This window comes from Amblyomma americanum, chromosome 2, assembly GCF_052857255.1.
Source record: "Amblyomma americanum isolate KBUSLIRL-KWMA chromosome 2, ASM5285725v1, whole genome shotgun sequence".
Taxonomy (NCBI): domain Eukaryota; kingdom Metazoa; phylum Arthropoda; class Arachnida; order Ixodida; family Ixodidae; genus Amblyomma; species Amblyomma americanum.
Genome location: NC_135498.1, coordinates 30,499,662 through 30,559,327, shown reverse-complemented (window position 1 = coordinate 30,559,327; position 59,666 = coordinate 30,499,662). Strand labels below are relative to the sequence as shown.

Genomic DNA, 59,666 nt, shown 5'->3' with positions numbered 1-59,666 from the left:
TTAGGCTTAGAATATACTTAACGCCCTGCGTAAGGTACGTTCCTTTTCACTGATCAGAAAGAGCATGCGCGGCAGAAAAATTTCACGAGCTTTTTGTTGTCTTTTCTATTGCAGTTTTGCTGCATTTTTGATGTTTTGTAATTTCTTATAAGTAAAAGTCAGCCAACTCTTCTCCAAACTGAAACCATGCTCTTTAACGTATAATTCAGTTCACAACTGCCGAAATCCAATGGAATCAGAAAACGCAGGAAGACTTGGGAAAAAATTGGTTCTTTGGGGGAAAGCAAAATGGCGCAGTGTCTGTCTCACATATCGGCGGACACCTTGACCGCGCCGTAAGGGAACGGATAAAGGAAGGACTGAAAGGTCTAAGGAAAAATCTGCCTCTCAATTTCTTCAAGTACACTAAACTCAGCACATTTTTACCAGCAATAAATTCTAAGCAGGACTTGTGAAAGCAGCTCGATACTTCAGCATGCTGCGCCAACCGTAGGAATGACTTTGTGCAGACGAAGCGTTTGAGAATATGGGTAGCAACACGTTCTTTCTTTTTTTATCGGTCAGCTTCACCGCTTTTTATTCGTCACACTTCTCGACTCTTTAGCAGTTTCGTTGCATTAAAGCCTAGGACACACAAAAAGTGTGTTTTTAACTCTTTTAAGACAAATGAACTGTCATGCTTTCAATATAGATAAACTTAAAGAGGCAGAGTTGAACGTTGTGGGTGAGTGTTATTCGGCTTGGTCGCTGTGCATACAGCGAGATGAAAAACAATTCCTGAACACAAAAACTCGACGTCTCGCTGGAAGAACGCAGCAGGCTAGTTACCACATCAAAAAGAAAAAAGAAAAACAAACTGACTTGAGCAATTCTCTTCGTGCAATTGTTGAACTACTCCACTGTTGCATATATTTCAAGCTGTACAACGATGTGATCACATAATTTCTTCTGGCTCCACAGTGCTGATTCCTCGCACAAGTGAGGAAGGCCTGCGACATTGTTTCTCTCTGAACATCGCAAAAGGAGAGCGTTTTATGCTGGGTGTTTCACCTAAGACTTTAAACAACGTGCACTGGAGAGGTTGCTTTGCCTGCAAGCTTCTCGAAAGCGCATGTATTCTGGTGCGATGTGGGCATAATTTGTTTGCCCACAGCGCCGAGAGTAACCGCGTTTCCGAGATTCGAAAAACTGATATGGAAATTACTTACGGTGGGCTACACGCCTACTAGTTAACAAGCCTTAGCTATATTCTGATGTACTTCACCGATGACAATGCTATACCGAAAAAAACGCTCTTGTGTAAATTGTGTAAAGGCTTAGATGATACACCACCTATGTTCCTTTATTAGTGTTGGTGGAAGAAGTGAAACCCCTAATTCTTTGCAAAACGAGGAAAGAAAATAACAGCGTTGTTTTTGTTTTAATCACATTTTCATCGCTCCTCATTCGTCCATATATTATCATTCTACTGGGTACTTTACAAGGGGCTTGTATGAACGAACTGCAGCAATTTGTTAGAGTAATCGTCCGCCTTAATTAACATAAAGCGGGCTCGCACAAAGCCTTATATATATTCTATTTCGCTATCTTCTGCCCGATTTTGTGTGACAGGTAGTGAATCGGGTGTTGTAGCTCGCGGGAGTCAACTAGCCTTTGCAACCGTCTTTAGGAGGTCTCGCTAGAAACAAGCGCCCGTTCTAGTTTCATACGCATCCTGCGTGTGAGGCTTGTAGGACATCATTGCTTGACCGCTGCTTCATTGTGCTGTACAGCTGAGATTTCAGGACTCGCTTCGGCGTATGTTTTATATATCGCAGAATACCATGACGCGATAAGGTCAGGCATGAAGAAGGCATTAAGGGCTAAAGTGAACAACCTAAGTTCAACCACCCAGTGAGAGAAACGAAACAGTGATAGGCCGACGCTGTTACCTATTGCGCCTTGCAACGAAACTTCATCACTTGTCAAGTGTCCTTTCAGCGTAGCGAAACGTTCGCAACAGGGGAGAGTGGTTGCGTCAGAAACGGACTCGTCCACAGCACACGTTGTCGAGGTGAGGAATAATAGACAGTTTTAGTTTCTCACACGTAGAGCATTCACGTACGCAAACGTGAGAAGTCTACGCAGCCTGCACGCAGGTCATTTGAAACCCTTATAGTTACACGTACGCGACGCACGCCGCGCGTTACTCCTAGCGCCATCTACTAAGAAACACAGGCACTGGTTGTAGCCTAAGTCATCCAAGACAAGTCTTTAAGCCAAGCCATTCGGTCTGTGCTTGTGTTTGGCGGTTTGGCCATATGTTTGGCTGGTTTGGAGCTCTTTCAGTTCGAGATCTCGCGAGAACGTTGCTAGGACGACGACCAACGCTACTTCGTCAGGCTTAACAGCTGAAAAATCGCCCTTCTGTCTGAAAAACAAAAGCTATTTGTCGCTTGAAACCTTATGCGAGGGTAAGAATGGGCAAATCGATGGCGAATACAACAATTTAGAACACGATACCGCGTCGAGGGATTAGCGACGAAGCTGTTATCGCTGTGAAGCGGCTGGCAGGGCGCCGCCCTGTTTGTCAACGCTACGTACGCAAGCAACGCAAAGACCGCAACGTAAAAATTCGAATCTCACGTATACTTACGTGAGACTCGCGCATACCCTTTGCGTTCTGCGCATGCGCACTGGTCACCCGTAAGAGCTCTACCTACGTGAAGCCTCCACGTACGTGAAACTAAAGCTCTCTAATAATAATAATAATAATAATAATAATAATAATAATAATTGGTTTTGGGGCAAAGGAAATGGCGCAGTATCTGTTTCATATATCGTTGGACACCTGAACCGCGCCGTAAGGGAAGGGATAAGGGAGGGAGTGAAAGAAGAAAGGAAGGAGGTGCCGTAGTGGAGAGCTCCGGAATAATTTCGACCACCTGGGGATCTTTAACGTGCACTGACATCGCACAGCACACGGGCACCTTAGCGTTTTTCCTCCATAAAAACGCAGCCGCCGCGGTCGGGTTCGAACCCGGGAACTCCGAATCAGTAGTCGAGCGCCCTAACCACTGAGCCACCGCGGCGGGTCTCTCTAATAATAATAATTGGTTTTTGGGGAAAGGAAATGGCGCAGTATCTGTCATATATCGTTGGACGCCTGAACCGCGACGTTAGTGAAGGGTTTAAGGAAGAACTGAAAGAAGAAAGGAAGAAAGGGGTGCCGTAGTGGAGGGCTCCAGGATAATTTCGACCGCCTGGGGATCTTTAACGTGCACTGACATCGCACAGCACACGGGCGCCTTTGCGTTTTGCCTAAATCGAAACGTGGCCGCCGAAGGAAGAAATGAGTAGAAGGACAAACAAAAGAGCGATGTTTGAAGACATTCCCGGAAAACATTCCCGGAACAGCTATGCAAGGAAACGCTGCATGACTTATGGAGTGAGCGGATGTAAGCGCCGTATTCTAAATTCAAACGAAACGAGAGAAGCAGCTGCGGGGTATCCGGATTATTGATGACGGACATGCTCGTCAAGTGCGGTGCAGTCAATGGGATGATGGCATACCGCTTGGCCATGAAACTTAGCTGAAAAAGTTCGCCGCCCACTCCACAAATGTTACAGGAAATTATCGCCAGTGTCATAATAGCGCAACGCCTAGCTCCCTTGCACATAATTTCCTTTCCTTAGCTGCCGCGGTGGTTGAGCAGTTTTGATGCTCGGTTGCTGACCAGAAAGACGCAGGTTCGATCCCATTTCAGTGGGGCGAAATGATGAAGGCCCGTTTGTTGTGCGACGTTAGTGCACGTTAAAGAACCCCAGGTGGTCGAAATTATCCTAAGCCGTCCACTACGGCGTCCCTCGTAGCCTGGGTTGTTTTGGGCTGTTAAGCTTGATAAACCAACCAAACCGCAACTTTTTTCCCGAGCAGCTTCTCTCCAAATGTTACTCTCAGGTTGTCTGAAGTTTACACAGTCCAAGAATGCACAAAGAAACTTCCGCCTCTTCAGAATCACCTTCTTCGCGAAGAAAATTCTAGATCATGTAGGTTGCCTGCTGTGGTGTCTGCAAAGAGTGTCAATTATCTTTCGATCTACCGCCAAAACTCCGTTTGTAACCAATTCCGTTGCTCAGCAACAATTTGATGATGCTTTAGATTTTTTAGGGTGGGCCAGCTTCAAAATTTTTGGAGTCCTCACATTTTCAACCTTTATGGTGCCCTAGAGTGGTCCACTGGTGGCCCCCGTGGTGCCGATGACGTCACGACCCTCTCAATCAAACTCATCGATCGCGGGGAGTCCTAAATATTACACGATTGCATTTAATCTGCTTAAGAGCGCAAGTGCAAAAGCTTTCCACTGGCCGTTGCATGCCGTTGCATTAAAAAGAAGTTACGGGAAGATCAGACACGCGATGCAACAACTCTGAACTAGCTGTTGAATTTACCTTACATTATTACTTTGATAATTGTACTATAATGAGTGGTTTAAAATGGATGGGCAGCCCCTTAGAGAGGGGGCTGGGCGGGAAGGTGGCTGGTGCTATTATAGCTCCTATGTCCTCATGCTTTTGTTGCGCATGAAGGCTCATGCGCGGCTCATTGATGTATAACGCGTTCGCATTAGTCACACTACACAAAAAAAGGAGAGCACCATACTAACAGGACTGCGAAATGTGCTGAAAGATTTTCGCCCAAACAAAGTTAATAATCCCTTGCGCAGCTTGTTCGGCGTTTTTCATATGGCCTTGAACCGAGGAGCGGATGGGCTGCCAGTGATTCCGATTACATTCACCAGAATTTTCAGCAACCTTTCGTCATAGAGCATTGTGGGTGTGTCATAGCATTTCTCTTTGCATATAGCTTACATGTTTTAGCAAGGTTAGAGGCTAGCTTGCGACAGGGGTTCGAACCAGTGACATATGCACGTTCAATTGCATGTTTCTGAGACTGGCGACGGGGGTTCGGAACGATGGCGTATGTACCTTCAGTTGCATGCTTTAAGGCGAAGTAGGGGTGTCCACCGCGATGTCGAGATCTGATATGTACTGCGTCCTTTCCTTTCCTCAAAACACATTATTTCACATTCCTCCACGCAAGCATTTTCAAGTGCCCTCATTGGATTGGAAAACGTTTATTATCGGCTTGAGTTATAAATGGGTTTGTTGACCTTGTTAGGTGGCCGTCAGTGGAGACTGGCGGCGACCTCTTCGGCTCTCGTCACCACCTGTACTTGGGTTTCCAGGTCGGAGCTGAGCAACAAGGTCTCCCACGGGCCCGGGAGCGCGAGCCTCTTGAGCGATATTGGTGGGGGATCTCTCGGACAGTCCCAGAAGATGTGGTCTACGGTGGCTTAGCCACCGCATTTGCTGCACTCCGGCTTAAATCTATCCGGGTACACATGGATTAGGACAGCTGAATTAGGGAGAGCTTTTATTGCGAAGCAATACTACTTTAGGTCGCACTTCAGCCCGTTCCGTGGCGAGGCGGTGGTAGGCACCATTGACCTTTAGCGTGACCTCGCTGCGTGACGTCACACCACGTGACCTAGAGTGACGTCACGCCAGCTGTGTAAAAACGGGGCCCCATCTCACGCCGTCGCGAGGCGAGGCGGTAGCCACCAACGGCGGCCTAACTCCCGCTCCTCTCACCAGGGGCGCTACGGTCAGAGTGTCGTCACACCAGCTGTATAAAACGGCTCCGCTCCTCTCGCCAAGGCAGTCATACAGCCAGATGTTACGATGGTGCCTACGAACAAGGCAGCTCGGCAGAATGCAAAGCGGAAGCATCAGCGAGCTACGGAGACGGAAGAAGAAGGACTTTCTAAGCGGCGTGCCCAGTATGCAGCTCGGCGACAACCTCCTCTGTGGAAACAGCAGAAGCAAAGGGAGAAATTATGCCCGACAGTGAGTCTCCTTCTACTAGTTCAGAACGCGACTAAACGGCAGAGGCGTGTCCAAGAAACCCCGGAACAGCGGCTCGAGAAGGAACGTGCGTTTCGAGAGAAGGAAAACGAAAAGCGAAGAAAGCGTGCAGAAGAAACACCCCAGCAGAGACAAGAGCGTTCGAAGAAAAGACAGGAGAAATCTCTCACCAAGGCTGGCCCACGATGCTCGATTACTACTACATCAATAAATAGGCCTATCAGAAGTTTCTCGAACATTGGCGCGCCAAGGGAATCGACGACTTTAAGTTTTTCGGCGACGACGCCGTAACGTGGGAACCCCTTCCAGTGGATTACCCGTGCCCGGACGGTTCGACGTGTAGCAACGGTCGATTCGTGTTCACGAAAAGTGGGTGTGAAGCCACGTCGTGCACGCCGTTCGAGCCATACCGTCGTCTCGCCGGCCCGTCAAAGACGCCGCCCAACCCCATGAAGCGGTCTACTCGAACCATGTTCAACAAAAACAATAAAAACGCGTTTTGCTACCTGGACGAGGTCTCTATAGGCGACGCGCACGAGCGCGTACGAGCGCGTACCGCGCTACAAGAACGACATTGTAAGACGCAAGATGGGTCTACCGCCGGACCCCGGGGCAACCAGCGACACGCAGGACACGCAGATGCACACGTGGGGCAAACTTAAGATGACCGACGAACGATGGGGGTGTTATGCAGACAACTTGGCCATCTACAACGTGGCCGAAACATACAAGCTACCGCTAATGCATCGTGAAGACGACGAGGAGACGTACAACAAACTGTATCGCATTTTGGACGGGGACAATAACCCCAACATTTATTACGGCGTAACGCTACCGTACTTTAACGAACGCTACTGCAAGCACCGAGTGGGCATATCTTACGACGCGGAGAAAATGGAGTGTTACCGCACCGTCGGCCAATCGATACTGGAAGATTTTGTAATGGGCACGCTGGTGAGGGAAATGTTTGTCGGCATACACGGATTCGACGGATGACTTCCTCTTAGATGATTCACTGTAAGCCGTAACACTAGCATAACCCAAGACTACCACCAGCCATACTACCAGCTGATCCGAGAATAACACACTATTGCTTCGCAATCACAAGGCTTAACCAAGCTAAGCCACGGCCGTTTTTTGTACTTAGGCGTAATTCAATAAGCAATAATGTGCCACTTAGGGGTTCAGAACGCGCAAATTTGATTTTCTAAGTCCCTAGTTGCATAAGGCCGCTGTTTATAGTCTAGCGAAATTTCAAAAGAGAAGGAAACTGCCTGAGTACCTATATATACGCGGATTTCGGATACATTAATTATTCCAAGTTTGCGAAATATTCATATTTTCGAGTTATTTTCTTACTGCACAAGAACGGTGCTAATAGGGTATCCTATGATACTAGGCATTCACTCGTCGGTCGCCATGTAACCAGAAATAATCAGCCAATTTTTGAGTGCATACTAGCTCATATGCTTGCTTTCGACTGATATCATAACCTTCGCTAACCTCACCTGACAACGCTTTCAAGGTTACCCGATTATTATTATTATTATTATTATTATTATTATTATTATTATTATTATTATTATTATTATTATTATTATTATTATTATTATTATTATTATTATTATTATTATTATTAATATTATTATTATTATTATTAACGCTTTCAAGAGCAACTCCGGTGGGCTTTTTTTTATCATGCCCACCTAATAGTTGGTCAATGTTGCTGACGGCTTTCTCAATAGAGTACGCGACTTCATTTTTTTCTAAATACTCACACAATAATTTCAAATATACAAAAATCTTAAACGAAACCGAAAATCTTGCGCGTGGTCCGGAGGGCGGCTTTGCGTGACGTCAGCGCTGACGACGAGCGAGGCGCGGGTGTGCTCCGCTGTGGTGCGAAATGCCAGTGACGACTGCGTACACACACCTTTGGTAAAGCAGCACCCTCCTTTGGCTGCATCGAAAGCTCGGCCAGAGCGTGGCCGCACGTAGTACGAGAATAAACGCGGCGCCGGGCTGTGGCACGTGACGTCACTGCAGTTCGGTTCTGGTCTAGAGACCGGTGTAAAAAGAGCCCTCAGTCTACCTATAAATACATCCAATGAAGAACTGGAAAAAATTGGGGTTCATAACACATGGGCGGCGCTTAAGGAAGCAGTCAGAATTTCACAGCTTGAGCGACTTAGCAAAACCCGGACAGGTAGGAAAATTATGGAATGGGGGGCCTGACAGCAAAATAGAAGGCAAGGTAGAGATACCTCTCGACGTCAGGTCCAAAATCAAAATTCCCCCATACCAAAAAAACATGCACCCTCAGTTCAACAAAGATAGAAGAAAACAAAGGGCCAAGGCTATGTCTAAAAATTTCAGAGAGCTGCCTGCTGTTGTGATCGGAGGCCCCGACAGCGGGAACAGACGAGCCCGGCAGGCGCAATCGAACTATGTTTGACCAAAGGTGCAGTCGTCCTGAGAAGAGTATTAGGAACGGCTCCTGGCGACGGTGAGATGTGACGAAAGCCCTCTCATCCCTTCGTCCGGAGTATGGAATGCGGCATTTCTCCCGAACTGCGCCCTCACGTGGACCGGCAGAAAGACCCGAACAAAGGCGCCGGACCCGCCTCGTTCGCTTGCACCTGCGCAGCCAGACAAAGCGGGGGCGGACACGGCTGATTCATCTTACCCTCTGGAATTCCCGGGGCCGTCAGGACGTCTCTTTCCCACGGAGGGGATCACCGCCTGCAAAGCCAACGACCTTATGCACCTGGTCAACCCGTCGGAAACAGCATTCCAGGACCTCAAGGCGCCAGAATTCCTTATCGCCTGTGCACGTGTTTGTGAGGGCGGAGCGGTCACGGGGTTAGGGAAGAGACTATGAAGAGTGTCTGCCCATTGGACGCTTGATCAGCCACCGGTTTCCCTAGCTAGGTGCCTAGGGAATATCCACGGTATTTAAGCCACAATTTGGCTGGTTTCACGGCATTTCATCTCTGACTTTTGGTCTCCCTGCTTCTGTTGTAAATATGTAAATAAACCTTCAAGTTTACCAACCCTCCTGAAGACTTCCCTCCGTCGTCTGCAGAGTTCATCGTCATGCGGTGAAGACCTCGGTCCCGATACCCAAGCATATCACTGCTGAGGAGGTAGCATAAGTAGATGCCGCTGGGGGTCTTGAGGGGGCTGTGGTTTCGGCCGTTGTAGACGGTCAGGGAAAACTCCTGATCACAGCCTCATTCGGAACCCAGAACAGAGAAACTGCTAAAGAATTGGCGGTGGCGCTCGCCCTGGCAAGGTCTAATGCAGGGTCATTCTTAGCGACAGTAAGTCCACTGTCAGAAACTTTAGTAAGGGCTTGGTCTCTTGGGAAGCCAAACGCATGCAGGAAAGCATGCTAAAACATAGGTTAGGTGCACTATTCTGAATACCAGCACATGAAGAAATAGCTGGTAACGAGGCCGCTCACCTGCAAGCCCGAGTAACCACATCCAGGCAGCATCGGAGCAACCGGTCTGCAAAAAAAACTTAAGGATGCCCCTATCACATACAAGTAAATTACGGATAATTACAAATTAGGAAGAAGAGTATACCCTCCTCCGGGCGTATCCCTTAGTCACAAAGAGGCTTACATCTGGAGGAGGGTCCAGGCAGTTGTATACATATAGACAGCCAAAATTGTTAAAATAATAATAATAATAATAATAATAATAGGTTTTGGGGGGAAAGGAAATGGCGCAGTATCTGTCTCATATATCGTTGGACACCTGAACCGCGCCGTAAGGGAAGGGTAAAGGAGGGAGTGAAAGAAGAAAGGAAGAGAGAGGTGCCGTAGTGGAGGGCTCCGGAATAATTTCGACCACCTGGGGATCTTTAACGTGCACTGACATCGCACAGCACACGGGCGCCTTGGCGTTTTTCCTCCATAAAAACGCAGCCGCCGCGGTCGGGTTCGAACCCGGGAACTCCGGATCAGTAGTCGATTGCTAAAATGCCAGGTGACGAAAAATGCATCGAATGTGGGGAAAGGGGTACGCTAAACCACATTACTTGGTAATGTCTTAGCTCACCAGGGGCTAAGTAAGAAATAAATAGTTTTGAAGTCTGGGAGGCCCTGCTGCGGACCGAGGACCCCAACGCGCAGCGAAAAGCAACCCGCATGGCGGCTGAGGCCGTGAAGCATCGGATACAACCGTAATCATCCGACGGCCTCTTCTCCTGATCGAGCTTAGACTTCGGCCAAGCCTGAGAGGGGGCAGGGAGACCACCATCTGTCGGAAAAGAAGTTTTCTTTTTTGGACTGGTCTTGAGAACTGTCGGTGTTTTCTTTTTCCGGCGTGCTCAAGACCTAACCGTACAAAATTGGTTTGGTTTCGTTCATGGGTGGGGGTTTAACGTCCCAAAGCGACTCAGATTATGAGGGACGCCGTAGTGAGGGGCTCCGGAAATGTCGGCCACCTAGGGGTTCTTTAACGTGCACTGACATCGCACAGTACACGGGTCTCTATAGAATTTCGTCTCCGTCGAAATTCGACCACCGCGGCCGGGATCGAACCCGCGTCTTTCGGGCCAGCAGCCGAGCGCCATAGCCACTCAGCCACCGCGACGGCCCGCCTACAGTATTATTCAGCGTACCGATGACCTGCCACCGTGAGAAAGGCCTCATCAGGAGGATTTGGGGCGAGCTACTTCTGTTGCTGCCTGGTAGGAAGAAAGAAAAGGAAAGTGCACAGGCCTGCCTACTGGCTCAAGCCGAGCCACGCTCGCTTCCGCTTACTGAATGTAGGAGAGTGAAAGGATAGAAGAGCAAAGATATAAAGAAAAGGGGCGAGCTAATATGTCCAGGGCAAATCCCAGAGGTAGTGCAATACCGGACCGACCCGTGCCAGAGTGCTTCAAGCCAAGAACTCCGCCATATTCCAAAAATAAGTTTAATATTGCCACAGTCCCAAACAGTCCAGTGGCGCCATACCGCGGCCGAACTGTTTTAGATGGGACATGGCATGCCTTGTGCTCTCGGGGGCTAGAGGTTTTCTTCTTCCTCGCTCGAGCTCCCTGCTGTCTTGCACGCCGAGCACTTCTAATTAAACCTGGTTTTGAGTGCTTCGACCGTTTATCGGTGACATATTTGGTGGAGGTGCTGGGTAACGGTCAATGTACGCTGACCTCGAGAACACTGCTGACGTCAGTTCTCAACGCGTGGTTACAACACCAGTCCACAAGGCGAGCCGCCTCCTGCGAGGCCTACAACCAGAGTTCGGCCAACTCGCAAGACCAGCAAGGGCCATGACGTCCGCTACGGCTAGTCAGACAAGTCAGCATTCCGGGAATGCCCCGCCATTCGTCCTTCACACGCCTCGGTCGCTCCCATCATTCCACGGTGAGAGGTTTGAGGACGTCGAAGACTGGTTGGCCAGCTTTGACCGTGTGGCGGGCTTCAATGAGTAGGACGGCGAGCGCAAATTGCGGAACGTGTACTTCGCTCTAGAGGACTCGGCCAAGACGTGGTGTGAGCACCACGAAGCTTCCTTCACTAACTGGGAGATCATTCGACGAGAGTTCTTAGCCACGTTCAACACCAGCGAACGAAAGGAGGAGGCTGAAATCGCCTTGCAATCGAGGTCGCGGCAGCCGAACGAGAGCGTCATGTTCATCGAGGACATGACGGGACTCTTCAATCGCCTCGACCCTGCTATGCCGGAGGACAAGAAGGTATGCCACCTAATGCGCGGCTTCAAAGAGCAATTGTTTGCCGGACTTGTACGTGACCCGCCAAGAACGGTGGCCGACTTTGTCAAGGAGGCAACAAGCATGGAGCGTTCTCTGCAAGAACGGGGCGCGCACTACAGCCGTCAGGCTAGTGTAGCAGCCGCTCACCACTGCACGCCCGCGTCGTTACCCACTGAGGAGTTTCGAGAGCTTGTGAGGAGCCTGGTGCGCGAGGAACTCGAGAAACTTCGCTTCGAAGCTCCACAGGCCAGCGTCGCTGCCATACCGGACGTGGCCCGAGATGAAGTCCGGCGAGCTGTTCAGTCGCCACCAGCTCCGCAGCCAGCGCCCTATGTGATGACATACAGTCAAGCACTACAAAGTCGTCCTGGGCCAGTGATTCAAGCCTTTTCTCCCGTCGCTCCTGTGCCTTCACTGCGGTGCCCAACTACAGCTGTACCCGTCGTACCGCAGGAGCCCCTGTCCACCATGAGCAAAGCGCGCGTTTGGCGTATGCCAATCAATAGGCCGCTCTGCTACCACTGCGGGGAGCCCGGCCACATCCTTCGCCACTGCCCCTACCGCAGAATGGGCTTAAGGGGGTTTCCACCTGACGCACCTCGATCATGCTACGGAGAACGGCCGCGGGACATCGAGCAGTATCTGTTCGATAACGTGCAGCCAACGACCTCGCGGCGACGCCAGTCCCGTTTGCCATCCCCAAGGCGGTTTTCTTTGCCAAGCCGCCCGTCTTTTTCTAGCCAGTTCAGAGGCGCGTCCCCACATCGGGAAAACTGAAGACGGCGTCCCCCGGGGGTAGGGCCGCCGCTATTGGATCAAGTCAAGAGCCTCCACCCGACGATTCGCGGCTACGATCCGACCGACGACGACCTCAACGACAACGACGGGCTGTGAGCGACTGGTGTCTGCCGAAATCCCAGTAATCGCTGATAATCGCGATGTGACCACACTTGTGGATACCGGCACTGACTTTTCTGTAATGAGCAGTCGGCTAGCTACGGCCCTCCGAAAGGTTCTGACCCCTTGGTCTGGACCCCAGATCCGCTCCGCCGGCGGCCATGTGGTTACGCCAATTGGCGTCTGCACGTCACGAATCCAGATCCGCGGTGCTACTTTCTCTGGTTGCTTTGCTGTGCTGCCCGAGTGCTCCAAGGACCTGATACTTGGTTTGGATTTCCTTCAAGAGTACGGTGCTGTCATCAACCTCTAGGAGCTTGTCGTGTCATTTTCCACTCAACCCCCTGTTGACGGCGATCCCGAGCCACACGAGACTAAGTTACGCGTCTTTGACGACCACGTATTAATCCCGTCGAGAGCTAGCGTGTTTGTTACCGTAGATTGCGACAACATAACTGGTACTCGTGGCATCGCTGAAACCAACATGTCGCTGCTCCTTGGTCGGCAAGTCTGTGTTGCTCGCGGAATTGTCGAGCTGAACAATGGCCGAACCGAGCTCACGGTAACGAATTTTGGCTTTGAACCTCAGTGTTTGCCTGACAGAACAGCTATTGCGCATTTCGAAGAATTCGGCGAATTCGCGGGACAGCACGCTTTGTCCGAAGCCTCGGCATCAGTGGAGGCACCGACCACTCCCATAAAAACTGACGTGAACCCGAGCCTCCCGTCTAATCAGAAACGCTGCCTTGAAAGCGTTATCCAGTCTTTCTGTGACTGCTTCGCCTCGACCTCTAAGGTTAGGCAGACATCGCTCAGAAAGCACCGAATTACAGTCGACGCCAACCAGCGGCCGATATATGACAGCCGCCTTACCTAATCTCTTCAAAGGAGCGTGACGCCATTCGCCGCCAAGTTCAAGAAATGCTCCAGAAAGATGTGATACAGCCGTCGACGAGCCCGTGGGCGTCGCTTGTTGTTCTAGTAGCAAAGAAAGATGAAACCCTATGGTTCTGCGTTGATTACCGACGTTTAAACAAAGTCACAAAAAAGATGTTTATCTTCTGCCGCGCATTGATGACTCCCCGGATCGGCTGCGCCACGCCAAGTACTTCTCATCGCTAGATTTACGCAGCGGCTATTGGCAAATCGAGGTGTACGAACGCGACCGGGAAAATACCGCCTTTATTACACCGGACGGTCTGTTCGAAGTCCGGGTGCTCCCGTTCGGCCTGTGCTCGGCTCCTGCAACCTTCCAGCGGATGATGGATAGCGTTCTTGCCGATCTGAAATGGCAGTCCTGTCTCGTGTACTTGGATGACGTTGTCATCTTCTCTGGTACATTTGAAGAGCACCTGAGACGCCTGCACGCTGTGTTCGAAGCAATTCGGTCGGCCGGTCTTTCCCTGAAGCCCGAAAAGTGTCACTTCGCTTTCGAAGAGTTGAAGTTTTTGGGTCACACCGTGAGTGCTAAACGAGTTAGCCCCGACCCCGATAAGACAGCCGCCGTGGCTGCTTTTCCTGTGCCCACCGATAAGCGAAGCGTGCGCCGCTTTCTGGGTCTCTGCGCCTATTATCGGCGCTTTGTGCAGAACTTCTCCCAGATCGCTGAGCCCCTCACCCGCCTCACGTAAGATTAAGAACCGTTCTTCTGGGGCCTGGAACAACAGAAGGCCTTTAAAGACCTCCGAACTCGTCTCCAAAGTACGCCCATCCTTGGACAATTCGACGAGTCAGTCGCCACTGAACTGCACACAGACTGCAACATCGGCCTCGGTGCGATCCTTGTGCAGTGGCAGGATGGTCTCGAACGCGTAATCTCATACGCGAGCCGCACCTTGTCACGATCTGAGGCAAACTATTCCACCACCGAAAAAGAATGCCTGGCCATTGTGTGGGCAGTAACCAAATTTCGCCCGTACCTATATGGCCGCCCTTTCAGGGTCGTCAGTGACCACCACTCGCTGTGTTGGCTGGCGAACCTCAAAGATCCCTCTGGGTGGCTTGCACGCTGGAGCCTTCGCCTTCAAGAGTTCGATGTCACCATCGTTTATAATTCCGGTAGGAAGCAGTGATGCCGACTGTCTGTCTCGTGCCCCTATCGAGGACAACCGAGCTGATCCCGACGATGAATCTATTTTTCTCGGCGCCATCTCCACGTCCGTCCTCGCTCAACACCAAAGGGACGACAGTCAACTACGGCCTCTCATTGAGTATCTTGAAGGAAGCGCTGCGTCGCCCCGCGAATCTTCTCACATGTACTGTCGTCATTCTGTTAGCGCGATGGCGTTCTGTATAAGAAAAACTACAACCCGACGGAAGCTGCCTATCTGCTCGTCGTACCTGGGGCCTTTCGCGACGAAGTTCTGCAGGCGTGCCATGATGACCCATCTTCTGGTCACATGAGTTTTTCCCGCACTTTGGCGCGGGTTGCTTCAATTGTCCAGCGTTATGTCAGAACTTGGGTGCAAGGACCCGCAGTTGATATTAAATCAGGTATCAGATATCATGGTGGTGTCAGAGCCACCTCTTTTTGGGGCGAGCACAACGCATCGCGCTTTTATATTACTACGAAGGTTAAGCCTTCGCAATTTAGAAATAAAAGAAAAAGCGAGTGTTGAGAGCAAGAGAGGCGTGGGAAAGGGCAAGAGTCCAAGGCAAAGTGTCGAGTAAGCGAGTGCTGCTAAAACATTAATACTATACGAGTTATCGAAAGCCTTCGGTAGAATTACTGACGCTACATGTTTATAAATGTCGGCACATTGGTTCAAGCAATATTTTTCGTTAAAAACTGGACTGCAACTATGACAAGGACTGGTCATTATTGAGTTCGCACATTGAATTTAGTGATATAAACATTACCAAATTGTTTTATTTGCTTAAAGTCAGGCGAGGTGCTCGGCCATATGTAGGGTCCGCTGATACGCAACGGCCTCGGCGCTAGTGATCTTTCTGTACCAATGCCACGAGTATTTTCGTCGCTGTTTGCTCTTTGTAGCAATTTGCCAATTCACGGGTATTTGTATATTACTAAAGTAAGACCACCGAACGATCTTCTAAAATTCCCACCACTCGATTCCGCACAAGCTTCAGCTGTTTATAAGAGCAACAATAGCACAGCGACCGACCTCAGCAGCGTCTTCAATTCATTTAGTAGAAAGATGACTGAAGCCAACCAGGTTAATTTTTGAAAAACACGACGTTTCGGGACCGGCTCGGTCCCTTCTTCACGGTGTGACTACGGGCGAGGCGCAGCTTGGCTTTTTAAGCCCTCGTGATGAATACCTCCGGTTCAATGGCCGCAAACCATGGATGTAAGACGAAGGAAGTGTCCCCAGGGAGCGATTAACACTCCTTCAAGTCTGTTGTATGTGCCGCGACTCCAGCAGAAGCCTCCTGCGCTTGTTAGCTTCAGTCTCCAGTACAATAGTGCCGTCAAAGTCAATTCGGTGGTCACATTCCTCGCAGTGTTCGGCCACCGCGCTGCGCTGACGATTCATTTGTCGGACGTCCGCTTTGTGTTGCGTCATTCTTTCGGCGAAGTTCTTCGTTTCCCCCACGTACGAGGCCGGGCAGACTGAGCAGGGAATCTTGTATACAACCCGATGGGCCCTTTCTTTTGGGTGACGGTCTTTCGGGCGGGGGAGGAAGCGTCCGATGGTGGTAGCCGGTTTGTGCGTTGTTAGCACCCCTTCTTTACCGAGAATTCGAGCCAACGTCTCGCTCATGCCTTTCACGTATGGTATGCAAACACGTTTCCGGTTCTGGCGTGTGCTTGGCGAAGGAATAAAGCTGTTTTCGTTTTTCTTTTGTGTTTTTGGCTGACGCGTCGGATGAATGAACTGGGGTACTCATTTTTTTGGAGATCGGAGACTACTCGGTTCGTTTCTTTTTTCTTCATGTGAAGAACATATGGTGTCGGCTCTCTTCAATAAAGATGTAATGATAGATGCCTTGTGGGGAGTGGGACGATTCGAATTGAAATGGTGGTACCGTCCCGTGTGGGTTGGTTTTCTGTATACCGAGAACCGCAAGCCTTTGTCGTGCCTTGTGACTAGAACTTCGAGAAAATGCAGACTGTCCTGCTGTTCGCGTTCAACTGTAAATTGCATGGCCGGTTCAGTTGGGTTTAGAGGGAATAGGAGGTTTTCTATTTCTGGCGTTTTCACCACACAAAAGCAGTTGTCTACATATCGAAGGAACAACTTTGGCTTGGGATTGAAGGTGGCAAGCGCCTGGCTTTCGACGTCTTCCATGGTTAAATTAGCCATTGTGACTGATATCGACACCCCATGGCGTCCCAATGACGCCCCCAACGTATTCGTGGTTGTGTAGAAACCACGAAGGACATCACAATGATCATCAATGTACAGTTATCACACATATGCAAATGACATTTCAGTGGACAATTCGTGGTTGCTACACGAGCTGGCTTAAAGCAGCTTCATTATGAACTTAGGTAGAATCAAGGAAGGAAAAGATGAGCAACACTCGCCAAACTTCCTAATACGGAAGGATGGGCGTGGACACACCTCTATCGCTAACAACAATGAAGCTTGGTGACCAGCGGAGGAGGAAAGCCTCCTCACCCAACACGACGAGTTCTTCATTCAAGTGTTTGAGCATCAAAGTTCTAAAGCGGTACAGTAAAGGGAACATTGCTTTCTGCGGGAGTCCCCGCAAGGCAGCAAGTCCCCTCCTTTTCCAGAGTACATAAGCACCCACACACATTATTAATTCAACAAAGAAATCGCGACTGCGACTCTGCCACCGCATGCGCACTTGAAACATGCGCGCTACCAAGCGCCAGAAAGTGCGCGCGACTGGGCCCTCAAAAACAGCATGGTTCAGAGTTTCAGTTCGACCGAATTGCGGACTTGAGGCGGAGGGCGCCACGCCCCACGTCGCAAGGCGGTCAGCTGTGGGTAACGCTTCCCATTCGCGAAGCCAGGTAAAATTAAAATTGGATACATCAGCGGGAAGAGAGGCAAAGATTATTTGCTTCCACCTTTTGCGCACTTTCCTGCGCTGGTCTGCATTGAGGGTGCGAAATGCAACATATTCGCAAGTTTCACTCGCGGAAAATTCTTTCAAATCACAATCAGGAAGTGTATCTTCAAGAAAATGTAAGGATCTCACGACATATGCTTAGAAAACCGGCAACTTTTCAGCCGCAGGGCCTTCCCAATTTGGTGGTGGTGGTAGTGGTTGTTTATTAAAATAATAGTAAAAAGGAAGGAAAAGATTTTTGCTAGCCCCGGCATCTGCCATCGATACTGAAGCACCTGAGCTGGGGCAGCGGAAATAAAGGATAGCAGGCAGAATGGAGAAATGAAATGACAGAGGTGAGGGGACAGGAAGAGAGGACAGGGGGAGAAGTAATATGCACAAACTATTTACACAATAAGAAATGTGTCCAGGTTGTGCGCGTGATTAGTTCATTTTAGAGGAATTAAATCACACACGCGCACAGCACTGTGTTGGCTACAACTGGAGTGGGGCGTCCAGTTATTAATCATTCAAGGTAGAACTCACTGTGCGTTCGGTCACTGCGTGTAACTACCTGGCGGAGAACAGACGGGACGTCAAGCCCGTGTGTTCGAGGAATTCACAGAGGCCCATCAATGTTCGCTCACGAGTGCGCGCACTGCCCTGCGGCCACAAGAGCGTCTTGATGGAGTCTGGCAGTATTCCCTGCGCCCTATAGGCCGCGAGCATATCGCGACGAGCATCGGTGAACGCGGCACAGTGAAGGAGCAGGTGTTCTGGTGTTTCCACTGCACCGCATCCGTCACACACATCACTCGTCGCGATTCCGTGACGCAGCCGTCGTTCCCCGGGCCACACGCAGCCAATGCACGCGCGGAGGATCATTGCACGTTGTGACCGTGTAAGTCCGCGACAGCCGCTGATACTGTCGATGCGCTCACCTCCTGCGATGCGTGGGTCGGGGTGCTGCTTTCGGAGATGGTCGTGGTTGGCCGCACACACGTCCTCCAGCGCAAGGGGCAGATCGCTGGCAGGTAGTTGGTGTGCAGCGGTCGCGAGGTCGTCAGCTTCTTCGCTGCCGGCGATGTCGCAGTGACCGGGCACCCACTGTGCACGCACGGCACATCCTCTCTGCGCGAGACGCTCGATGCGCGAGCGAATTTCCCGCACTAGTGGGGTACCGCCAATTTGATAACTCAAAGAAGCGACGCGATGTTCCCATCAAATATGCGGTGAGTGCTCTTCCTCGGTACGCTGTGTCTGAGGTAAGGTCCCACATGGCCCTTAAGGCCAATACGCGACACATAACTTCAAGATCCGGGATGCTGAAGCCACCCATGACGGTGGGCAAGTGGACAAAAACTCTTGCAACGCTCTCTGCGTGTCCACCCCAGAAGAAAGATCCACACGCTGTGGCCAGCCTCTGGAGGACGCGGCGAGGAGGGTGCGCTATTTTTGCGACGTAGAATAAGGAAGCTATTATGCTTGTTCGAAGAAAGGTAGGTCGAAGGATTTTGCGACTTCGATGCGCTGAACAGCTTTGCGTTTTATTTCGTTCCAGGTGGCTCGGGCTACGTCACCGAAGGCGACGAACGTGACACCAAAAACTTTTGCGCCGCCTACCCATTGGACACCATCGGGAAATTGATCATTAAAAGATCCAAAGCGTAACGCCTGTATTTTAGCAGGATTGAGACGTGCACCTGACAGGCAGCTGTAAGTGTGAAAGAGCCTCAGAAATGCTCTATAGCTGTCAATGTTTCTAATAAACAGAGAAATATCATCGGCATAAGCTGCTACTTTAACGTCGCCCAAGTTTGGGAGAGGAAAGCCCCGTATCGACTTGCAACTTTAAATTTGTTGCAACAGCGGTTCTGTGCAAAGGACGAAAAGAATTGATGACAGTGGCAGCCCTGTCGTATTCCGCGGCTCACTAGAATGGGGTCGGTTATCTGATCGTTCACTGCGAGGCTTGCTGCTAAGACGGTGTACAACAATCTCAAGACGTCTATCAGATGCCCTGGGAAGCCAAAGCAGTCTAGAACCGTGAAAAGGTAGTCACGTTCAACGCGATCAAAGGCTTTCTCTTGATATAGGGAAACAAAAACGGCCGTGGCTTAGCTTGGTTAAGCCTGGTGATTGCGAAGCAGGGCCAGCCTTGGTGAGAGATTTCTCCTGTCTTTTCTCCGAACGTTCTTGTCTCTGCTGGGGTGTTTCTTGTGCACGCTGTTTTCTTCGCTTTTCGTTTTCCTTCTCTCGAAACGCACGTTCCTTCTCGAGCCGCTGTTCCGGGGTTTCTTGGACACGCCTCTGCCGTTTAGTCGCGTTCTGAACTAGTAGAAGGAGACTCACTGTCGGGCATAATTTCTTCCTTTGCTTCTGCTGTTTCCACAGAGGAGGTTGCACGTTGTCGCCGAGCTGCATACTGGGCACGCCGCTTAGAAAGTCGTCCTTCTTCCGTCTCCGTAGCTCGCTGATGCTTCCTCTTTGCATTCTGCCGAGCTGCCTTGTTCGTAGGCACCATCGTAACATCTGGCTGTATGACTGCCTTGGCGAGAGGAGCGGAGCTGTTTTATACAGCTGGTGTGACGTCACCCTGACCGTAGCGCCCCTGGTGAGAGGAGCGGGAGTTAGGCCGCCGTTGGTGGCTACCGCCTCGCCTCGCGACGGCGTGAGATGGGGCCCCGTTTTTACACAGCTGGTGTGACATCACACCGACCGTAGCGCCCCTGGTGAGAGGAGCGGGAGTTAGGCCGCCGTTGGTGGCTACCGCCTCGCCTCGCGACGGCGTGAGAGGGGGCCCCGTTTTTACACAGCTGGTGTGACGTCACTCTAGGTACGTGGTGTGACGTCACGCAGCGAGGTCACGCTAAAGGTCAATGGTGCCTACCACCGCCTCGCCACGGAACGGGCTGAAGTGCGACCTAAAGTAGTATTGCTTCGCAATAAAAGCTCCCGAAATCTGCGTGCGGGTAGCAAATGTGAACAAATCGCGGGTTGAAGCCAGTCACGAAAATAATGTGCGTCCGGGCACACATGTCTGAGCGTTGCTTATTATGTCAGGAAGAGCTGACGTTATGCGGTGTGCTAATATTGTAGCTAGTATTTTATAATCGGAGTTCAGGAGGGTGATAGGCCTCCATTCTTTTGGGTCGGACGGCACACCACCAGTCTTTAGAAGGAGCACTATACGACTCTCGCGAAAAGATTCCGGCCGAAACCCGTCGACAAGAAGGCCATTGAGCATGGATAAAAGATGCACATGTACCTCCGTGAAGAAAGTTTTGTTTTTTCTCTGGATAACCAGGCGAAGCTCTTCCAGCCTGACTGGATTACCGCAGCTCAATGTTCAGCGACTATACTGCGATTGCACCGGATGTTGCTTCGTTATGGCACCAGCAAATCCTTCCGTAAGGCGTGCAAAGTTGCGCTGGTTTTCATCGAAATTGTTCAACAGAAAATGGTGCTAATGCTTCGTAGGAATTACCATAGCTAGCGGTTTTAATTTCGCTTCTCTATCTAAGCCAGAACTTTAATTCTTCAATGTTTCAGAACACAAGCTAAGTAAACCTCCCTATCACACTATCGCATATTCCAAGCGGCTGCATAACTGGCTGCGGTTCTTTTATTTGCTAACTTATTCTCAATTCCAGAATAGTTCCGGGTCTGCGGTGGCACTTCCGGTTGGTGTCATGCTTCGATTTCTAAGTTGCGATGGGAAATTGGCTGCATTGTCGAAGGAAAGCCGATTATAGCGTCGAGCAGGCTCATTCGAAGAATTGCAAATGGCCACAGAGGCATGAGGTAGTATGATCGCCAACGCCTCATACAGGAATTTGTAATCAGCCGTATACCATAATACCCGCCACGGTGGCTCAGTGGTTAGGACTCTCGACTACTGGTCCGGAATGAATGAATGAAAAACTTTATTGCATAAGGGTTATTTCTCGCAGCGTAGGTGGAGCCCTCAGTCCAGGCCCCAGCAGCCTTTGCAGTCTTGCGAGCCCTGTCGATCAGCTTGATCTGCTCTTCAGGCTTCGAGCTGGACAGCGCAGCCTCCCACTGCTCCGGTGTAGGTGTGTTGTTTATCGGCGCTGCCTGCATTTTCTGACAGGCCCATGTAACGTGGTAAAGCGTTGCGTGTTCACCGCATAGCGGGCATTTGTTTTCATAAGTGGATGGATAGATTTTGCTGAGTAAACTCAGATTGGGGTATGTATTAGTCTGTAGTTGTCTCCAGGCAACCGACTGCTGTTTACTAAGGTCTTTGTGGGGAGGCGGGTAGGTCCTCCGGAGAACTCGTTGGTGTTCTAAGATGGCTCCATACCGTCTAGTGACTGCGTCCAGTTCCCCTTTGGTGCGCGCCTCCCGGTTGGCGTATGCTCGGGCATTGGCGTCCGCACATTGGTTCCCTGTACAGCCTCATGGCCTGGTGTCCACGTGATGAAGCATCTCGTAAAAGTGATTGTCCTCGCCTTGAGTATGTGAATGGCTGCAGTGGATATGCGTCCACTGCTGTATCTTCTGCACGCCTCTTGCGAGTCTGTAATGATGTGTGCATGGGGCTCGTCACTCTGCTTTGTGATGGCGAGTGCAATTGCTGCTTCCTCAGCCTCGAGTATGGAGTACCACGGTTCGAACCCGACCGCGGCGGCCGCGTTTCGGTGGAGGCAAAACGCTAAGGCGCCCGTGTGCTGTTGGATGTCAGTACACCTTAAAGATCCCCAGGTGGTCAAAATTATTCCAGGGCCCTCGAGGCACTACAGCACCTCTTTCTTCCTTTCATTTTTCAGTCCCTCCTTTATCCCTTTTCCCTTATGTCGCGGTTCAAGTGTCGGCCGATAGATATGTGGGACAGATACTGCGCCATTTCCTTTCCCCAAACACCAATTTTCAATTTTTATGCCTTACTCTCTCTCCAAGCTCTATCTGTCACGAGAATGAGAGGAAAAGATCAATGCCCTGATCATACAGACGTAGAAGACCGCTCTCAACCTTCCGGGACATATCTCACGCGAACACTTCCTTTTAATTGCTAAAGGCGCCCGTGTGCTGCGCGATGTTCGGCGCGGTCCTGGCGTCCACCGAGATAAGTGAAACAGTTACTGCGTCATTTTCTTTCCTCAAAACCCAATTCTCTTTGAATGGATATTCGCAACACACACGGCGAACTCACAGAGGCTCAGCACACAGCACAGCAATGGCTCGTGGATCGGGCTTTATGTGAAGCACAAGCCCGTGGACTCCTGGGCCTGTATAGGGGACCACCCTGGAGGATTTTTTTTTGTAGCGAGAGCTACAGTTGGCTACCAGTCGAGCATTTCGCTGTGGTCCGGAGAGGGCAGTTGTGCGCATGCGCCGTTACCATGCACCCGGAGAGGAGCAGCAGGTGTGGCGTGCGCTTCCCCGTCGCCGCACGCCCCTCTATCACCGGAACCGCGCATTGCATGCGCAGCATTGCGTATTAAAGGCGGAGATGTAATGGGTGGCTGCATCACAAGGTTTGATATGGATGCACAGAAGGAGAGTCCAGCGGCTGCTAAACGGCGGTATAGACAAGAGAAGATTAACTCTTCAGATCCTGAGGTTGTCGCCTGGCTGTTGGCTACTCAACAAAGAGAGAACGAGCGCAAGAAGGCAAAGAGAGCAGCGGAGATGCCCGAAGAGAGAGGAACGGCTTGCCAAGCGGAGATGCCAGACTGCCGAGCGTAATAGACGGTGCATAGCCGCCGAGATGGAGCCCAATGTCTCTTATTGCTAAACATACAGTGACCACAACAAGCTCAGCCAGGGAAACGTACCTCTCGCTACGTATATCCTGGCATAGCCGAGCTAAGACACTGCCAATTTTTTCGTCTAATAAATGTTGTTTCCATCCATCCAGCACAACACTTTTCCCCCATCCCTACGAAGCGGAGGTGGAGGTGGTGCAGATAACTTTTAATGGACTATGTACAGACAGGATTTTGGGTCAGACCTTAAGGGCCTTAGCCTTAATATTTCAAGGGTATTCTCCGAAAACTCGGCCTTAAGCCGGCGAGTAATCTTTGTCACACTCACCGCACCCCCAGGACCATTCAGCGACTCCTCGTAGTTCACCCACTACCAAACAACATGCACCCAGTTCACCATCAAGCCAGAAGCGCAGCGCGCGCTCAGGCTCTTCACAGCCACTTCAGCACACATAGGGACGCCGTCTATTTCGATGAACCCGTATACCCCACCCTATCAGCATGCTCTACTACCATCGTCTCTAACAACCTGTCGCTGCAAACAGATGGGTTTGTCAAACGGGACGGCGGAAGGAGCTGCTACAGCGCTCGCAATCTTCTCCACCACTGCCACACTGATTTTCAGTGACTCCAAAAGTGCTATACAAAACCGTGGCAACGGGCGAGTTCAGGAATTTGCAACCAAAATTCTAGCCCCCACTCAACCCCCCCCCCCCCCCGCGGTCCATCCAAATAATGTGGGTCCCCGCGCACGCAGGACATCCCAGCAACGAAGCCGCCTATCACATCACTCGAGGATACGTCAATCGAGCAGGGCAGGCAGCCGAGCTAAGAAGTGCCCGTGTTAGAATGGCAACATACCACGAAATCTTTCTACACTCTAGAGAGTAGCGACTCCACTAACCCTCCTCCCCTCCCCCCTATACACACACATCGCTAACCAAACTAGAGCACAAGAGGTGCCGCCAGCTACACTCCCGCACCTTCCACTCCCCCGCCCATCGAGCCCTCATACACACGGGACTAATCTCACCGGAGTGCACACCATGCGGAGCTCCCCGAGCTGATTTTCATCATATCTTAGACATATGCTCTCAGCTACAATCACCATCTGAATAGCAACTCACTGACATCGAGTGATGAGAGATCGCGGTGTCCAGCGCTGACCCAGCTGCCCAAAAGCAGCTGGTGGGCTGGGCCTTGGAGGTCGTTGAGCGTCACCGACTTCCGGCCACCTCACGGGACCAAGAGTCAGCCTATCATTAGTTTGAAAAATAAGGCTGAATTTATTATTAAAGTTTTCACCGCCACCTCATCCTAATCGAACTGAAGAATCAAACTGATGACCGTGCCGAAATCGACGCCCTGTGCGCAGAAACGTCCGGATTTCTGTGTGAGGTGCAATTTCTCTATCAGCAACGAAGCCCTGTGGCGTTGACCAAGAAAAGTGCCAAAACCTCATAACGTCATGGCCTCGCATGCCGTCAGCAGTAAACCATAATGATTGATCATGGGCCATGAAGCAGACATTACAAGAGCAGCAGTTATAGTGATTGGGATAGTCAGTGATAGGAATAGCATATTGATAGTGATAGTGGCAGTATTGGAATTCTAAAGGACGTTACTAAATGACTGAGCGTCATTAATGACAATGGCAATGATAGAGGCTTTAGGTTGAGGGCCTTTATGGTAAACGCCTTTAGGTCAATGGTCTTTAATAAGGCCTCCAAGGTAAGTGCCTTTAGGGCAGAGGCCTTTAGGTCAAATGTCTTTGTGGTAAAAGCCAATGTTCCAAGGCCTTTACGATGAAGGCCTTCAGTGTAAATGCAATCCATATAAAGGCCGTTAGTTCAGATGCATTTACGTGAATGACCTTTATGTCAAAAACATTTATGGTTAACGCCTTTAAGCCAAAGGATGTTCTCGCAGATTACAGCCCGAAAGGACCTTAAGAGTCCATCGTAGCTTTTTGTGCATTCAAAAGCGGGTACCGTTTGCCTGAACCGTTCCCAGGAACAGAAATGCGCAGTAACCTAACCTATTCCACTTAAATTATCATCGGTTCCAGGGGGCTGCCCATTATCGCCTTAGTTACTCGCTTTATATCTTGAGCCCCTATGTCTTAGTGTCATCAGAAACACAACTCGTGGCTTCTTGCTATCACAATGAGAAATTAAAAATTTGGCTTATGCTGGTCACGTTGCCCCTTTTCTGTTCTAATAAAAAAGTGTGCTCGAGGTTTTGCATACAACTCAGCACTTTTGTGAGAGTTCAGGTGCGGCTCTTAACCTTGACGAATGTAGGAGGTTTTGGCTAGGACACACGGGGTACGAAACCAAGAATTTTCCGAGGCATCAGGTTGGACTCCAAAGACTTTCAGTATTTGGTGGTTCCCTGGCATCCGTATCGCAGTATTTGGCCTCACTAAGATTCTCAAATCTTTTCAATCATACAGCAAGCGCCCAGGATTAATTGTGTAGAGAGCTGCCTGCGTTTTCATGAGGACAAGCCTGCCTGCCATATCTTCTTGTTTTCGAAGCTTATCTACCTTTGTCCGTAAAGTTTAGAAACTGATTTATTTTCCTCTCTAGAAATGATTTCCACAAAAAATGTTGGTGCGTATGTGTAGCGCCATCATTTTGGGCTAACCTGAGGTATTTATGTTAATTGCTGTGGCAGCCACTATATAACACTACATGTAGAAAAATACGTTGTCACTAGTCGTCTGCGCATTCCACTGTGAGTAAATATGGAGGTATGGGCGTCCACCTCGAGCAGACTGTAAACATAAAATTCTGTGTGAAGCTTGGCAAGACAGCGACACAGACGTATGAGCTGCTACGTGATGATTACGGCTACGAGACATTATCCCGGGCGCAAGTTTTCTAGTGGCACAACAGGTTCATTTCGAGGAGAACGTCGGTGGAAGACGACAAAAGGCAGGGGCGCCCTTCAACCTCACGAAATGAAAACAACTCGGCTCGGATCAGAGAAATCGTACAGCAAGACCGCACCATTACAGTCCGCGTGCTATCAGATGCTCTCGACATTAGTACGACAACATGCCATCAAATTTTGCGTGAGAACTTCGGTAAACAAAAACTGAATGTCAGTCTTGTGCCTCACTCCCTCACACAGGACCAGAAGGACACGCGGGCATCAGTGAGCGCTGATTTCCTCTCCGGTGCATAGAAGGATGCTGCATTCGTCGACAGCATCATTGCTGAAGACGAAACATGGTGTTTTCAATATGGTCCTCACCGGCGTCGAGAAAGCTCACCGGCGTCGAGAAAGGTGCGGCGAAAGAAGACCGAAGCAAAGACGATGCTGATAGCTTTTTTCGATTCCAGAGGTGTCATACACCAAGAGTTCGTCCCACGAGGGCAGACGATGAATCAGCAATTATTTATATCCGCGTGCTCTGACACATGCTTGGTGCACTGCGACGCCGTCGCCCTGACTTATGGGCATCTGGACAATACAGCCTTCTCCACGATAACGCAAGGCCGCGCACGGCTCTCAGCGTGACAAAATTTCTTGCCACGCACAGAATTACTGTACTTCCCCATCCGCTATACTCGCCTGACCTCTCCCGATGCGTTTTTTTCCTGTTTCCTGGTGTGAAGAGAGCCCTAACAGGTCGCTGGATGGGCAACGTGGAGGCCATTCAAGACGCCACGACAAAGGAGCTGACAGCCCTTCTAAAATAAGCGTTTTCCAACTTTTTCCAAGATCTCAAGAAGCGTTGTAAGCTGTGTATAGACTCTAAGGGAGGCCATTTCGAATGGGTGCTGCACAAACGATTAAAATGTTATGCTCATTTTTTTAATGAACTCAGTATCGCAACTTTACGGACAAAGGTTTATGTAATGCAAGTGGTGCAAGGAAAAAGTACAGGTGATGCATCGCATTTTTGCGACTTTAGTGTGGCGCTCTCAACGGGAGCCTATGCTTTGAGACTTGTTTATCTCTCTGAAGTAGGGTCGAGCTGGTCTTCGGCACTTGTTTTCCCATCAGATTGTTTCGAGGTTGTTTTTTTTAATACGGAAAACCATAATTTTCTCACAGCTGTGCCTAACAGATGATTACGCGCCCATTTGCCAATTCCGTTTGCGCCCACTGGTCATACACTTCAGGAGCCTTTGAGGAGTTTTCCTTAGGAAGTAGCCGACACATTCAATTTCCTCACTGTACATTTTTCCTTAGAATACTTACGCAGTCTCTCCAAAAATCAGATGACAAAAGTTTTGATTGAGACTATTTCCTGTACCAATGTATTGGCAGCCTTACCTCGCCGTTCTAGACAACTGTGTATTAAAACGAATGCAATAGATGTGTGTTTAATGGGCCGCAAAGAGTTTTTTTTTTTAACTTCACACGTAAACCCTACCTGTCAAAACGTGGCTTCAGGCCACAGCGCAAAAATATATCCTTACACCTTGGCCATGCTTCGGGCTAAGGGGACGTTTGTGCCATGGTCAGTGAACTGCCTCCTGTGTCAGCAGCCAGAGACTATTGATGGTTGTTTTGTGTTTTGTCGTGATTCCATGTTTTTATTTAGGACTTTCTTCCACAAACTCTCAAAAAGGACATTGAGATCAAGCCCTATACTATAAGATATTTTCCTACAATTGAAGGTTTTAAGGTTCTATGCGATCTTTTGTGTTCATGGGACTGTTAGACAGTGGAAGAGCCGCATGTTCGCCACGCACAGCCGCCGCCACGTTCGTTCAAGTCTCTGTTCAGAGAGCAGTTTGCTTTGGTGCGGGTGGTATATGCGGCGTGAGATCGGCCTTCTGTCTGGCTGCATTTACTCGATGCATGTGTGTGCCTCCCAAATTTTGACGTGTGAGTAGAGTAACAGCATGCCGGATGCTTCGCTGCCACACTCATTCTGAGTGACTCTAAAGCAGCAATCACGAATTTTGCACGGGGACAGATTCATTCTACCACCCGAAAAATTCTCAATTCTTGCTCCACAGAACCCCGACCAGTTCAGATTGTTTGGGTGCCAGCTCACGCAGGCAACCCCAGCAACGAAGTGACGCACTCTATTGCTCGAGCGTACGTCAACCGAGCAGGGCACACCGTAGACCGGGGTAGCGCTAAGGACCGGCTCGTCACCTATCATGAAATAACCCTCCATTACAGGGAGTAAAGGCTCGTCTATCCCCCACCACACATCTCCCTCTCAAAAGAACAACAACCGCTTTTCGCGGAACGGTGCTCCTCTGTTTGTTAATAAAGTTTTTTGGTGATGATGATCTATCGCGTTCAAAATGGTTTTTGAGGAAAGGAAAGGCGGAGTAATCGTCTCGCATCTCGGTAGGCGTTGACTAGGAATTTCTTCAGCTTCATGTCACCCGCAGTGGTGGCGCGTTGTTGAGGGCGCTCGGCTACTGATCCGGAGTACCCAGGTACGAACCCGACCGCGGCGGCCGAGTTTCAATCGAGGCGAAACGCAAAAGGCGCCCGTGTGCTGTGCGATGTCAGTGCACGTTAAAGATCCCCAGTTGGCCGAAATTATTCTGGAGACGACCACTACGGCACCTTTTTGTTTCTTCTTCGCCTTCCCGCTTCCTGGGACTCTTTCGTCATGGCGCAGTTGAGGTGTCCACTAAGAAGTGAGAAAGTGACTGCGCCTTTCATTTCTTGATAATAAGTTTTTTTTCTGCTTCATGACGCGTGCTTTAAGTCGGGAGCAGGGACGAGTGGTGAAAGATTTGCTTACTTCCTGCCTCAAAGGGAAATTTGAGTATGTGAATAAATCAATAAATTAACATACACTAAATATCAATAAACCATATAATCCATGCCTTTGAAAACTACAAGTATGTAAAGGGCTTTGTATAGCTGAATAAATTTATTGTGATCGAGATGTTCAGTAAGGGACTTGACGAATTTCAGGATATTTCCCAGCGAGACATTCCGACGACTGAAAGTTGCATGAGAAACGGGATGCGTGCCTGGGGTGCTCAAGTGGTCGCTGAAAAGCGCAAGTTCCGCCCGAAGAGCACGAAGGTAGCGCGAGGCTTGTTTAGGGGTCATGTGTGACAGGCTTGCAAGCTCCACGCTTCGCGCCGCTTTCAACACTAATGGGTGCTTCCCTGTGCATGCTGGATTTAATGAAAGAGGCGCGAATGACCTATGGGTGCCAGCTGACGGCTACGTCGACTCTGCCGACGCTTCCTATTCGCGCTTGTTCCGCTCACCTTTGTCTTTATGTTTTTAGCTCCCACATTCTGAAAACTGAGGCAAACAAAAACAGATGACAGGCGTTTGACACCGCTGCCTCCCACTGGTCCCGTGTTTGTGTGCTGCCGCAGTGGGAGATTGCACTGTCTTGATAGAAGCCAGGAAAACAGCTCCAGCTATTGACAGAGCTCGCCAGACGGCAATGGTCACTGGTGCCCTGGACTGAGGGCCCCATCTACGTCGGAAGAAGTTTTTTCACCACAATAAATTTTCTCATTCATTTCGCTTTTTTTTCTTCAGACTCTTTCTTTCTCATGTAACACTTTCAGTCCTGCGTTGTGATGTTCCGCGGATGTCTTCCAAGTGTGCAGTGGCCGGATTTGCACACCCCAACAGAGTAAATCTTTTCTCCTGTTGTCATATATCTGTACTCCAGCTGGAAAAGAAATAGTAACGTCAAAACTGTTCATAACGCCATTTCACGCCCTTATTTTAACGTAATTAGTTCGACTCAGCCGAGTGTGTAATGTCATCTAGACTGTATCCGTTCTGTGTTGATTCTGCAAGGCGCAAATGTATCCTTGTCTCGCCATTTCCTGTATTAATTTTTTTAGCAGGATCATGAAAATCCTCGGCTCAAGCTAAGAGGCGGATTCCGTGCTATAGCAGTTCTCATCTGCAAGATTAAGCTCGTTTTTGTTTTTTGTCGGCTAGAACTATACTAACGTTTTTTTTTTTTTATCTTACTCCAGAGGGTTGGACAGTCGCCCTACTTTTATTCGCCACCGAAGGCATAGGGCACACCGTAACTGCCCTCTGGTCAGGAAATGTACTTTTATGACCTTATTTTAGTTAAACTCTTCAGTGAGCAACAGTGCTGAAGTGTCGCCAACAAATGGCGTGGAACCATTCGTGTATCTAAGGTATTGTAATTGCTGAAAAATATTGGAAAGTTACTCTTGAATGCACAGCTAGCTCTAGCGTTAGCTCTAGCGAACGCTAAGTGTACCAGTGAGAGCCTGAGCCGCGCCAGATGTTGTTTTCAAACTAGTTGTATAGTCAACGAATCAGAAAAAAAAGGGTAGTACTGCGCGAATGGGACAAGACAGGAGAGCGAGGAACGAAAACAACAACACAGGCGCAGACATCCCACTGTTTATTCAAGACCCAAAAGCAAAACGCTCTATAAGCGATGAACTCATGCGCATAAACATTACTGTCATTCACATAAGGTCTCATAAAATCTGGACCACATTGATTAAGCTTTTACTTTACACACTCCTACCTCTTTTCTGGAATTAAACAACTATCCCGCAAGAAGGTTCTACTTCAACGAATGAGCTTGGCTCTATTTTTAGAGGACCAAAGAATGTATTAAAATGTGCGTTTGTTCTAAGCTCAAACCAAGTGTTCCTTTACATACTGTGCCTAAACACACCATGCTAATACCTGGAAAATGCAGTAAGCTAGGCAGCTAATGACAGTTTTTGCCTACAGCGGGACGCAATCTGAAAGACGTCTATGAAACCACGCATGATGGCGACGTGATCGGAAAGGACCCAACATATGGATGTGTAGCATAGAGTTATCGCAGCTTGATTCTTGCTGTTTTCTTTCTCTGTATTATATTTTCATGCTTTACTGTAGAGCTATATATCGAATTGGCCCGCTGAAGAATAAAGCAAATGTGAGCAGAATTTGTCCGCCGCTTTATATTTACTTGCCTTCGTTCACACCTTCTTCGGTTTGTCGTGAAACATACGACAATCTTGAGCAGTTCCATCAATCTGCATATGCTCGCAAATAGCAGTACATATACTTTCCAGAAAAGACCAGTGCATGAAAATCAGGCACTCACCAAGCAACTTACTCCATCCTTGCGTTTCTCGAACTTGCCGAAATTACACTCAACCTGGCAAGACGCTACCACGACGAGCTGGAACGGTTTTAAAACCAGGTGCGTCAGTATTTCACACCGCTCTCCAGTAATGAGAAATTGCTTCATGCACAACCGTCTGTGCAGTAATGTGATCACTGCGACAACACTACGCCGTCAATGCTTCCATCCATCCATAAAACTAAAGTTTAGGAGGACATCTTTTGCCACTACCGTGTCACAGCTTAAACAATAAAAAGGCCGTAGCCTGGCGACGATTGCATGCAGAAAATTTTGCAAACCGTGTCTGGCGGCTTCGCACCCAGGTAGACGATAGGAACGACACGCCGGCAGTGGGCGTGGAGGCTTGCCCTCCAGTAGACAAGCCAGTGTCTTTACACTTTTCATCCTTCCTTCAACCACAGAAGAAGAAGAAGAAGAAGAAGAAGAAGAAGAAGAAGAAGAAGAAGAAGAAGAAGAAGAAGAAGAAGAAGAAGAAGAAGAAGAAGAAGAAGAAGAAGAAGAAGAAGAAGAAGAAAAAGAAGAAAAAGAAGAAGAAGAAGAAGAAGGAGGAGGAGGAGGAGGAGGAGGAGGAGGAGAAGAAGAAGAAGAAGAAGAAGAAGAAGAAGAAGAAGAAGAAGAAGAAGAAGAAGAAGAAGAAGAAGAAGAAGAAGAAGAAGAAGAAGAAGAAGAAGAAGAAGAAGAAGAAGAAGAAGAAGAAGAAGAAGAAGACCTGCGCAGCGAAGGGGGCGGGGCTCGATCACATAATTTGGGAATGCCCCGGATCTCCGGGCGCCGGGGACAACATTGAAAGTAGGGAATCCTGGAAGGCCCTGCTGCGGAGCGAGGTCCCCGCCGACCAGCAACAAACTGTCCGCCTGTCGGCTGAAGCCACGAAGAACCAATGAATCTTCGGCAGTCTTTAGTCGCGGAGGTCCCGGCCCCCTACCCTAGGCTTGCGTGCCAGGGGCGGGGATTAAGGGGCCTCCTACATAGGTGGAAATAGTTTTAATCCACCCATCTATTAAAGGGGCCCCGAAACACATTTTCAGTGCATTGTTTTGCCTGTTTGTTGCATAGAATGCGTTATAGTGATGCTATTAGCATCGGTCGTACCGCGTATATTGCGGTTCCTAATATTTTAATTAGCTCGCAAAAACAAATTCGTGGCGCTGACGGTGTCACCATAAAGTGGCGGTTTTTAGCAGCGGATATGACATCACTTTGTGCGAGCTTGATGATTGGACAAAGAGTAAATATACTGCAAAATGTGTTAATAACTAGAGATACGTTTTGTCATTTTTATGTTTTATATTACATTAACAAAACCAACTTCTTTGCCCTGATAAAAGCACTGTAAAGCAAGTAAAACAACACTACATCACCAGAGGCTCTGGCTACTTTTTGCATCGAAGGATTTTGCGCTTCTCGGTGAACATCCTACGACCTAGCACTCAACACTTAGGGCTACTCTCTATGTATCTAAGAGCGGCTTTGCGAAGTCGATTCAATCGAGCTATTGCACTCTATAAGCGTTTGTTTCGGTCCCAAAGAAGGATGCGTTCGTTTCACACATAGCAGGCAGTGCGCATCGTCAGCTTGTGGAGGATCACCGGGCAGCGGCGACAGATGGCGCCACGTTCCCGTCAACAGCGCGCTCCTTGTTCGCCGTGACCAACCAGCGCGCTAGGAGCGACGGGCGATTGTTGGCTGTAAGCAGGAGGGGTGCGCGCTATACTAAATGTGTCTGATATCTTGCGCAGGCGGTCACCCCGTCGCAGTATCTCGCGTTCGAGTTCGGATCCATAAGTAAGGGAACGTCACTGATCAGTGTTCCCTTCTGCGCCATCGACGTGACGATGAAGCATCGCTGGGTCAGCTGGGCGTTCACATGGTTGTTGTAAGCATGCAAACGGCGCTGCCAGCTTTGGCATGAACGAGTTACAAAGAATAGGTAACCATGGAGTGCAAACTTCCGCCACGTCTTCAGATAGGCCGTTTTGATTGGTCGCACTAAGTGTCATCATTGGGAGAGTGAAATGGGAATGGGAAGCTGTGCGAAAATCGAGTTGAGGGAAGCATTTTGTTTGCTTGTATTTTGAAATTTCTTCATTGAATAACTCCCGTCATTATGCATCGATTCTCGTAATTCTTTTTTGAGTCAGCATCTGTGTGACATAAAGAATCCAGCTGATCTGTGACCGGCATCCGTTCAAGCAGTGTTTCGCAGCCCCTTTAATAATGTACACAAGGTCCTGTTGAGTAAGCGAGTTTAGTTTCGTCTGCTCTTCTTATGGGGGTTTAACATCCCAAAGCGGCTCAGGCTATAAGGGCGCCGCAGTGAAGAGCTCTGGAAATTTTGACCGTCTGGAGTACTTTAACGTGCACTGACATCGCACACTACACGAGCCTCTAGAATTTCGCCTCCATCGAAATTCAACCGCCGCAGTCGGGGCCGAACCCGCGTCTTTCGGGTAGTTTCGTCTGGTTTGTGTCTTCTGAGGTTTTTTATAGCACAGATAGTAACAAAAGCGTTGACACAAACAACCAAATTATATTTGTTAAGGCGACAGCCTTTATGGCTTATACTCGCGGTGACCGTCCGTCCGTTACATCTCCACCTAGGTCACGTGACCTTGTGATGTCACCTTAAGATCACATGACATCACGTGACGTGACATGAGCAGCGTGACGTCACCGCTTCCTCTGCCACGCTCGCGCCAGCTGCTCTTCTCCTCTGTCGTGAAATGAATTCAAGCGCGGCAAATTCAAATCAGCGCAATGAGTCGCAAACGGCTTTCGCCTTCCCGCAGTTAAGAGATATCTAAGTGCCTACAACAAATATTTTAACCCAAGACTCTAGTGTCTATTATATCAAACTTCTACTACAGTAATGACAAAGGAGAGCTCAGAAATTGGGCACAAGCTTTTGAACGGGCTAGAGCGAACGCAACTGAAAGAACGCGCTCGTCGAAATTGGGCATTTTTTGCGCTAAGTTCGCAAAGAATAAACAGTGTAGCCTGAGAAGAAATCTGAATAAATAATAATAGGCCACCTTCAAAATGCACCTGTTACAATTAAGGCGATAGCCTTTAATGGCTCATACTCGCGGTGACCGTCCGTTCGTTACATCGTCACCTAGGTCACGTGACCTTGTGATGTCACGTCACGTACAACATATAAAACCCCTCCACTTAAAAAAACGCGATCTAGACCATCATCCTGTAGATGTCAAATCCATCCTATCAAATGCCCCTAACCCGCGGACCTTTGAGGAAATGTATAAAAAAAGGTATATATTACTTGCCCTCCACCAACCCTCATACCATCCACCAAATAATGTTCAAAGTGCCATTTTCTTTCAAGTAACTTTTTAGCATATTTTACGGTGAGACGTGCACGAGATATATTGCATGTTGCACATACCCGTTTTGGTAGCACGGTCACAAAGTTTTTATCTCGGCAGTTCTGCAGCGTACGGTCTACCTGTTCATGCGGCGGCGGAGTTTCCATCGGATCTGCGGACAGCGAAAGAGAGAGGTGTGTATACATATAATCCATCCAACAGGAAGAGACGGAAAGGTCAATCAGTGACAGTGAACTCTGCCAAGCTGCCTTCAGAGCTGCGGTATCATTAACTGACTGGGATAGTTACAGAGCCTGGAGACAGCACATAACAATGATCAAAGAGCGTGCACACGTTGCTGAAAGCATGTATGTGCTCAGTGTCACGTATGTACGTCACAGTCCTGTATTATTTCGGCACTTTTCTACGAGTTGCAGAAAAAAAAAGCTATTCTAACAAGCCTCAACGACTGGGTGGTCTGCCTGGCTACAGAACAGCCCTTCTGCAACAGACGCTCGTAAGCACACCTGCCATCATTAGGGTGGCTGGTACTTAACGCTTATGAAGCTTGCTTTCTCGTCCATTCTTCTTTCGAAAAACAAAACAAAAAAAGAAGCTGTCCAGATGGGAAAATGGGCGAATATACACAGACTACAGATCCCTGTTGTGATTTTGATGAGTGCGAGTGCAACAAAATAAAATGTTGGACAGACATGGCACTACTTTCTAAAAGAAACTGAGGTGGGAAAGCTGCAGCTGACAAGCGGATGTGTTTAAAGCACCGTGGTCATGACTGCGCCTATAGCAAAGGAAGCCTTCGCCTTTGGTCCCCGAATCTCTACGTCCCCTTGATACACGATCATCAATGAAGCCATAAGCATGCTGCTGTTTTTCTCCCATACGCGTCTCGTAGTCGCCTCTTCGCAAGGTTCTTCAAAGGGGCATTGTGGACCATGCGTCTGGAAACTCAAAATGCAGCGGTCCTCGTTTTCACTTATCGCAGCGTCCGTGGAGTCAATTTAACCTTTATGAACGGCGTGTTGAGTGATGCCATTTTTGGTCCATCCTAAGACACCTCGAGGTCATCCAGTGAACCCGCGAGTGGAGCTCTTGCCGAAACGTCGCGGGCGTCGCCTATCCGAGAAAGATGTTTGCCGGTCTAAATTACATAACTATTCTACACTGTGATTATCGAAGTGGTATTATGTCCTTATTAGAGCCACCTGCTGATGTCCCAATTTTACTAATTTAGCAGTAAACCAAGGTGTACTAGATTTCTCTTCCTCTTTTTAACTTTCTCTTTGTCTAGTGCGCCTTTTCACTTCCTTCCCTTCTTTCTTTCCCTGCTTTCTTCCATGATTTGTCTTACGTTCCACATTTCTTTTTGTCTTTCATCGTGGACTTGTTTCTAGTGAGAATATTTTGATGAATTCATATTTCTTTTTTTTCCTGTTTCATCCACAGCCATTTCTTCGACGTCTCAGCTATTAATTTTTTTGCGTTAACAATTCATACTCACGTACCTTTCGCTAAGCACCTTCCGCGTACGCATTCACCGACTTCTGTTACTTGTTGCCACTGCCCGGAAGTTTTCAACTGAAAGAGAAAGAATACGCATAAAATTTCTGCAGCGCAACGCTACTTGTACGCGCAGTGTACATATTCAAAACAAAAGGAAAAGCCATACCTACAAAACTAAGGAATGACAGATTCCGCTGGCAACACGCCGCAGTGGCTCAGTGGTTAGGGCGCCAGGCTACTGATCAGGAGTTCCCGAGATCGAACCTGACCGCGGCGACAGCGTTTCGATGGAGGCGAAACGCAAAGGCGCCCGTGTGCCTGGAGATGCCAGTGCACGTTAAAGATCCCCAGGTGGTCGAAATTATTCCGGAGCCCTCCACTACGGCACCTCTTTCTTCCATTCTTCTTTCACTCCCTCCTTTTCCCTTCTCTTACGGCGCTGTTCATGTGTCCGCCGATTTGTGACACATACTGCGCCATTTCCTTTCTCCAAAACCAATTTTCCAATAATTTCCACTGACAACATTGAAGGTGATAGCGTCGGGACAATGTTGTTACGCTGCCCCTACGCATTTCTGAGTAGGTTTCAATGGTGTTTATCGAGACACTATTTCCTGAATCCTCCTCAATATTCTGAGACACACCCAGACGTTTGGTTTGGTTTATGAGGGTTTAACGTCCCAAAGTTACTCAGGCTAGGAGGGATGCCGTAGTGAAGGGCTGCGGAAATTTCTACCACCTGGGGTTCTTTCACGTGTGCTGACATCGCACAGTACACGGGCCTCCAGAATTTCGCCTCCATCGAAATTCGACCGCCACGGCCGTGATCGAACACGCGTCTTTCGGGTCAGCGGCCGAGCGCCATAACCACTGAACCACCGCGGCGTCAGCATGCAGAAGTCACATAGATGCTTTACCCCCGCTATATATGGCTCCGGAGAGGATATACACAAACTCCTGTACGTGCGTATGTTGACCGCAAGAGCTTTGTTAAAGTGGCGGGAAAACATAAAAATATGCGCGGAAAGCGTTCACATCTTGCGTGACCTGCACCTGCTCATTCTGTTCAAGGGCACGTAAGAGCGGTGTGGCAACTTAGTGTACTGATGTAGAGCGTGTCTTTCACGGGCGGACGTCTTCACTACCGTATTTCGTTTTTATAAGACCCTATCTTGCAAAAGTGTCCTAAGGCATCAAATTTTAATGCAATTATACAAAATATAATCTTCATTCCAAGTTTGTATGCCATGCAATTATTTTTGCCACAAAGCACTCGTTTCGCTTGAAAGACAAGCCTTGTTGCTATTTTCCCCCGAACTCACAGCACATGATGTTCCAAGCTGAATGGGCTTGTATTTCTCACGGCCAGTGCAAAATGCATTGCAAGTCGACTCGACTTTGTGCTGGAACAAATAGAAAGACATAAGTTAGAACTGGTTACGTCAAGAAGTCCTAAGTCGTTCACCAGTGCTTGTTTCGCTTGCAGTTGGTCGGCTGTTGAAACACATATGTGGGCTGCCGATCGCTACACGTTGCAGACGGGAGGTGAATGCATCGAGAACAGAGGACACCGTGAGGTACACATCCCTTAAAGGACGAACGAAATGTAATATCATAGCCTCTCACGGAAAGGGAAAAAAAATTATCTGACTGCCTTTATGATGTATCCTAAAACCTTTAAAAACCACACATGGCTGAAGGTTATTTAGGACCGCGCCAATAACCTTATAATCATTGTGATATTTTGTTTAAACTGACCTGAGCGGGGGCTCAACGGCAAAATAAATGCCTTCCGTTTCCTTAAAACAAAACCTGCAAGTGGAACTCCAAAAAGTGGTGTCAGCGACGCCATCTAAATATTCTTTTAACCTAGTAAGTTTGGCAAGAAAGGCAAACACTCATTGGTCAAGTATTTGGAAAGACAGTTAAATTCTATTCCATATCAAGCAGCGCCATGATGTTGCAAGAAATATGTAAGCAAGTATGCGTACCGCCACACTGCTAACCGCTCTACTGGCGCCGTCATGCGGTCGTGCTAGTTAACCAACCAATGCCCAGATTCCATATAGGCTGTTCATCTTCCCGCTCGAGCGCCTGTTCACGTAGCCTTCTGTGACTAGTAAAGCTCTTCATTAAACACTCTACCGCTTGTCGGTAACAATGTTCATTCCTGTCCTTAACCTCCTTCATTACTCGAATCAATAACTGCATCGTAAACAAAGTGTTTCACAGTAGGCAGTGAACCATAGGTTGCGCAACTGAATAGCCAATGAAATAAAGGAGCAAATATGCACCTATTAATCTATTTTTTTTTAACATTTAGATTATGAACCATCTGATATTCCACGGCATGAGATTGCAGCCCCGAATACAGATTAGGGGTGAAATATTGTTGAAGCACTGTTTTCTATTCCAAAAATTACTAATGGAAACAATATCTGATTTAACCAATGATTATAAAATTTATCTGACAGAGTTTAATCATGTGGTTTTTGTCGGCAAGAAAATTCTTGAACATTTCCTTCCGGCGTGCCTCCACTTATTTAGTCTCATCTTCGAGCACTCAAAACTCCCAGAACTGCGAACAAAAAACTAAAAATGCATTTGAGCGCTTTTGCTGTGAAAAAGATTAGATTCATATTTCTGTATTAGGATTGGTGCCTGCAGCCAAGAAAAAAATGGTACAGGGACAAGGCATTGAAAACTGTACATTTTGATTATAACGCGGAACACATGGAACTCTCGCAAAAAAAAAAATACTTTCCGATTCCAGCTTTAGTTACACACACACCTGATTAACCCCGCTGTAATTTGCCTCCCGAAAACAACTCGGGTGAACTGCTTACTGAAATTCATACTAACCGTATAGTTGACCGACGCCAAAAAGTGGTTGCACCCTTCTTCAGGAACTTGCACCATCAGTATCGGAATGGTGGGAGCTTTGTGAAAAGTGCAAAGTAAAGCAAGTATACTGTAAGGTTCGCATAAACAACGTTACACTGAACTTCCGCCGCTTTTGGCGCAACTTTAGCACTCCACCACATTTCAGTGCACTTTCTTTTTTAGTGTCGCACTGCTCCGGTGTATAAAGTGCCTTTTCTGGAAGACTTCTTAAATTATTTCTATCCCCGAAAGTTTAAAACAGTGCTCAACTTTATTAAGAATAACGAGAATACAAACAATAATATCAAAAATTTGGTTGCAAAAAAAAAGTCGTAGGGGTTTAACGTAGTTAAACTGAGTAGACTTGCGAAAGTATGCGTTCTTTCTTCAATAGGAGGAAACAATTAAAATCCGCCTTAAGCGCCTGACGCGATAGTGCTAGTGGATTAATGCTCATATATACAGAATTAGTCATTCTCTGCTCAACATTCAGAGATCGAACCGGGTCCTCGTACCACTACCAGCGTGGTGGCAGGTGGCTGTTTCTATCACAGCCACCGGTAGGGATTGTGCGAACCATGTTGCTCTTCTGGAGCAACCTCTCGCGACCAATGATTAATTTAACCGCAATCTGCCTCCCATTGGCTACAGCTGGCACGAGCTCCTCCGAACTTACCCGAGTTTCCTCCCATAGCCTGCAGCTGGCGTAACGCTCCTCCGAACTAATCCGAGTTTCCTCCCTTAGGCTGCAGCTGGCGTAACGCTCCTTCGAACTAATCCGAGTTTCCTCCCTTAGGCTGCAGCTGGCGTGACGCTCTTACGAACTTACCAGAGTTTCCTCCCATAGGCTGCAGCTGGCGTGACGCTCCTCTGAACTAATCCGAGTTTCCTCCCTTAGGCTGCAGCTGGCGTGACGCTCCTCCGAACTAAACCGAATTTCCTCCCTTAGGCTGCAGCTGGCGCGACGCTCCTCCGAACTAATCCGAGTTTCCTCCCTTAGGCTGCAGCTGGCGTGACGCTCCTCCGGACTAATCCGAGTTTCCTCCCTTAGGCTGCAGCTGGCGTGACGCTCTTACGAACTTACCAGAGTTTCCTCCCATAGGCTGCAGCTGGCGTGACGCTCCTCTGAACTAATCCGAGTTTCCTTCCTTAGGCTGCAGCTGGCGTGACGCTCCTCCGAACTAAACCGAATTTCCTCCCTTAGGCTGCAGCTAGCGCGACGCTCCTCCGAACTAATCCGAGTTTCCTCCCTTAGGCTGCAGCTGGCGTGACGCTCCTCCGAACTAATCCGAGTTTCCTCCCTTAGGCTGCAGCTGGCGTGACCCTCCTCCGAACTAATCCGAGTTTCCTCCCTTATGCTGCAGCTGGCGTGACGCTCCTCCGAACTAAACCGAGTTTCCTCCCTTAGGCTGCAGCTGGCGCGACGCTCCTCCGAACTAATCCGAGTTTCCTCCCTTAGGTTGCAGCTGGCGTGACGCTCCTCCGAACTAATCCGAGTTTCCTCCCTTAGGCTGCAGCTGGTGTGACGCTCCTCCGAGCTAATCCGAGTTTCCTCCCATAGGCTGCAGCTGGCGTGACGCTCCTCCGAACAAATCCGAGTTTCCTCCCTTAGGCTGCACCTCGCGCGACGCTCCTCCGAGCTTACCCGAGCTTCCTCCCATTGGCTACAGCTGGCGCGACGATCCTCCAAAATTGCCCGAATTTCCTCCCATAGGCTACAGCTGGCACGATACTCCTCCTAACTTACCCGAGTTTCCTCCCATTGGCTACAGCTGGCGCGACGATCCTCCGAACTAACCCGAGCTCACCCCAGTAACCGAGTAAGCTCGGGTTAGTTCGGAGCACAAGAAAAGACAAGATTCTTGCTCGGTATTGTTAGGTCTGGTGTAGTGCTCTCGCGCTACCACGAAAATGCAATGATGGTGCTCAACTAATCTGATATAAGTTGCTCGCTGTTGTTTGTTCGAAACGCAGAAAATAAATGTAGGACATGCGTTACGGTGACTTTCAACATAGATTTGATTAGTAATCATATAAATAAAGGTTAAAAACAGTGATCTAGGAACGCTATTTGTCAAACCTGGGCACTACTACAGCAAGGAATGCATGAAAAAATAGAACACTGTCAATCATGCCCATTCTCATTAAATACACAAAAGCTAAATCTTTAAACAACCAAAAAAAGCATTTACTCACGGGTTATGATACAATGTCCGTGCTTGCAAATTCCATCTACAATAGTGCTGTCAACGCCAGGAACCCTGACTCTCCTCTCATATTTGAGCTACAAGCGAAATTGGCAAGAAACACGGTTAGATAATCCCGAAGCATGCAGATGAATTTGTCAAAAAAAGGTGCGATCGACAAATAACTAACAGATAAAACTAGTACAAAATTGGCTCTATCCAGCCCTTCTGCGCTTGACGTGGCCATGCTGACCTCCTTTTGTGCAGAGTGTCCCAGCTCTCAAGTAGCCTCAAATATCAAGCATTTGGTGGGTTTAAGAGACGTTGGCCCTCCCATACTCCCAATGTTGGCGCTCGTTTTCAGTTTGAAAACATTGCAAAGGGGAAAAAGAAAGCATAGACGACTTCTTACCCAGCACCGCGTACCGTCCCGAACTTTTGCTTTTTTGCCGTTCTCGCAATGAATCCTGCAGTTCTCCACCAAGTTCTGTAATAGACATACAAACGCAGTTAATGCAGTCAAATGTTGCAGGCACACTGTGAGAGTGAACGTCTGCTGACTGCAACCAAAGCTACAAACTTCGATTTTCGCAAACAGTACGGTCAACGAAATATGTGGTAACGTCAGGTCCGCCTCGTTAATGACTGAAATGAATACGCTGATGGCTCTAGCGCCGCTCTGGTTAGTAGACGGTAGGGAAACAAATTTAGGGCCTATTTTTTCTGGTCCTTTGTAGGCCTAAAGTTCTTTTCTAGCGCCATCTTTATGCAATACGCAGGGCTAAGTTCTCGATGTCATTGTCCTGCATGAGTTAAAATATAATTGCTTAAAACGGATGCTTGGGCGAGTTGGTCATTTCAAAACAGAACAGCGCGCGCTTTGATGGGGACTACGAGGAAGACACGACACAGGCGAGCGCTGACTTGCAACTGATGTTTATTGCTTGGAACGACGCATATATACAGTTCCAACAGAAAGAAGAAAACACACAACCATTCATAGGTACAAGTCATTCAAACATGCTGCACTGAACAAGGACGATCAATAAGATCATCCCCCCCCCCCTCCCCCGCTAGAAATGCCAGTTCTTTGGAACCCCTCTTTATCGATTGCTTTCAAAGAACTGGCATTTTTAGCGGGGGGGAAATGATGATCTTAGTTATCGTCCTTGTTCAGTGCAGCATGTTTGAATGACTTGTACCTATGAATGGTTGTGTGTTTTCTTCTTTTTGTTGGAACTGTATATATGCCTCGTTCCAAGCAATAAACATCAGTTGCAAGTCAGCGCTCGTCTGTGTCGTGTCTTCCTCGTAGTTCCTGTCAAAGCGCGCGCTGTTCTGTTTTAAAATATAACTGCGCTATAGGACCGCAAGGGTGGGAAAGCGCATGTATACGTTTTGCTACTTACGAGTCCATTCCTTCTCACGTACTTTGCCTGGCAAGGATGACGCCATGGTCTCCAATCTGGAAGGCCACATTGCACTTTACTTACTTCGTGTGGTCCACTCAAAAACAGAGCGTAAGTCTTGTTGATTGTTTTCGCAACAACAAAATGTTCGTCAAAGATAAAACGTTAGGTGTATTTAATTCATCATCCGATCAGGCATCAAAATGCATAGCAGCTTGAACGGGAAAAACATTGGGAAGGAAGGCCCAGAGATTCTTCAATTACAGCGTTAGTTGTTCTTGGACGCGCATTTGGCGGGCATCTCTTATTTTCGGCGGTACGGACGGGTGCGGTGGTGCTGCTAGTAGCTTCAGCGTTGCTATTGTGGAATTGTGGAAGTTACAGAAGAAAGGTAGTTGGCAGCATCAGTTCTTCGCTTCGCGGCGAGCCGAAGCTGTGTCTCCCTGTGGGAAATCTACTATTATAAGCGGAACTACTTACTCATCACGTCATCACAACTTCAGTCGGCGTAAAGTCTCGCTATTATGTAATTTCTCCTCCCCTGAGTGTTTTCCTACGCGTACGCGTGTTCAGAAACATCTTTCCAAATTTAATTTCCCTCTTTTTGGAGGTGGTCCAACTTTAGGGGGCGGAACAACTATAACGGGTGGGCCAACTTTAAAGGGTGGGCCAAGTTCAAATCTTGGGCGACTACCCGCCACCTGATATAATGAGCAGGTTGCTGACAATCCGGTGGGCAGGTTGCGATGACGTCACGTGACCTCTTTAGACCAATCAGGGAATTTCCTTATAACCGGAAACTGTGTGACGACAGCCTAAAGGCTAAAGCATTAAAAAGCGAGGACTATGTACTGCCAAAGCGTTCACTCTTCGACATACTGCTGAAGTACAGTTTTTCCCCATACCTGCACTGACACAACTGCCGTTGCGACACACTCCGGATCTCTTGAGGTAGTGGCCGTCACCGCTTCCTTTCACGAGCTGGGAACAAAATCACGCGAGATGTGTCAGATGGCATTTATGTCAATGGAGGCGCAATATCCGACCGGGTCAGACACTTACATTGCACAACCTTCCATCGTTCAGTATAGCGTCAACCCAGGCTCCCGTTTTCAAGTCAAAACAGCGCCCAGCGCATTGCGTTGCTACCTCAAGCTAAGAAGCAAGAAAAAAGAACTTGATCAGTTGCTATTTTTTTCTCCTAGTTTGAATCAACGTGCGGCCGATTTTAAATCAATGTTTAGTTGAAAACGCACACCTTCTGTGTTTCTACCCTATTACTAAAACATGCAACATTCTTATATTTTTGTATTCCGTAATGCTGCTTTATTTTTGCCGCAGCCAGGAGAAACTGTCCACAGAAAAAAACTATTTCGCAAGAACTAGTGTATTAACAGAGGCGTCTGTTAGTATACGAAGCTATGGAAGCTATTTCTTTTTTCTCATCGCGTTGGACTCGGTACCTTTTTGATTTCTTTCCTTTTTTATTGGCATCTGCTGTGCGTAGAGCGCAAATTAGCGCGTGGGTTTCGTTTCCACTTACCCACAAGCAAGTGGTAGTTCCTTTAAAAATCAGAATTTTTCAATACTCATTGTAAGCTTTCATTTTCCATCACGCGAGAATCAGCATCGTTTTTCATGCAAGAGACAAGTGTGCAACTGATGAGCCGACGCAGAGACAGGAAATCGATTACCTTGCTGTTCAACGAAGATGTGGGGACCTTGCAGTGGTACCGATACGGATCGTACGCTAGAAAAATAATTCCCAAAAGTTATGTAAGTTCTTAGTCAAACGGCGCTCAGCTCGTGCTCTGGGTTCCTCAAAATAAGCCACCTATCAAATTTATCCGAACTACAAGTCAGGTATGTTCGCGATAAGTTCCAAGAAAAATAAAGAAAGAGAAACATGTTTGTAATAGCTTCCGCGCACAGTGCAGTGTTCAAGCTCGTGAAGTTTCTGTCGTTCAAAAGGTTATTCAACTGTTTGTTGTACAGAAATTGCCGTTATCACAAGCGTTATTGCCACGATATATTTAATTCACTTCAAGGCAGCTGTAGGGCATGTTATACTGCAGGCAAGGTTCCGAAAAAATAAATAGGTTCGAAAAAAGAGAATGAGAACACATCGTTTCAAGCGTGCTCATCTTTAACAACAATATATCTTGGCTAACCTGCGCACCTTAATACTCTGAACTGTCTGTCTCGTCTCAACTTTACCTCCCAGGCAGAGAAAGTGCGTAGTTCCGTTTTAGGAGGATTGAAGCCGTACATTGTAATGTTCCATTCTGATGTCGCTTTATTTCGCCCTCTGTCATTGGTCGCCGGTCACCGCTCCAGGTGGTGTTGCCCGTGGGAGATTACGTCCTGTTGGTCGATGCAGATACGCGCCCACGATACCCATGACAATGACGATTTCTGAATAACATTATTTTTCGCACGCTCCCCTGGGGGCGCCACATCTCGTCAGTGAAAAACGCGGATTGGTGTAGTATGCTCCCTGCTACACGTTTGAACCGGATGCGGCGGCACTAAAAGGTGGCTAGCGCAGGCTCCGCGCGCAGACCATATGAGCCTGCTCTTACAAAAATTTCTATGGATAGTCTATAGACTGTCGAGACTTCTGTCTAAAACTCTATAGACTGTCTACAGAAAATCTTAGGAACAGTCTATAGGCAATACAAATCCCAAAGACAGTCTATAGACAATCTATAGATTTATGGCCATACATTTTAGTAGACTTTTGTCTATAGACAGTCTGTAGACTATGAATATAGAAAAAGAAATATCGATAGAAAGGCAATAGATTTTATATGTAGTCTATAGACTGCCTAGAGACCATTATTATAAAAGTGTGATCGGTCGCTTGCTTTCCCATCTTCTGTTGCTTCTCCACGTGTCACATCGCGACTAAATGAAATGAAATGAATTATCACAATATACGGCCCCTGGTCATTGTTCAGCATAAAGTGAGACGAGATTGCATATCGTTTATCACTTACCAGGCGGAGGCGTGGTTGTCACGTGGTAAATGGTTTTGTTCTCTCTGGTGCAGCTCCCGCTTCGACAGATGCCCACTTCTATATCTTTACCGCCAGTGCTTGCTCTCTCTGAAATCTGGATAGTTATATAACCAATGATTGTCATACTGACGTATTTGCCATAGTTCGTTTTTTACCCGAAGTGCTAGTTAAGCATTAGCCTAGCAGTCTCATATTTGAGTCATTATTCCAATGACGTTAGTACTCTAAAGTGGCCCAAATTTATTCACACCTCCAACGTATTTTCAATGAGCGCCAACAGGACACGGGACATAAACCTATCGCTAGACGCCAATTGCTTCAACGGCGTGATACCGATACGGTGATACCGATCGTATCTGCTGCGACGTTTTTTGCTACGCTGGGCAAAAATATGTTTGCGATCACTCGAGAAAATGGTAAATGTAATCATAATGCTTTCAGTTTTTGAATTTATTTCGCCGTCATTGTTGTCTTCACTACTTGTATTACTTAGGCACCTTCATGCCGCTATATAATGCGAGTAAAAATCTTTAGGATTAGTTAGTAAATAAATAAATAATTATGGTGATGTCAGAAATACTTTCCTGCTCGAACTAGGGGCTGTTAGTAAACGTAGCCTTAAGATTACAGACTGAAAAATGCTAAATGTGCGTGCCGATACTACAGCTGTCTAATCAGACACGTGTAACAAAACAGGAGCGACAGTGCAATCCTGAAACAAACGTTGAAGACAAGTCCTGATATTTATGTGCCTGCAGTGTATACGGCGCTTCGTTTAAAGCCCAGTTGTAGCAACGCCTATGCTTTCTATGTCAGGCTCCTAGACATATTACTTCCCTAGAACAAATTAGTTCCATTTCTGGTAACTTCGTTTGCCATTTCATTCAAGCCGACGTGGATAGAGGCTCTAATTTTATATTATAACCTTCTTATCAGTCCGCCATAGAACTTCAACCTTTTTATTTTTTCAAACATGGAGGTATCCTTACCCGGCACCGTGTTCCGTCCTTCACCCACGATCTCCTATTCCTGGAATTACTGGGCGCTGGCTGTCTCTCGAAGAAGCCGGAGCCTGCGAGAATGTTTGGCGGACCGCATATTGCCTCCGCGTGCGTTGTTCAAGGCTCGTGTTATCGCGTTACCGTTTGCGGTGTAGACCACGAAGCCCTCGGCGTCATAATCAGTCATGTCTTCTTCGCAGGTGCACTTGTCCACCATCGACAGCTTTGGAGAGAAAAGAGGAGGCAAGGAAGGGGACGGAATGAGGTGTAACGTTTGGTGGGCACCTTGTAATGGCAGCAGTAGCGGAGATTGCGACAGCTGTTCAAAATTCGGTCGAGCCGAAGTCAAGTTTTTGCATGTAGAAGACCTTCTTGCTTCCCAAGAAAGATTTTTCATCTCCGTTTTATTTTCGTTCTGAAGGTGGTGTCGTATAAGGTCAGATCCGTTTGGCCAAAACTACAAGAAAAATGAATGCTATAAATTCCAGGAGGGATTTTCAGGGGTAAGACTGTACAACGCGTGTACAGTGTACTGCTGTTACCGCTATTGTGCCTACAATAAGGCGTACTACGCATCTTGACTAAATAAAAATAATGTTGTTCTCGTACCCTAAACAATACCCTTATGTTTCCTGCCAGAAATAAGCAACGAAAGTACATAGGAAGCAAAAGGTAGAACAATAGAGACAAAAGCAGGCAAACAGCTACAGTTACGTGAAACCCTGCTGCATACTTTCAGTTTTACAAGGACTGGTTCGAGGAAACCTTCACTGCTCGCTTCTTCCTAATGGCACGATGACTTAGCTTCAGGGCTGTGCTCTCCAGAAACAAATATTTAAATGAGCTGTTCCCTCGTTATTAAGAATGCCTTAACTGATGAGGACAGTGTTTTTTCGCTTTCAGACGACTTTAGGTCGAAAAAAAAAATTGTTCGTGCATAGTCCCAACCGGCATTAAAGTTTTCTTTCTTGCTTCTGTAAGAGCAGTCATGACATTATATCTAATAACTCTGCGTGCATGTTGTATAGGAGGTTGCAAACGCACTTACCACATCAAATATTGTAAGGGACTTATTAATGCGTGAATATTAGAAGGGTCTGTGCAAACTACAGTAGAGACGCCGTCACGCGTTACGCGTAACCTCAGGACGTCATCATAACTTTCCTCCGGATTGTGAGCAATCTGCCCACCGTGGCAGCTGGCAGCTAAATTAATGATTTGCCGCGAGAGGTTACACGGTAAGAGCAACCTGGGTCTCACCAGCCCCATCGGTGGCTGCGCTCGAAACAGCCACCTGCCGGGGCAGTGGCGCATCGCTTAACCGGTGCACCACAGCGCCAGGAGGGGTATGAGGACTCCCAGGGATCTGTCAAGGACCACTTCCGCATATTTGGGCATTAACCTTTTAAAGTTATCGTGTCATACAAAATCAGCAGCAACAAACATTGCTAACGCATTCAAACTATCCACCAAGGATCGCCTAAAAGACTTTTTTTAAGCGAAAAGCTTCTCTACGCCAGCTTTTCGAGCCGTCAGCGGTGCCGCAACTTTGACCTTGAATGTAGCTAGAGGTCAGCGGGGCCACAAGTTTGACCTTGAATGTAGCTAGAGGTCAAACCATGAGCTTAACTGGTGGTAATCAGGTTCGACGCACGACGTCAGCTACAGCAGCCAGCCAGTGGCTGTTATACCAACTATCTCGACTTTGACCTTTGACTTTGACCCCCGGTCAAGCGGGAAAGCGTCTGCCGGCTTCGCATGCGCAGGTCATGAATGTGGGTTCTGCATAAAACGCCGGTGCACTTTCATGCGTTCAGCCTAACGCTAGCTGCGTTCGATGCGACGCCTGCCGTGGAAACCAGCAGTAGCTCGACCACAAACGTAGCCATGGAGATGCAACTTTTCGCTTTCGACCAGGGTTAACCAGATTTTTTTTTCCGAACTCACTATTTTGCGAAATCGCCTAAATTGTCATGCGCCATTTCCAGCCGTCGGGGTTTCGGCGCCCATCACAGCGACTCTCTGTGCAAGCGAAGACGCTGAAAGGGAGGAGGAGACGTTGCACCCAAGAGAAGCCTAACCGTACATTTTCTTCCACAAGCTGTATGTTTAGCCTGTTCCTAACACACTGCCTTTTACGCGTACCATGAGCATGGACTAGAGAAGGGGACACATGGCTCATATCCCTTTATTTTGTGTTTCTTTGTGGTTCGCTGCAGAGAACAGTGGAATCAGTTTCCTTTGAGCTTAGAATATGACAAGTCACCATGTCTGTTTTGTTTTTTTTTCACCACCGATAATATTCATTCTGCCTAGCCACAGCAGACCGCAGTCAACTCTTCGATTAAAATATGCGTCGTTACCTTAAGAAATTAGTGACTTAATATAAATTAGTATACGCGTTTCTATGAATCACTTCCTTGTCAGTACTTGTAGTGCTTAGTACTAGCTAAACGGAAACGAAAAATGTTTAATTGTGGATAGTTAGGCATAAACTTTATTCCGGGGAATCAAGGAAGTAAATACCAAGAACTATAAGTCTCTTCATCCAGTGAACAGAGCTCGTTGCTCATGTTTAAACCGGAAATGACTCGCTGCTTGCCCTGCCAAAGATGTCCCTGAATATATCAGCGCGAGTTCTGCAGAATGGTGTTATCAATTTCAGCATTTATTATTCACAGAAAGAAACTCCATGAGCTGACCATCAGCAGAGCAAGGAAAAAACAGCGCGATAAAACACGGACATATAAATAAACGACACACATAGCGCTCGTGTGCTTCGTTTCTTTGTGTCCGCGTTTAATTGCACTGTTTTTTTTCTTTTAAATGCATTACCAACTAGCCCGGAACCTTGCTCTTCTGGAACATCAGCAGAGCGCATCAGAAGATCTTATTTGTTATTTTTCTGCACATTTTTTTTTCCTTTTCTTCGCTTCCAGGTCGACTGCACACTAAATCACCGACTCCCTGGTAAGGCACATTGTTCTAAAGAAAGACAAAAAAATACCCGCGCTTACGTTAACGCCAACGTCAACTGAATGAGTAGTACAGGGTGCATCGGCGACTCCTGAACTTCCTGAAGCTGTTGCGGTACCGGTCGTTGCTGCGGTTACTGCGTCATTGTGTTCATCCGCCAGCAGAATGTTCAGGCAGAGTGCTGAAAAATTAAGAAAAAAAATGGTTCAGCCACGGCCCAGCACGTAACCACCGTTTCTATCCTAGTATAAAACAGAGCCCCCAACAGAACAACACAGCAAAGTTTCTATGGGGAGCGCCTGTGGTATGCTACAGCGCCCTCCAAACACTGTTAGGTAGGCACAGCTTATCCCAACATCAGATACTAATATTAGCCTTGCCCCAAGAGTTGGTAGCATGCGCCATTTTCTACGCGTCGTTCTGCTACCGTTCAAACAACTTCACTTCTTGGCGAGCTGGACTTCGATGACCACAACTCAACTAGTTCATTTTGGGTGGAAAAGCTCAAACGGACGAAAGACAGAAAAAGAACAAGGAACACACAGACGCCAAACTTTATCAACTAGTCCAATTGTCCATCCCACAAAAAGTGGGGCGCACCATTCGCAACATCGAACACTAGCTACCAGAGAGGCAACCATGGCCATCACTTTGGCAGGGACGTCTATGACAACCACCACCATCGCGAACAAAGGCCTTGGTTCGGAAGCGAGTCTTTCGATTAGCCTTTCTCTCTTCAGACATGCTACGATGGTAAGCAATACAGACAGGAAAATACAGGGGGGAGGGAGAAAAAAACTCTATTTTCCGCAGGTAGATGTGTGGTGGTAGTAGTGATGAAGGAACTCGAGGATACGCGCTGCAGTGCCCATAAAGATGACCTAGATTAGGTTTAGGTTAGGTTTATGGAGGTTTAACGTCCCAAAGCGACTCAGGCTATGAGAGACGCCGTAGTGAAGGGCTCCGGAAATTTCGACCGCCTGGGGTTCTTTAACGTGCACTGACATCGCACAGTACACGGGCCTCTAGAATTTTGCCTCCATCGAAATTCGACCGCCGCGGCCGGGATCGAACCCGCGTCTTTCGGGCCGGCAGCCGAGCGCCGTAACCACTCAGCCACCGCGGCGGCTAAAGATGAACTAGAGCATGCGCATTGATGCCTAAAAAAGGTAAATACAAGGTGTAGAAGTCATGAGTGAGCATGTCGGTATAACATGATACGAGCATCTTGAAACTTGTTAAAACTGGCACTGTGAAGTGCTTATGGTACAGATGCCACTGACAGTGTTAAATGCGACTGTAATCAGAAGAGATGTGCGATTACACGTTTTTCTCCGCAGCTTCTGTGTGTATAATTCCTTATGCGTTATTTTTTTATGTACAGCAGCTGCTAGTTAGAGGGATTTTGGCAACGTCTGCATTGCGTGGCTAAAAGAAATGCAACGACAACCAAGTTACCTTAGCAGCTATGGCTTTCACATATCAAACGCGATGTTGTAGGATCAATAGCAGGCCTCATTTTTATCGAGGCGAAATAAAAAAAAACAACTATAACAACGGTACTTTATTCATCAGCGTGAACTCGAATCGACACCGAACCATTGTCAGCCATTCGTCTTTCAGGGCGGGTAAAGGCACCAGCAGCATGCATGCATGATGAATCTGTTTCAGTTGAGCACAAAAAAAAAACAGTTCATTAAAATTAGATTTGCTTAACTGAGACCATCTAACATAAGCCAGGTTCTTACATTAATGTCTTAAACAGTCGCCTACTTTGATTAAATACTCAGCTGAGTAATTCATGTAGCGTAGCATATCTGCACAACTGCAAACGCCTCTGCCGTGATTTCAGAATACTTAATTTTAAAATTCAAAATTATTTATTTACTCTTGAAACCACGATTAAGATCCGCCAAACACTGTCTGGACCCTTAGTTGTGACCTATAGTAATGAGTCTAAAAATCAAATACAATAACGCAAATACCTCACTGGGTGTTATTATGCCAGATACAAAATGTCAATTTGGAAGAGCGGGGCAAGGTAAACTTCAACTCATATGTAAAAGGAAGTCAACATCACTATGAACAGTTGCACAAATTCAAGAAAATTCGTGCATATTCAGTTTTACTGCAGAACCGCATGCACACAGTAGGTCGTCATCATCATCAGCCTGAATACGCCCACTGCAGGGCAAAGGCCTCTCCCAGGTCTCTCCATTAACACTCTTTGATAGCTGCGGCCACCGAATTCCCGCGCAAGGGCTACTTCCCACCATACCCGAAATTTTATGCGTAATACCTGCGAGTTAAAGTACAACACAGTAAAGTACTGCAAGCTTGACGCTTCTTACCATGAAGCACGAATAGTGTAGCGAAAAGGGGTGCGCAAAGAGTCGACAGACTAGATTGCGTCATGACGGTTGTCCACAGGGTTGTGCGTACGAAGGCCACCTTCTGCTGCTAAGCGCGAAGAAAAACCCACGACGCGAAGTCAGCTCCGTAGAACAGCCAGGATATGATCTATGACCTTTTTGTTTGTTTCGAAGATACATTGTTTCCTTCCAAGAATTTCGCGACAAATTCCACCATGAAGTGGCGTTGCTATACGCCTGGAAAACTTGTAAATTGTTCCCCACAAAGTGGGAAAAAATAAACCTGGAAAAGACGCATGGCTGCTATCGCAACAACGAAAAAAATTAAAATGATGCCCGACATCACAACTCCTTGTCATCGTACTTTGATTAGCTTTTACTTTTTTTCTCCTCTGCAAAGAATGTTTTGGAATAATTGTTCAATAGCATGCGCAGCCGTCGGCACATTCTTCTCGAATTCGCTCGCGCATTATTGTCTTCGTTGCTCTCTGTGCAGGTGGAGTTCGCTGTAACGGCTTCTTTACTTACGACAGCAATGAAGAACGCTAACCTTTCGCCAGAAAAATGGGACAATCCAATTTTTGTTGTAAGTTGTATTTCGCTATTTCGCATTGTCCCAGAGGCCATACAGTGTCACGGGTGTTGCAAGACAATGTGTCTTGTGTTTACCCTAAGTAGGCCTATACACGGCTTCTCAGCAACACCGTACAGCGTGACGAAAGGTATAGAGCAGGTATCAGCTGATCAGTAGACAAGTTTCCATAGTTAACGACATTTAAGACAATCGTAGATCAACTGGTGCCTCTGCTGCAGCTATTTGCAAGCTCGCGGGAATCGGCTGAAGCTCACTTGAGCTGCCTTCGGCGGCATTCCTTCAAGAAACAACTTCAATTCGAAGTGTAATGCATTTATGCAATGATGTAGGTTTATAAGTGGACAGTATCTCTTCGTGTCACCACAAAGATATATTCCGCCATCTGTGATAACTTAATGCCTAAACAGGGTCTTTATGCTATACTGGAGAATGACCCTCGCTGAAAAGAAATATTTCTTGACCTCGTGCCACAAAAATGTCATTTCGTTCTCATTACAAATGTGCCCATATATCGAGGAGCAGGAGGAATAATCTCTAAATAGAATGTGATGATAGTTTCGCCTAGCAGAGAGTAAGAATAGAAAGCGGGGAAAAGTTTGAGCGATATGCTAATACATTTTTGAGAATAATTTAAATCATAGCGTACAAAGCGAAAACGGGACAAATGCTGACAGGACGCTGGAAAATTAATATAACGCTTGTCCTCCGTCCTCTTGTCCTTAGCCTCGCTTACGTTTTATGAAATGTGATTCCTTTTTGAAAAAAAAAACGAAGAGTAAGAAGGTCACGAAATAATTGAAATACGGGTAACCTGGGCATGCCTGCAAAAGTGGGTTCGGAATGATCATAAAATGTGCCACAGTAGGACCACGGCCGCTCGGTTGAAAGGTTCGTGGTAGAACGATGCAAAAAATATCTTAAACGTAAAACAGAACTAAAGTAACGAACTCATGTGAGCCCCACCGAAGATGCACAGTGGGTATATTGTTGGGATGCTGAGCGCAGAGTCGTCGTTGACACGGCAGTATGATTTGGTAGGGGTGTTCAACGTCCCCAATCTGCACCTGTTCCCTACGAGGGACGCCCAGGTAAAGGGCTCGGGATAAGTTTAAACGTTAAAAAAATTAAAATGTTAAAGGTAATTTAAAGCACATTGTCATTTTCTACACTTCGAATTAGCTGAAATGCATGATCCCTAGGTGGTCGAAATTATTCCGGAGACCTCCACTGTGTACGGCAGCTCTGTCTATATTTCTTCTCCTAGTCCCTCCTTTATCCCTTCCCTTAAGGCGCTGTTCAGCAGGTGTCCACCGAGATATGTGAGACATTTACTGCGCCATTTTCATTCCCCAAAAACCAATTTTCATTTTTCCGGTCGGGAGTAGATCTCGTGACCTTGGGTGAGCAGCCAGGCGCGTGACCTTGCTCCCTGGGTCAGTGGACGCCTCAATCGCGCTTTGAGGTTCTCCGTTCTGCCTGGTATGCTTCATTTCCGCTGCCCCAGCTCAGGTGCTTCAGTATCGATGGCAGACGCGGCTAGCAAAAATCTTTTCCTTCTTCTGTTATTATTATTTTACTAAAACCACTTACTAATACTACTACGTGGCGGTGCTGAGAGAGAGATGTGGGCTGCATTCATTAGCGCTGACAACGCTGTGGCACACACGCGGCACTGCAGCAATAGGCCGCAGCGTTCACTGGGTGGACAACCTCTCGCGATCAACCATTAATTGCCACAAGCCAGGGTGGCGGGGTGGGCCTTTCATTGGAGGGAATTTCACACTCGTCTGAGAAGTGCTACTTACCAAACAAACACTTGACTCAATCTGCTCGATTCTCGAAGTTGCCGTAGGAGCATTCAACTTGGCAGCAAAGCCCCATACTGAGCTGAGAATATCGTTTCTGCATTTTCTTTTTCAGTAGTCTAGCATTACGCGGCAAGAAAACGCAAAAAAGAAAATCTGATGTCCTGCCGTTCCGGTGACGCAATTTTATGGCACTAATTTCACAAGTAAATTCATGTGCGGTCGTGCTCGCACTGTTCTGTAATGGAGACTACAGTGTTCTCTGCTAACTCATTTAGCCGCTCTTGCTGTCTTGTTTACAGCAAAATTTTAACCGTGATATGAGCAGGATGAACTAAACAATAAACGTGAAGTCAGTGATAACATACAGGCAAAACAAAGGCGGTTCATCAGAGCCACGGATAGGGTAACAGGGGGCCGGCAGAAAACTAGATCGAATGATAAAATCCGGCGCTTATACTGGGATACGGTGACGTCACGTGGCTGGCGCGAAACAGAGAGCGGGGTACACGATACGGGCTTGCCGAAGCATGCAGGCCGCGCCGAAAATTCCAAACCCACAACCTGAGCAGTAGACGGCCGTGCCGTCCAGCTCAAGCCTAGAAGACCAGGAAGCTGCATGGCTCAGTGGGCGCAGCAAACAGCTAAGGCCGTAGGAATAAAGCTTAGCAGCACCACCACATCTTGTGCATGTAGCTCCTGACTTGCACATCACTCTATAATAAATAAAAAAGCAAAGAAGAAATCAGAGCGTAGGTTCCCGGACAATATGACATGTTTGTGTTCGTAGCAACTTCCCGTCCGTGCAGCCGATCATGACCGGTGAGAAGGGACCTGACACGGGCAGCATACCGCACGGGCTGCGTCTTTCTCTACGTAATCATTAGCGCATGCCAGCTAGTGTCGGTTTTGTGCATTGTCAGTTGTTTAATCGCCATTAATTATTTTTTCATTATCTGCTCCTTTATTTCCTCCCTTTCCTTAATCCCTTCCTCTCTGGTGCGGTCAAAATGCCCACCCATGCAGTGTAAGACTGCTACCGCGCATTACCTTTCAACTGCAAACAACCCCTACATAGACTCGCACAGAGCATTCGAGAGGCGTCTCGATGTGTTTGACGGCGTCTCGCGAGCGCGTCCCACCTGATGGCAGTGCGGGATACGCCGAAGCGCGAGGCACGGCACGTGGTGGTCGTCGATCTGCGCATGCGCGCTGTGCGATCAGGCTCGAACGCGACGCCCAGGTTTGTACCTACCAGTTATACATCCTGTGTAGCTTGTTTACAGTCCTGAGCAAAATGAGAGGGTACAAATTTTGCACAAAATTGCGGATTTTGTCGTTAGTTCTCCACTAAGTTTGGGAAAGGGTTTTGGATATCATACGCCAAGAGGAACACTACTTAGAAAACAGAACAAGCTGGCTTGTCGCGCATAATCACGGCGTAATCAAGAAATGAATGCTCAAAATAACTTCCCTCTCAAATTGCTCGTGACTGTACTTACATCCGCGGATGTAGAATCATTATGCCGCCACGCCGCAGAGGCCACCTGAGTGCTCTCCAAATATGCTCTTGGTGGAGACCCAGACAGTGGCTTCCACACAGCAGAGTAATGAACCGTACCCTCTGCACCTACATGTAGATAGCAAGTCTGCAGTCGCCAACATGCACAGCTTGCGTGAGCGTGTTCTGCAGCGACGACCGAATTCTACGCAACCTTCCGCGTGTAGCGATCTCTAACCATTTCCTTTTGCATTTCTATTAAGCTTTAAGATTTGGACAGTCCCTCAAGGTTGCCTCATGTGTTCCATTGCAATTCGCGCACTTTAGCGCATGCACTGTACACGTAAGTCCAGCGTGTATACCTACGCAACTCAGACATGTCCTGCTGACGCCCAATTAACTGACACTTGCGACATTGCAAAAGCCATAGGCTCATATGGGGTCAAGGTGGCTCACAAGTTCTACTTTTACATGCGGCAGCAATCTTCTCTTCAAACACGATCCCTAACGCACCTATAGTCCAAAGCGGTGAATGTCAGTTATGTGGACATTAAATTACAACTTCGGTAAGTTACCGTCGATGATGTCCAGGTCGAACTCGTAAACAACAGCTGTTGTACTTACGTCGTCGAAAAATGGGCCTTCCATACTGCCGAAGCTCGATACGGCCTTCAGAGTGCCCAAGGTTGCCCGATTCGACATATCAACAGAGCAAATGTTTAGGAGAGGCTGTAAGAGTTTGCCGGTTGAATGAATTCGTCTTCTGCGACCGCGACAGGCATATCGGGTATCGTGTATAAAAATGCTTGCCCACAGAAACTGGTATTTTCCCGGGATGCTCGGCAACTCCAGGACCGCACGCCGTTAAATTAGTTTTGGTTCTGAGACAAGGAAATGACGCAGTAACTGTCTTACATATATCGGTCGCAACCCGGACCGCGCCGTAAGGGAAGGTTTGTAAACGAGGGACTGAAAGAATAGAGGAAGAACGAGGTGCCGTAGCGCAGGGCTCCGGAATAATTTCGACCACCTGGTGATCTTTAACGTGTACTAACATCGAACAGCACATGGGCGCCTCTTGCATTTCGCTTCCATCAAAACGCAGGCGCCACGGTTGGGTTCGAAACCGGTTACTCCGACTCAACACCCGAGCGCACTAACCACTGAGCCACCGGGTCTAAAACTCATTTTTTGGGGCGTCGGTTCAAGAACTCGCTGTTTCCACCATCGTACTACATATATTTTGAGTCGGATAAAGTATAGATGTCCCCGGGAGCTCTGAGGTGAGACATTCGTTTTCTGCTCGCCGGTCCGAAGCTCGGAAACTATTATCCACTGGAGACAGACGAGACTAAGAGACATCCGTCATTGTTTATGACGGTGATACCGTCACATAGACGTTATCAGAAGCAATCAGGCATGAAAATATGAGGAACACGTGAAGGTTTACCGGCACGCCCAGCCTAGAGCCGCTGAAGAAGGAATCGTAAAAATCGAACGTAGAACCGTATAGTGTCTCGCCGTTTGGGTGCATAATGCCCAACTGCCTCCTTTTGTTGTCAAAGACGTTTCATTCGCGCTGCGGTGGTTATAACCCATTAAGTTTTTGAAATAACACGCAGGGAGGCGAAAATGATCCCCATGCTTTCAGTCCGCTTGTGCAGAAAATAAGCGGACCGAAAAACGTCGCCCAAGCTCCCGCACACACGTGCTTGGCGAAACCTGCGCGTCCAAATCAAGATCTAGATACCATTCCATCTAGACGGGCGAGAGGCAGACAACGAAAACATAACAAAAAAGTATGGCCGCTGGAAACGCCACGTCGGCCGTCTGCCCATGGAAGCGGCGGCGCGGTGAAGTGCTCTGTCATCCAGCGTCAGCACCCAAGGGCAATTTTCTAGGTCTCTTCGATTAGGCTGCACTTACTGCAATAGTTCAAGGAGTGCAGCACTCCCGTCTTCGTTACGCAGCTGTTGCCAGCCTAGTGCAGCACGACTTGCGCTCTCGGAATTGGAGGTGCAGTTGTAGTGCAGCGATATGGTGGCCGCCACGTGTATAGGTCGGATAAGATTTGATTGCAGTTTAAAATGAAATGATGACTATTTATTCTTGAAAGGATGAGGTGGGTAACTTTATGGCGTCAGAATATTTAACCTAAGCGGTCAAGTCGAGCTCCATGAGTAGCATTTCAGCCCATATTGTAAATCCCCTGTGCATATACATGCAACGACTTTTTTTTTTCAGTAAAACGACCATTTACTGAGGCTGGCTCGTAGCAAAGCTTAGTGCGATTTGCTGCTTGAAGGTTCTTTACGGGTTTCGAGATTTTGGTGGCCACTGGTCTCGACAGCACGCAGTTGGTTTTGATTTGATGGCGGCACTATGGCTACCAGACGACTAGGCCTGCACTCGACTATTCGTTTTGGAAGCAGCCAATGGCAACCTGCACTTGAACTGATGCTGCACGCTCGCGGCACCGCCACGGAACTTGACGGAACCAGCGCAGACAAATCGAAGAGACCTTCTATCGCTGATAAGTGCGATACCGCAAAAATCTGTAAAAAAAAAAAAAAAAACCCTCTCCGCGACAATAACGCGCATGCGCAAGCGCCCGAAAGTGACGACGTATAGTGACGATTCCAGTCAGACGCCAGTCAGCCTTCAGCGAGAGTGGCCACGCTATTCGTGCGCTCCGCAAACCGCACGGCTCGCAAGACAGTCATTCTCGTCTGAGCCTCCGTGAAGCGAACGCGCGCGTGCGTCTGCTCTCCGGCGCTAGCTCCCGCCACAGTGCAGCCGGGAGCGCCGCTGTCTGGGGCGCCGGCGGCTCGCGATTTTTCGCCTGCCGGGTTTGGACCTCACTGGCAACGCCTGCCTGGATCATTTCCCGCCTTCCAGTGGACTTCCCTGCAAATCAAACTTGTTCCTACCATGTCCCTGCCAGTTATTCGCCTCCTATCGAAGCTTCTGCAGCCGCGGCCGTCTGCAAAAGGACTCATTACGGCCGCCATAGACAGTTTCGACTGCGGACAGTCTGCTCTTTGATTGCGTTGTGCTGCAGCAATATCTGAGACTACGCTTGCCTCCTCAGGCTGTTCTATCGTGGTGGGCTGTTGGGGGCGGCCAGCTGCGTTTCCTTAAACAGTGGAGCTTCGTGACTGAGGGGACCGACGAACTCCCCCGTGCTTGTGCTCCGTGGTCCCTGCCGCATATGGCTAGCCGTGGTATTTGTGCTGTTCGCTGCGTCCGTCACATTGGATAGACGTTGGACTACCTTTCCCAGCTTCGTCGCCCCTCTTCACGCGCCTCAGTTTGGCTGTCCTATCCCGGCACCACTCCGCCGCAACAGCCAAGTCGCCATTTCGGTCACATCCCGCTGCTCTTGGTTGGTAGAGTTGGTCGACAAGCCGCGAGAACTGACTTTCGCCATACTACTGGCAGTGCTTATGGACATGACTTCGTGCCCTTTGCCAGTGGTTTGTCTTCACCGGACCACCTAGATGCCTACAAGCCCCTGCATTCACGACTGACAGACGACTGTCAAGGAACACCCCTCCGAGCCAGGCCGCCGGCATCGAAGGTGAGTGCGAGGCAAAGCCTCGCGGCGAGGGCGACATGTGTCCGTGGAGCCTGCTCTGTGCTGTTAGAGAAAATTTAAGCTTCACTTGCGCTGTTCCCGCAAGCATTGGCTAATGACAAGCAACAGCATTTGAGAGGTTTCGTGTTCCGT

General features: G+C 48.1%; 1 protein-coding gene across 1 annotated transcript; it reads right to left on the bottom strand.

The window, feature by feature from the left end:
- Positions 1 to 19,528: 19,528 nt before the first annotated feature.
- LOC144119598 (uncharacterized) lies at positions 19,529 to 52,144 on the bottom strand. Its single transcript, XM_077652174.1, has 18 exons — positions 52,015 to 52,144; positions 49,705 to 49,844; positions 46,829 to 46,910; positions 46,676 to 46,758; positions 45,666 to 45,780; positions 44,361 to 44,416; positions 43,729 to 43,821; positions 43,572 to 43,647; positions 42,667 to 42,722; positions 41,670 to 41,744; positions 41,268 to 41,355; positions 39,051 to 39,127; positions 37,511 to 37,591; positions 36,191 to 36,263; positions 34,748 to 34,839; positions 31,303 to 31,380; positions 23,578 to 23,619; positions 19,529 to 19,537 (listed from the first exon to the last, which is right to left on the bottom strand). Exons 1-18 carry the CDS (start codon positions 52,076 to 52,078, stop codon positions 19,529 to 19,531), a joined length of 1,380 nt encoding a protein of 459 aa, XP_077508300.1. The 5' UTR covers positions 52,079 to 52,144.
- Between the last annotated feature and the right edge of the window lie 7,522 nt (positions 52,145 to 59,666).

Excerpts from the sequence above, each read along its gene's own strand:
- LOC144119598 (XM_077652174.1), bottom strand. The coding sequence starts at position 52,078 with ATGACGCAATCTAGTCTGTCGACTCTTTGCGCACCCCTTTTCGCTACA. Across the intron at positions 45,781-46,675 it reads AGGACGGAACACGGTGCCGG|ATTTCAGAGAGAGCAAGCAC; the intron begins GTAAGGATACCT and ends ATAACTATCCAG. Across the intron at positions 37,592-39,050 it reads TGGCGTCGGTCAACTATACG|CACAAAGTCGAGTCGACTTG; the intron begins GTTAGTATGAAT and ends TATTTGTTCCAG.